Genomic DNA, 72,089 nt, shown 5'->3' with positions numbered 1-72,089 from the left:
TCAACACCTTTATATAAGTTTTCATACAGCAGCAAGTTAGAGATTGTTTTTACATCATAATGAGTTATTACATCACTGGGTGAAAGAACCGTGGACGAGTTTCAAGTGGATGGACATCCACTTGAAACTAATCCGCGGTTCTTTCACCCAATGAGATAATAAATATCATCATATCATATCATTAACAACTTATCACCATAATACATCATTGTCATATAACACCTCCTCGTGATCATCATTTTCATCAATGAGACATCACATAGCAAGTTGGTCACTAGTCATAATCACAACTACTCCTCATCATCAACTCTAACACATTGTACCACATAATAAACATTATACCTCATAGGACCTACAACATTCACTCAGGACCTACTATATTCTCTTAGGTAAAATAGCATAAAACAAGATAGCCCCTGACTCTCCATTATAGAGAATGGAGATATCCTGTCTCCAATTCTTGCCTTTCGCAAATGTTGCTTCCAAGAACCTCCTTACGACTGTCCATACATTTTTTCCATTCTTTGATTACCATGTGTTCACCGGTTTTAGAAATCCGATATGGACAGGTGAGATTCGTAGGATGACCTGGCTGTATGTTCATGACATCAAGGCGACCATTCTGATACATCAGATGAGGCACACAATCATTCGGGATTTTCTGTTGAAAAACATAGTAATAACTTCGTAGTTAGCAATGTAGTTCAGTTTTAGAAGTATGCAAAAGATGCACGGATGTCGTAATAGTAAAAAAACCTTACCATGGCATCTCCATGGATGTTACCGTGATTCAACACGTGCACTAGTGGCACATATTGACCATAATGTGGAGGAGTTTTATAATAGATATTGTAATTCTCAATTTCTGTACAAAATGCGATCAGATGATTTTTCTCCTGATAAGTTAATTCGGAGCCATCGGTGTAGTAGGTTCTGTCTACCATCTTCCGCACATTGTTTGAAGAATGAAAATAAGATGTCAACTATATTGAAATAAACAATATAAATTAGTTAATAACTATGTTTGAGAAACTCAAATAGCGATAGAATTGGAAGTGTATCAACAAGGACCCAAATGTCCATATTGTCTTGGTCGATGTCAGGATCACCAAGATCCATGGTGACAAGCATATCCTGATAAAAACCATACATCTAGCAAAGTGCTTCCCAATTTGTGCAACCAAAATGGGTTACGCTCTGAGAATTGTACAGTCTTGGATGGCATAGGTGACAAGCATAGGTGAATTTTCTTTGTTTCTAAACTTTCATGGTCTTCAAAACCAATCCTCTCCAAGACATAACGTCTTGCATGGCATGGGATAAGCTAGTCGAACTGTAAAAGATGAAAATTACACGTTGAAATAGTTGAAGTCGTGCTTAATTACGAAAAGACACATGTCATCGTTGCGTACTGTTTCAACATCGAAGTTCTCTTGGAGCTTAATGCTGAAGCGCGGATCTTCGTCCAGGTGAGGCCTGTCGCACCGACCACGGTCATCGTTGCACGAGTCGCACTCCCCCAGGAGACTTTCGTTGTCAGAGTATGACATTTCCTATGTTCATAATTCAAAGATTAAACTTGTACAATTAAATATATGTACTACAAAAACTAAATTAGATCATTATTATTCATCACGGGTTGACTATTGGTCTGCCGAGTCTTTTCTTGAAAACTCTCAGCTCACGTGGTGTATACATTCGACCATTGGTGATGATCGCTCCTCCTTTCATCCCCGAGTGCATTACACCAAAATGTCTAGCACACGGGAACGATGGAGAAGCGACCCCCACGACAACAGTCGGGATTCTTCGTCCTCTCATACATGGTGGAGACTCTCTCTCACTAATTCCTCTTTGACATTTGCGACCATCGGTGATGGTCGTTACTCCTCCTTCCCCTAGTGCATAACAATGATCTAGCACAAGGAGAAGAAGGAGAAATGACCCCCACGACAACAGTCGGGATTCTTCGTCCACTCATATATGGTGGAGCCTTGACAGACTTAAAGTCAACCCGAAATATCATTTAATTATCTTTCTAGAAAATTCAGGCCTCGATATTTCCTACATATTCTAGCACAAGTCATGACAAAATTCACGGAAAAATCTGGCATGACCTTTGCTAAAAAGGACATATTGAATGCCTGAAATTTGCTGGAATAGAAATTAATCAACACTCCGGAAAAACATAGGCCACTCAGAGGTGTAACTTGCAAACATGACCGGCCACTTGGGCAAGCACATATCCTATTAGAGCAACACGAGATATACATGTTTTTATCTACATCATATGAGCATTCAAACTTGATGGTCATTGCATTTCAATGGTTGAAAATATGAGCAAAAACATTTCAAAATATTTTATCGGACTCATATGGACATGGAGATTGGGCCGGTCTCACCTCGAGGTCGGGGGGTCGGTGACGGGGACGACGGCGGGGATGATGGAGGGGCTCCTAGATTTTTGCAAAAACAAAAACCCTATAATCTATCCACTAATCAAATGCATACACCTTGCATAGTGGGGTACAATTTGAGCATTCAAAATAGGAGTACTTCTCCAATTTGAGCATTCAATAAGCAAAACCAAATCGTAAAATAAATAAGTATTCAAATTAGCATGCATTCAATAAGCAAAAGTAAATCATCTCTTCCGTCCGTACATCGTCGAATATTATCACTAATACATCCCAAATAGTATCATACATATAACATCACTAATACAACTAAAACCCTAGCGCACGACGGGTATCAGCGCGGGCAGTGGACACCCAAAGAGAAGGAACCATCACAGGATCAGAGCTCCAGTGAGATCCCTGGAGAACGTGCCAGGTATTAGAGAACATGCGCTCCAACGCAACCATGTAGCGACGGACGTGCACGTCCTCCTCGCTGACACGGTGACGTACCACCTCTGCGGGGTCCTCAAGCCTCTGCACCATTACTGGCCCACGCGACCGCCACCAAAGAAGGTCCGGGTCAATGATGGGCTGGCTCCTCACCAAGCTGCGCCCCCCGGTAGGTAGCACCTCCCAGTGCCAGCCCGGTGGAGCCTAGTCCCAGACATGGCCCATCTAATCAAGCAGGTGTCCTCCGCCGAGTCGAAAACGAGGATGCGGAATAGGCATCGTCGACGTCGATGCGGGAATAATTGCTTTAACTAAAAAAATAACAACAAATGTAACATGTTCAACTAGTTCTATTGATTCAATTAGTTCTTATTAAAAATAAACTTTCTATAAATAAAAATAAACTAGTTCTTACTAAACATAAACTAGTTCTACTAGTTATATTAATTTTCTTACTAAAAATACACTAGTTCTATTAATTCAACTAGTTCTTACTAAAAATAAACTAGTTCAACTAGTTCTATTGATTTTCTTACTAATTCTATTAAACACTACTGCCCTAGTTCTTACTAACTAATTAGATGAACCTACCTAGGAACTACTTCTCTAATTAGTGTCTAATTTGATGAACCCTAACTAATTTGATGCAATCTAAAATTTGATGAACCCTAGGAACTTTAGCTAGGTAGAGGTAGGGGAGGGGGAGGAGGAGGCGTGCTCACCTCGGGTGCCGGCGCCAAGGGAGGGGCAGGCGGCTTCAAGGTCGGGGTCGGGGCTCGGGTGCGCGGTGGAAGGCAACATCGAGGTCGGGGCTCGGGCGCGCGGTGGAAGGCAACATCGAGGTCGGGGTCAGCGTCGAGGTCAGGGGCGGCTGAGGGAGTCCTGGACTAAGGGGTCCTCGGGCGTCCGACCTGTTGGACATGGGCTGGACTAATGGGCTATGAAGATACAAGACTAGAGACTCTCACCCGTGTCCAGATGGGACTCTCCTTGGCGTGGATGGCAAGCTTGGCGTTCGGATATGAAGATACCTTTCTATGTAACCGACTCTGTATAACCCTAGTCCCTTCCAGTGTCTATATAAACCGGAGTAGTTAGTCCGTAGAGGCAGAATCATAATCAGATTGGCTAGGCTTCTTGGGTTTTAGCCATTACAATCTCGAGGTAGATCAACTCTTGTAATACTCATATTCGTCAAGATCAATCAAGCAGGAAGTAGGGTATTACCTCCATAGAGAGGGCCCGAACCTGGGTAAACATCGTGTTCCCTGTCTCCTGTTACCATCAACCTTAGACGCACGGTTTGGGACCCCCTACCCGAGATCCGCCGGTTTTGACACCGACATTGGTGCTTTCATTGAGAGTTCCGTTGTCCCGTCGTCAGAAGGTTCGATGGCCCCATCCATCATCTACAACAACGCTGCTCGGGGGGTGTCTTTCTCCCTAGCCAGATCTTCGTATTCGGTGGCTTCGCACTACGGACCAACTTGCTTGGCTATCTAGAGCAGATCGACAGCTATGCCCCTGGCCGTCAGGTCAGGTTTGGAAGCTTGAACTACGTTGCTGATATCCGTGGAGACTTGATCTTCGACGGATTTGAGCCCATGGCAGCCGCTCCCTGCTACCATGATGAACATGACCTAAATCTTTCATCGGACCATACACACGAGATTGCGCCTATAAGCGCTCTGGCCCTAGATCCAGAGTAGCTTGCGCCATCCGAAGACAGGAAGCTTAACCCCGCCACGGAAACCGCGGACTCAGTGGTGTTGGAGCTGCACACAGGACGAACTTCGAGCAGGGACTGCGTCACCGGACCCCCGGACTCATCTCTGGTCACTGGTTCTGAACTACGCGCGTCCGCATCTGCCGAGCCTTACCTGGCGCCGGTCATCAAATTCAGTTCCACAGACATCTTCCAGCACTCACCTTTAGGCGATGTGCTAAACTCATTAAAAACCCTCTCTTTAGTAGGAGACTCACAACCGAAGTATATCTGGTTTGAGCTGGGGGCTGATGACAGGGAATTTCGCTTCCCACCCACCCCCCACTTAATAGCCACTATCAAAGATTTAACCAACATGCTCGACTACGGCTCCGGAGACATCGACGGTATGGACGGTGATGCCGAAGAGGAACAGTCCCAAAACCCGCCATTTACCGGGCGCTCGAAGGCCACCTCCTCCTACGACGTATACATGGTGGACACACCCAAAGAAGTTAACGACGATGACAAAGAAGACCTAGTGGAAGACAAACCTCCTGAGATACAGCCAAAGCGCCGACGAGAGCGGCGCCCCTCTAAATCACGCCATGAAAAAGATAGCAATACCGACACGGGAGAAAACAATACTCTAGACGATGCCGGAGACAACAAAGATCCCATTCGGCCAACTTACGAATAGGACGAACGGGAAGATGGGCGAGTCACACCTGATGAACAGGCCATACACAAAGACTCAGAGGACAGTAATTATCTTGCACTCTCCGAGGATGAGGTGAGCCTCGGCAACGAGGATTTTATCATGCCTGAGGAACCTCTCGAGCAGGAGCGCTTTAAGCGCCGGCTAATAGCCACTACAAGGAGCCTGAAAAAGAAGCAGGAACAGCTTCAAGCTGATCAAGATCTATTCAATGATAGATAGACTAACATCCTGACATCCGAGGAATACGGCCCTGAGAGACCACTCAAAAGTTACCCGAAGCACAAATTACTACCTCAATTCGATGACGAGGCGCTGGAGCCCGTGCCATCAGAACACATTGCGGCTGACCGACCACCACGTGGCCGGGACAAAGCGGAAAACCAGGCCGAACACTAGCCCGTATTACCTCGCTGTAAAGGCAGGGATAAAATAGCTTGGGCATATACATATGACCTGCAACAGGACCTAAAGAATAAAGCAGGTCCGGCCAGGTCCATCATACGTCTATCAAGCCAAACATGGCAAGAACAATTACGTCCGAGCCGAAAACCGCAGACGGACTCCATCCGAACTACGTCACGATCTGGCCCGATATAGAGGCACCGCACACCCCCTCTACTTCGCTGATGAAGTAATGGAGCATGAATTCCCAAAAGGGTTCAAACCCATGAATATCAAATCATATGATGGAGCCACAGACCCCGCGGTATGGATTGAAGACTTTATTCACCATATTCATATGGCCCGCGGCGATGATCTTTATGCCATCAAATAGCTCCCCCTGAAACTCAAGGGGCCGGCCCGGCACTGGCTGAACAGCCTGCCCAAAAACTCCATTGGCAGTTGGGAGGACTTGGAAGAAGCCTTCCTTGACAACTTCCAAGGTACATATGTTCGACCTCCGGATGCCGACGACTTAAGTCACATAATTCAACAGCCCGAAGAGTCAGCCAGGAAATTCTGGACTTGGTTCCTAACCAAAAAGAACCAGATCATCGACTGTCCAGATGCCAAAGCCCTAGCGGCCTTTAAACATAGCATCCGGGACGAATGGCTTGCCCGACACCTCGGCCAAGAAAAACCGAAGTCCATGGAAGCCCTCACGGCACTTATGACCCACTTTTGCATGGGACAAGATAGCTGGCTAGCCTGTAGCAATAACAATGTAAGCGAACTTGGCACTTCGGAAGCCAGAAATAGCAACGGCAAGCCCCGACGCAACAAGCACAAGCATCGAAGCAACGGTGATAGTACCGAGGACATGGTAGTCAATGCCGGATTCAGTGGCTCCAAGTCCGGACAGCGGAAGAAGCCATATCAAAGGAATAATCGGGGCCCTTCCATCCTGGACCGCATACTCGATCGTCCATGTCAGATCCATGGCACCCCTGATAAACAAGCCAATCATACTCACCGGAGTTGTTGGGTCTTCAAACAGGCCGGCAAGTTGAAAGCCGAAGACAAGAAGAAGGGGTTGCAAAGCAAGAATGACGAAGAGGAGCCCCGTCCACCGAACACGGGGGAGAGAAGAAGTTTCCCCCTCAAATTAAAATGGTGAACATGATATACGCTACTCATATCCCCAAGTGGGAGCGCAAGCGCGCGCTCAGGAACGTCTATGTGATAGAGCCAATCGCCCCAAAATTCAACCCATGGTCGTCATGCCCGGTCACCTTTGATCACAGGGACCATCCGACCAATATCTATCATGGCGGTTCAGCCGCACTGGTCCTCGACCCAATAATTGATGGATTCCACCTCACACGAGTCCTCATGGACGGTGGCAGCATCCTCAACCTGCTCTATCAGGATACAGCGTCCATCGATCCATCAAGGATCAAAGCCACCAAAACTACCTTTAAAGGAGTTATACCTGGTGTAGAGGCCCACTGCTCGGGCTCAATCACATTGGAAGTCATCTTCGGATCTCCGGACAACTTCTGAAGCGAAGAGTTAATCTTCAATATCGTCCCCTTCCGCAGCGATATCACGCACTGCTCGAACGAACCGCGTTTGCCTGATTCAACGTGGTGCCGCATTATGCTTATCTCAAGCTCAAGATGCCCGGACCACGCGGTGTCATAGAAGTCAATGGAAACATGGATCGCTCCCTCCGTATCGAAGAGCACACCGCGGCCCTGGCAGCAGAGGTACAGAGCAGCCTTCACAAGCAGAACCTTAATTCGGCGGCCATGCTCCCGGACACTGTCAAACGAGTCCGGACTACTCTACCGCAGGACAGTCCAGCTCGGCAGGCATCTCAGTCCCTACCAAGTGGCGGCATACGTACCGTGCGTACATAACTACGCACAAAAAATACCATGGGCAGAGACGGAGGCATAACCATACTATGACCCACAATACGGCTCGACCTTCCCGGGACACACATATGTTTACTTTTCTTTTTATTCTTTTTTTCTTTTCACAGGCCCCTCTCGACAGCCTGATAAATTGGTCCTTTCGAAGGAAGGACACACCAAGGTGACAAGTTCTAATGACCCGACCCGAATGGATCAAGTCTCTGTGCTTAAGTGTCATCCTTGGATCGGTATGCTGACACACACAGTACTCGAGGATTTATAACAGAGGTAAATAACATGTAAAAGTAACGTAAATACTATTACCTCAATCCAAATAGCGGAAGTAACAAGGTTGTGGATTCCAATCAACACCAATGGCAAATTTAGTGTAGAAATCATAACGCTAACGTATCACTTACTCGTCATAAGAAATCCTGCAACATGAGACATTGCAGCCACAAAGGGTCAGTACATTGAATGTACTGGGAAATTCACACCATAGGAGAATGATGAATAAAGGCTATCACTACATGCATATTTGGCTGGTGGAAAAGCTCTATGGTTATTGTTGGTGTCAAAACCGGCGGATCTCAGGTAGGGGGTCCCGAACTGTGCGTCTAGGCCGGATGGTACAGGAGGCAAGGGACACGAAGTTTTACCCAGGTTCGGGCCCTCTTGATCGAGGTAAAACCCTACGTCCTGCTTGATTAATATTGATGATATGGGTAGTACAAGAGTTGATCTACCACGAGATTGTAGAGGCTAAAACCCTAGAAGCTAGCCTATGGTATGATTGTTGTATATCTATCGACTAGCCTGGCCTCGGTTTATATAATGCACCAGAGGCCTAGGATAACAAGAGTCCTAGCCGAATACGCCGGTGGGGAGGAGTCCTTGTCTTGATCACCAAGTTTTGTAGAATCTTCCATGTATGCGGCAGCTGTCCGAACTGGCCCATGAGTATACGGCCATGGGGGTCCTCGGCCCAATCTAACAGATCGGGAGATGACGTGGTGAGTACCCCCTAGTCCAGGACACCGTCAGTAGCCCCCTGAACCGGTCTTCAAGTTAGAGACGCTCCTCGATTCTTCCGAACTGTTCTTCATCTTCGGTCGTTGGTCTTGAAAACTGGTTCAGCAAATCTTCTCATCTTCGATCTTGAGGATTGCCGAAATGCATTCGACGAGTTTACACGTCGGGTATCCGAGGAGCCCCTTTAAGTTTCCGGCCTTTATCAATGCCTTGTTGTTTTTATGCCACACCTCGGGTTTGAAGTTGTTCCCGGGAGGCAGTGTCCTCTTGCGTCCGAGCTCTAACGCCGGATAGCATTCGAGGTATCTTTTGCAGCCGAGCACTAATGCCGGACTGCTTCCGAGCTCCAATGCCGAAATATATCCAAACTCCAACGCCGGACTGTGTCCCAGCTCCAACGCCAGAGTATATCCAAGATGTCATATATCATCTTGGTCCAAAAAAGTTGAAGGAGTTTAGCCGAGCTTAATACTGGAAATGCCCTCTATGGATCCAGCCACTAGGGCCCGAGCTTTATGCCGGACTGCTTCCGAGGTGGTGCACCACCCCGACTGTGGGCCGATTTTTTGTCAATATTTTTGATTGGTACAATTTATTCTCTGCCGATATATATAGCCAGTAGCCCTCAAGGTGTGTATCGGTTTAAAACCCGAGATGCACCTGAAGGATAACGTAAGACCGCTGATCCCAGTAGCCGCTGAGACTCGGGTTGGTTTGTAAAATCGGCCTGAGGATCAAGTCCTAGCTCGGCAGGATACTTCGGGACACAAAAAGCGGCGTGCTCAGTCCTCGAGACTCAGGTTGGGTGCGGCCGACCAACCTGAGGATCAAAATCTCCTCGGAAACTGTATTGCACTTAAAATTTTCTGCATTGGATAGGCAATGCAGTAGCCCTCGAGACACTGGTCGGGTGGCAACACCAGATCAGGGGATCGATGTGCCCATTTAATATTTGTAAATAATAAGCCCAAAGCCCAGTAGCCCCCGAGCCTTAATGCGGGCATGGGTGGCCGAATTAAGGATCAATATCCATAGTAAAATCACAAATTATGTATAATGACTCTATGTATCCAAGTACTTTACGTCATTAATGCTCGGATCCGCATTGTACAAAACTTTTTTGACCGACCATCGGCTTCCACCTCCTCGGCTAGTAGCCGAGGAGTGTTTGTCCTACTTTATAAAGCCTTTATGAGGGCAAAGATTTACGACAAACAAGGCAATATGGCCATATGGTTTTATAAACAAAGGTACGCAGAGATATATGTTATATTACGGTTTAACATAAGAAATGTCTTCCAAAGAAAATAGTCCTGCTATCGTTTTCTTTCTTTGGGTTGTCATGCTAAGCATGATCATGAAACCTCATCTCTAATGTAAGAGAAAATATCGAGGATTTAGTTTGGGAGGCCAGTTAATAGGCCCCAGTAGTGTTCGGCGACAGACGGGGTCAAGCCGTAAACACTTCGGCCAATGTTATGAACGGCCCATCATTTAACATAGTCATCGGATCGCCGACCAGTTTACGATTATTTGTGGAAGTCAGTTTTCGGCTTTCTCCACTGAGGTGCTTAACCATGTGAGCTGGAAGCACAATCGCAGTGGTTCTCCCTTTGCACGGCTAGCCGAACAAAACGGAACATAGGAAGCAAGTGTAGGAGCCGGGCAACCCAACTATTGACCGAAGACACAATTCGAAACCGATGCGTATATAGCAATATCTGAGAATGTTTTTGCCGAATCCCTAAAGGTGTCCGGCGTTGGACTGCGAGACTAATGCTGGAAAAGCACAAATAGTTTAAAAGTGCCAAAAAGCTTGGAAAACCAAGAAACGTCAGTAAAAACATGACGTCCGAACAATATCAAGTGTTCAGTGCCAATCCGAAAGTTGGTCTTAGAAAAAAGAAGTGCTTTTGTCGTGCTTTAACATGATACATCCTATCTCAAGACTTCGAGCGGGTCAGCCTACGGCTTCAACCTCCTATCCCGAGGGCGGAGTACTTCTCATCAGGCTAGTTTAGCAAACTAAACTCTAGGGGCTTTGAGAGAGAAATTAGGCTCCCCGGCTAGTGTTTTGACTCATCAGAAGTGCTTTGACTGCACACTCGTGTCGAAAAAAGGAGTGATAAATAATAATAATAATAATAATAATAATAATAATAATAATAAAACTTTGCAACGACTAAGAAGAAGAACACTTATTATAAAACGGCTCAAATAAACTTAAGAGCCCCCAGGTGATTTGGGTAGAAGAATGATTGCATGTACCGAAGTACTTATATCATATCTATGTTCAACCGAACTTTAAACGCGTCTTAACCGACCGTCAGCTTCTCCCTCTTCGGTCAAGGACTGAAAAGTGTTATGTACTCCATTGGTCGAGAATATAGACGGTGTTTCCAATAACCAGGCAATCAGGCCATAAGGCTGTAACAGACAACGCGCGCTCAGGGAACTTATGCTATATTACCGTGAAGTGTAAGAAGCATCTTCGAAAAAAATAGTACCCCCACCGATACCTTTCTTCGGTGCTCATTGTTATTATGAGACTTGTGCAATAGATTTTTTGTAATCATGAGTTCCGTTGTGTGCTGACCATCATTGAAAACTATAAGAGCGCTAGCTTTCGGCTTCACCCAGTCTAAGGTCCGGCTCGGGTGACCCAATCGTGACAATCGCAGAGGTGCTCCCTTTACTCCCTAGCCGAACAATCGGGAACTTAGGGGTAAACACAGGAGCGAGGCAACCCAGCTTGCAAATCGCTTAAGTCAATATGGTGTATATTGTGGCATAATACACGAACAAGGAACAAAGCCGTACAAGTATAATCATATGCAAGAGGAAAAGCTTCATAAATGAAGCCCCCAAGTGAATTGGGTCCTTGAATTTGTGTGTCACAAACAAAGTTTGGACAAGGAAATTTTTTACAAGCAACTTTTTTCCAAAAAAGTATAATGCTTGGTCGAACCGAACACAAGTTAGAAATTAAAGCTTTGAGCATGAAAGCGACTTAGCAGGTTAAAATGTTCGGTATTGATGACGCGGTCCGAGCTTGATGCGGGGCAAGGTTCCATCCCCCAAGCTGGTCCCGAGGTGGCGGAGAGGAGAGCTCGACACGCCGAAGTGGTGACATAGCACGGTCAATGCAGACCGGCAGAGTGACGCCGGAGTCCCCGGATCATTTTCCTATGCACAAAAAATAGTGCAAACCAGAGATAATAGTAATAATGATAATTAAAAAATGTGTTGCATAATAAATAATTTATGCAAAGTGAGGAATAGAAGAAATATGGCCTGGCGCCGAAGTCAATGTCGATGCAGGGCGTCGGCGTGATGTAGTGAAGGCGTGGCAAAGCCTGAATTCACAAGTCGGTCCAAGCTCCGGATGCGGCGTTCGCCGGACTATGTACGGAAACTGATCGAACCACCACGCGACCGTCGTTAATGCGGTCACCATTTGATAGACCTGTGTACATATCATGGACAAACCAGAGTAATAATTCCTTGGGAAAAATGAACCCAAACAAGCAAAAAATACTGGGATTAATAGCACCTGGTTTATTTGTTGTAGAAATCCGAAGGAAGGTGATTCCCAAAATTGAGACTCGCTCCGCACACCCATTGCCTGATGGGCGATAAAACGACGGCATGGCAATGTTGGTAAATATTGACTCACCGAGGCAAAGCCCTCGGCCCAGCTAACGTGACGGAGCTGGTCGGCTAGTGACGCCGAAGTGTCCGGAGTAGGTTGATGAAGAGATGGCGAAGCCCCCGGTCCAGCCGAGATGTCGAAGCCTCAACGTCAGCTGATGAGTCGAAGTAGGTCGGCGTGATGGACACCAGCTTGAAGAAGCAATAGTGCGGCCCTGTCGATGCAGGTCGTGATGTGGTCGATGCCGGCTTGATGAAGCGACCGTGCGGCGATGCCGGTATGCCTGCTCCGTTTAATCTGTGGGGCGGGGATGTTGATGATGATTTATCCTTCGCGATGCCGGAATCTTGTTCGGCTTGCCGAGATGATGATCTGAAGAAGTTGAGCTCGGCTAAAGTGACGACGTGTCTAGCGCAGGTCGGCAGCCGTGGAGTAATATTGCCGGACTGGTTTGACACCAGCATGATGTTGAAGATCATGTTCAAAAGATCTTAAAGTTAGTGGGATGTATTCGGGAACAAAACACAATACCCCATAGAAAACTTCCTTCAAAAGGGATGTCCGAAATCCCGTTCATAAAAAAGATGAACTCGGGTCGGATTCGTTTTCGCGCAGAAAACAGATCTGAAAAGTGATGCACTAATCGGAAGGTTCCCGGAGTTTGGACGGTCGGATCGAGCTGAAATTTGGAGAGGTGGTAGATATAGGAATTCCGCAGCCGATCAATGGTTGGATCTTCCAAAGGACGTCCGAGCTAGAAGCTGGACACCACGCCCTAAACTCATCCAAATTCCCATCCAGATTTGACAGGGCTCCGGTATATCATGGATTGCCAGAGATTCCTCCATTGGAACTCGACGAAATTTTGCAGGGTTGTTGTAGACTCAATTCCGCACAATTCCACCAAAGCGATCGTCAAAGCGATACTCGAGAAGGTGGTCGCGGTAGATACGAGTTCGCTATCCAGAAAAACAGCACAGTCGCTTGAGGGCAATGTTGACGTTGAGCCCCCGAGCTCCATGGATGATTCCTCCATGATCTTAATAGAGATCGGAGTTGATGTTTGATGAAGGCCCTCGTCCGAACATGGTGATCCGAACACGGGGCGCAATTCTTAGTCAAACCAAGGTGACCAGTCGAGCTGGTGACGAAGATGCTGAAATCGCAGTTGATCTGCAGGCGAGCCATCGATCCTTTTGTCGATCACACAGCGGAACTGTCAATGAAAGCACCAATGTCGGTGTCAAAACCGGCGGATCTCGGGTAGGGGGTCCCGAACTGTGCGTCTAGGCCGGATGGTAACAGGAGGCAAGGGACACGAAGTTTTACCCAGGTTCGGGCCCTCTTGATGGAGGTAAAACCCTACGTCCTGCTTGATTAATATTGATGATATGGGTAGTACAAGAGTTGATCTACCACGAGATCGTAGATGCTAAAACCCTAGAAGCTAGCCTATGGTATGATTGTTGTATATCTATCGACTAGCCTGGCCTCGGTTTATATAATGCACCCCAAGCCTAGGATAACAAGAGTCCTAGCCGAATACACCGGTGGGGAGGAGTCCCTTACTTGATCACCAAGTTTTGTAGAATCTTCCATGTATGCGGCAGCTGTCCGAACTGACCCATGAGTATACGGCCATGGGGGTCCTCGGCCCAATCTAATAGATCGGGAGATGACGTGATGAGTACCCCCTAGTCCAGGACACCGTCAGTTCTAGTTTTTGCGAAAAGCCAATTTTTCCCTACTGCAAAGTAATATATTTTATTTAACTACAAAGTTGGTTGAAAATATTGAGAAGGTTCCTCCAACTCAGTCCCAAAATAATAATCATTAACCCAACAAATTATTTAAGTAACGTGATGAGATCAATAGGATAATCCAAGTACCAGAGACTCAAGATTGTCCATAACCGGGGACACGGCTAACCATGATTAGATTGTACACTCTGCAGAGGTTTGCACACTTTTCCCCACAAGACTCGGTCGCCTCCATTGGATTTCTCGCACTACATGGTGTTTGAGAAACGGATGACCGAGACACAGTCTTTCAGAAACATTAACTCTCTACTCCGGGCAGACCATACCAAACCTACAACCCTCTACCTGCTGATCCACCTCTTCAAGAGCTTCACGTAACTTACTCAACTATGCTAGAGCCCATAATAGCTTGTGGCTGCACACAGAAGTTTCTAGCATTAATAGTCTTATGATCACACGGGTACTCCGGGATTTCCAAAAAATACAGGCAACACTGGGTACTCCAGGTGCCTCAATCCACCCAGATGTGTATTTAAATTGCCACCTTAAGTTGAACCATTAATTAACAATCTCACATCTGTCGTGGATTTCACTCACCCAAACCACGTCTACAAGCATAGCATAGCAGTATAAGCAATTCGCATAAGTAACTCCCAAGGGTTTGAACGTAACAGGGCAATAGGTTCTACCTCATCAACTACTTCCCAACCCACATGTTAATGACATCATAACCATGCAAGGTTTGAGGATTGGAACTAATGCATAAAAACTGGGTGATAAAGGGTATGATCAAAGTGTGAACTTGTCTGCAATGTTGATGAAGATGATTCGCACTCATAACTCTTGATAGTTCTACTCGTCACACTCCGGTCAATCTATCGTAAGCAAGCAATAGTAACCACACATAAGCAATCACTCAAAAGATCGGGAATAACGAAGAAGACAATTCGGAAAACGTCAAAACCAAGCAAATAACTCTTGCAACATAAAACAATCTCTAACAGTACCAAAATTAAGTGAATTTGGCCTTATCAGAAAGTTTAGGTCAAGAGCTTCGATTTGCAAAAAGAATCAACTAAATCGGAGTTACGAAACTCAAGTTATGTTCAATAGAAGTTTGAACATGAATCTGAACAAAATTCGAAAATTGAAAATTTCAAAATTTTGATGTGATAGGTTCACTGGATAGGTGAAAATGAGACGAAGCTATAGGCGCTGGTTTCATTTAATTTGGATAAACGAGTGAAAAGTTATGGCTATTTGAAAAATCTGGGCCAATCTGTTTTACGAAAGAAAAATAGTTACGGTTATGGTCTAACGTATAAATACGTAGACTAATTGATCATCTAATTATTCTATCGTATTAGTTAAAAAAAATAAACTACGAAAGTATAAGAAGAAGAAAAGAAACAAAGAAAGATATCTTTATAAGGCAGAGAAAAGACAAATTTGGAGAGAAGAGATAATTTCTAGAAGTCGCGCCGGAGAGGAGAAAAATATTTTTTTCAAATGAATCTAGTCAAACCAAAATATTGATTTGACCCGAATCAGATGATTTTTTGAAGGCTCTATGGGTCTATATTTATTGGTGGAAAAGAGGCTTAGGGGTCAAAGGCTAGGCAATGTGGGATTAAATGTAGACAAAAATATACGAAACAAAGAAGAAAAGAGGCGGGTGGGCCTAAAGGCCTTCGGCCGGCCGCACGCGCACGCTGCGGCTGCGGTTTTTTTATTTTTTATTAAAAAAAAGATCGGCCTAAGAGAAAAAAAAATGAAAAGGCTGGCTGGGCCTGGCCCATTTAAGAGAGAAAAAACAATGGGGCGCCAGAAGAAACTATACTGCGCATGTACGCGATAAATAAATATGGCTGCACGTACATTTTTTTTAAATAGAAACAGAAGGAAAACCGAATAGCAAAGATAAAATAAATTTTTTATATAGGCATATAATATACTAAAATTTGTAGAAAAAGATTTTCTACAACATGGACATTTTTATAATGCCGCATAAAATCCACATAAATTTAGATAATTCAAAGAGTGCTACTGGTCTAATAAAATCCAATAAAAATCATTTTAAAAATATCAAAATGAAATCAAATTTATTTCTCTCCAATTTTCTGTTGTAGGGAATCATGTTACCCTATTTTTCATGTATTTTATTTTTGGAGAAAAATGATTTGAATAAAATCCAAATAACTCCAAATTGAAAAATAATTCCAAAAAGACTTTGAATTTGATCCTTTGAAACTCCCAACTCATATTTCATATAATTTGAAGAAGTCATTTTATCTTTTCTCATGAAAATCATTGAGCTGCATGAAGTTTATGAATTGAAATATTTCCAAATGAAATTCCATTATTTTCAAATACCCTTTCATTTAATTTAAATGGAAGAAGTCATATCATCTTCGCTCAAGGGTTTTGTATTTGAAAAGAATTTGAATTCATGGAGATCAGAAAGTTTGGGAAAGTCCTTTTATTCCCTCTCATTTAACTTTCAAAAAGTTTCGAATTCACTCACTTTCAGACAATCAATCAAACAATCAATCAAATCTATCTATTTATTATAACATTCCAAAATTTAGAATTTTCGGATGTTACAAAACCTACCACCCTTAAAATGAATCTCGTCCTCGAGATTCGGAGAGGCTAGAAAGAAATAGGTTAGGGTCGGGGTCTTCTCAAAATCCATGAATTGTCGCAGTAGGGGGTTTGGGGTGCTACCACCCTTAGAAACATGGTTACGGTTCCATTAAAACTCATATACTTCATCCATATTGTTAACAGTGTCGGTCTTCTCGGATCTTCAGGATAATTCCTTATCCGGGCTCTTCCGGTAGTGGCATAACCTTTACCACAATTCTTCTGTCCTTTCATCTTGGTAAGGTTATTCTGAGACTGGGTCTTTGTCGGTGTCAAAACCGGCGGATCTCGGGTAGGGGGTCCCAAACTATGCATCTAGGCCGGATGGTAACAGGAGGCAGGGGACACGAAGTTTTACCCAGGTTCGGTCCCTCTCGATGGAGGTAAAACCCTACGTCCTGCTTGATTAATATTGATGATATGGTTAGTACAAGAGTTGATCTACCACGAGATCAGAGAGGCTAAACCCTAGAAGCTAGCCTATGGTATGATTGTTGATGTGTATCTTGTCCTATGGACTAAAACCCTCCGGTTTATATAGACACCGAAGGGCGTTAGGGTTACATAAAGTCGGTTACAATGGTAGGAGATCTGAACATCCGTATCGCCAAGCTTGCCTTCCACGCCAAGGAAAGTCCCTTCCGGACACGGGACGGAGTCTTCAATCTTGTATCTTCATAGTCCAGGAGTCCGGCTGAAGGTATAGTTCGGCTATCCGAACACCCCCTAATCCAGGACTCCCTCAGTAGCACCCGAACCAGGCTTCAATGATGATGAGTCCGGCGCGCAGATTGTCTTCCGCATTGCAAGGCGGGTTCTCCTCCAAATTCCATGTACCTGTTTGAATAAAGTCCGGTTTCTTGTAGATGTTGCACTCCTCGGCTTCTACACCCAATAATGGCCGCTTTCCACGTGCCAAACGAATATGAAAAGTCTGAGTGTTTTTACGTTCACACCCCTAGCCGTGTAAATGAGTTGCCCTTTTTAAGGGGACGAGGATTTAGATCCAATCCACACCTTCTCCCCTCCACGAGTGTTCATCAGAGTGCATCCGTCAAAGGTCCATTCCACCATGGCCAGCCGCCGCAACTCCTCCTCTCACCCTTCTAGCCCTAAGCCTGGATATTGGGAGAGATGTTCTACTCCACATAGTGAGCTAGTGACGCTTCAGACCAAGGGATTTCTCCCCCCGGCCTATATGGTCCCGGTCCGAGCCGGTCTTGCCGTCTACAACGGCGGAGAGCAAGCAGAGAATGCCCCTAATCCATCCAAAGGAGAGCGGGTGTGCTTTGTTCCTTACTTAATAAGGGGGCTCGGATTTCCCATACACCCATTTCTCCGGGGGCTGCTGGAGTTCTACGGCCTTCAGCTACATCATCTCACGCCTGCCTCGGTATTGCATATCACGGGCTTTGTAGCCCTCTGCGAGCTGTTCTTGGGTATTGAAGCTCATTTCGGACTGTGGAAGGAGCTATTTTGCCTCGTGTCCCGTTCCAAGAAAGGGTCAATGTATCAAGTGGGCGGAGCCGAAGTATGGCGCATCGCCGGGACCGGATATCTGTCCGGAACCCCAAAGAAGGCGTCCGAAGACTGGCCCTGGGAATTGTTCTATATAGAAGACGTCCCGCTGCCGGATCCTGTCCGGATCGGCCTCCCAGAGTTTGATAGTGCTCCTTTAAAGAAGCGCCTAAGCTGGCGTCCACGGAGCCCTCAAAGGGAAAGTGACAGGACATCGTTTATCTCATGGGCCGAATAAGATTGTTGGCCCATTCCGGACTAACCATGATCGGAGGTATGGCCGAATGCATCATGCGGGGGGTGCAACCGCTTCAGTACATGTGGGATTTCAATGGGGAGGACGACGCCACCCGCTAGGGCCGTAAAGGGCCAGATTCAGTTGCCGCTCTATTAAAGATCTTGTCCACTTTGTACAAGGGAGAAGAGGAGGAATTTCTCCGCGTCAACGCACAGGGTGGATTCTCTATGCACAATCCCCCAAGCTAGGTAATTGGTAGCATTTACTTGCTCATCCGTTTAGTGTTCCCATTGTTAAATACTTAGTCTGATGACTTCAACGCAGGAACTGCGCCGGGCCGTTAAGGACATAAGCAGCCCGCCTCCACAACCCGAGGACTCAGGACGGTCTCTCGACCCGGCCTCTCAAGAGGATCCGGACATATCTGTGGAGTTGATTGATGGAGTGTTCCATCAATTGAGCAAGGACAATGCCTTGGTGGCCATTACGGCCGATTACCCAGGGCTAATCCGAACACCCCAGGTACCTGAGACCGAAGTCCCTGTACCCCGGACAGGGGTCCGTCCACGCGTGTTTAATTTCTTGATTGCAAGCGAACTTTGCAGGGGAGGTTTTTGAGGGAGAAGGCCGAACCTGCAGCGACAAACCAACCAAGGGCCGCAGGGCCCCATGGGCAGAAAAGAGGTGCAGTTTGGACCGAGGCATCAGTGCGAAGGTATGGCGCGCCCCTTTATCCCAGTTGTTATACCTTCGAGGCACACTTGACACTCGTGCCCTTTTCAGGACGAAGAGACCTCGCCGGATATCCGGAGAGGCTGCTAATCGCGCCTCCACCAGCCAGGCTCCAAAGCCTGGTCCGGGGGCGGAAGCGAACGCAGGGCGTGTGCCAGACGTTCCTCTGATGGAAGATGCGGATGGGTTATCTGCCACCAACTCAGAGGTGGAAAGTGCCATGAACCACAGGCGTCGCCGGAAAATTCTTCGGGACGCTTGCTTCTCCCAAGAGGCATTAGATGCCTTCAATTCGGGAGATGCGCACCTCCGTGCCGCTCAAAATGGTCTAGCCAGAGCCACGGAGCAATATGTAAAAGACATACGGGTAAGAAAATTTTGATAAATATATATGTAGCAGTAGCCCCCGAGACTGAAAATAGTTAGAATAACTGGTTTAAGGATCATTTGAAATGCAGGTTCTTACAGAAAAGAATTCCCTACTGACCTAGGAGCTGGAAGAGTGCAAAGCCCAACTGGAGGCCGCACTAGCCGCGGCAGGGGAGCCTAAGGAGACCCCCTCTGGTAATATTCATTTCGAAAGATAAGTATGTGGCGAAGCACGACTTTTGTACGAATCTGACAAATAAAATTTTAGATGGCGCCGAATTGAATCCGGAAAGGCAACACCTCGAACGCCAACTAAAGGCTAGTGAGAGGGTGATGTTAAAGGTGAATGGGGAGAAGAACGTTCTCCAAGATGCCAACACCCGGCTGGGCGTCGAGCTAAAAGATGATTGTGGCCAGCTGTTAGACTCTATGAAGGAGAATCAGCGGCTTCGGCGCGGCATAATTAGTAAGTGCTTGAACGAACCTTTTAAAAGAAAGTTCGGCGGTGCCGTTGATTAACAGAGCAGTGTCCGTAGGTATGTTAACAGGTCGTCCGGCAGAGGAGATGCCCGGTTCTACGGGTGACCTTCTTCCCGAGCACTTGCAATTGCTCGATCGAGTTCGGCAGGCAATGCGAGGCGTCGCCCAAGTCCTGTGGCCATCCGTCTCCACACCCGAAGGTCTTGGAGAGCTTGCGGAGAAGCTGAGGGGAGCATGGCGGCGCTTCCAGTTGTGGAAGATATCAGCCTGCCGTCAAGGCGCTACGGAGGCCTGGGCCATGGTGAAGACGCAGTATTCACAGGCCGACCCCAACCATATGGCTGAGGTTGGTCCTGTAGGGCCCGAGGGGAAGGAGATCCCTGTGAGCTTAGTATACAGCCAAGTAGAGTTGGCCACAAAGTATTCCCAACAGGACTGTAAATTAGACAACCCGTTAGATGCTATTGAAGAGGAGTACAATCAGTCAAAATGACTATGTAATTTAATTGGCATTTATAATGCCTTCTAGCCGGATTGTAGATCGTTTGTCATGGCCGACCTTTTCGCTTCAGCCTCGGGACCTGACGGTCCGTAGTGTGTCCAAATTCTCATGCGGTTATATAGGAACCGGGGAATGCGTGGAGACCAGGCGTAGGGGTCATTATGGCGTGAACAGACAAGTGCCCGACTAGTTATGTTATATTACATGGTTAGTAAGAAACATCTTCCAGGGAGAATAGTTCCGTTAGGGGTTCCTTTTCCTGGGAGGCATGCCCTAAAGTGCATGTCCATGCTGCGAAGAGAAACGCAGGAAAAACATCTGGGGGCACGTGGAAAAAATAAAAAAAGATCGTCTTTTAGTTTACCGACCGAATATTCCATTAAGAACGCTAGCTTTCGGCTTCACCCAGTTTGAGGTACACGTCCGGCTGACCCGGCAGTAACAATCGCAGAGGTGCTCCCTTTACCGCCTAGCCGAACAATCGGGAACGTAGGGGTAAGCACAGGAGCTAGGCAACCCAGCTTGGCCAAAACTTAAGTCATATCGATGCATATGATGGTGAATAAAAGGTACACACGGAAGTTTGACACATGTGTTGGGCGTGAAGCCCATAGAAATAAGCTTCTGTTGAAAGAAGCCCCCAGGTTTGCTGAGCGCGGATAGCGCGTCAGTTTGTGAGCCTCTACAGGCTATAAGAGGGAGAGAGAGAGAGAAGGAGAGAAATGTAAGACATAAGGTATATATAAAAAATGGACTGAGTAAGGAGACGAACACAAGATCCGGCGCTAGGCATAGAATCTTCGGAGATGGGTTGCGTTCCATGGGTTCGGCTCGAGTCGGTTATCCGATGCACTTCGCAGGCGGTACGCACCACTAGTCTGGACTTGGTCGATGATGAAGGGACCTTCCCACCTGGGCTTGAGTTTGTCCTTTTTCTTGTCCGGCAGGTGTAGAACTAATTCGCCAACGTTGTAATTTTTGTCCCGTACTTCTCTGCTTTGGTATCTTCGAGCCTGCTGTTGATAAAATGCGGAACGGGATTTTTCCATGTCACGCTCCTCCTCTAATGCGTCCAAACTGTCCTGCCGATCGAGCTCGGCTTCTCTTTCTTTGTACATGCGCACTCGAGGTGAGTCATGAATTATGTCGCAAGCAAAACTGCCTCCGCACCGTACACCATGAAGAATGGTGTATATCCGGTGGTGTGATTCGGTGTGGTCCGCAGCCCCCAGAGTACGGAGTCGAGCTCCTCTACCCAGTGTGTGTTAGATTCCTTGAGGGATCGTACTAATCTGGTTTTGATGCCGCTCATGATAAGACCATTTGCACTTTCGACCTGGCCGTTAGTCTGTGGGTGATAGACAGAAGCGTAATCGAGCTTGATGCCCAAGTTTTTGCACAAGAGTTTTACGTCCTCGGCCGTAAAGTTCGTGCCATTATCAGTGATGATGCTGTGGGGGACGCCGTAACGGTGTACAACCCCGGATATGAAGTCTATCACAGGCCCGGATTCAGCCGTCTTAACAGGCTTGGCTTCTATCCATTTGGTGAACTTATCCACCATGACAAGTAGGTACTTGTGCTTGTGGGTTCCGCCTTTGAGGGGTCAAACCATATCAAGCCCCCAGACCGCAAAGGGCCAAGTGATGGGGATAGTTTGGGGGGAGGTGGGTGGCATATGGCTTTGGTTTGCAAAGAGCTGGCAACTGGTGCATCACTGGACTAAGTCCTGAGCATCTGCATGGGCCGTCGGCCAATAAAAACCTGTACGGAAGGCCTTGCTTACCAGAGATCGGGCTGCAGCGTGATGACAGCCGAGTCCGGCATGGATTTCAGCCAGGAGATTCCGCCCCTCCTCTTCGGAGATGCACCTTTGAAGGACTCCGGTAGTGCTTTTCTTATAAAGGTCCCCCTCGTGGAGTCTGTAGGCTTTGGATCGCCGCACTATGCAGCGTGCCTCATTCTGGTCCTCGGGGAGTACCTGCCTAGTAAGGTAGGCGAGGAATGGTTCCGTCCATGGGGCAATGACGACCATTATTACGTGAGCTGAAGGTGTTACTTCAATGGCAGAGCCACCGATTGTGTCAGAATGCTCCGAGTCGGGTGATGCGGTTGGGTCCGGGCTGTTATTGTTCGGCTCGCCTTCCCATGCCACGGATGGCTTAAAAAGCCTTTCCAAGAAGATGTTGGGGGGGACTACATTGCGTTTTGCGCCGATGCATGCCAGGACATCTGCCGCTTGTTTATTTTCCCGGGCTATATGGTGAAATTCAAGCCCCTCGAACCGAGCTAACATTTTGAGGACGGCGTTGCGGTAAGCTGCCATTTTCGGATCCTTGGCATTGAAGTCTCCGTTTATTTGGGATATTGCGAGGTTCGAGTCCCCGCGCACCTCTAGGCGTTGGATGCCAATGGATACTGCCATCCGAAGACCATGTAGAAGGGCCTCATATTCGGCTGCGTTGTTGGAGTCCATGTACAGAATCTGTAGTACGTATTGAACTGTGTCTCCTGCGGGGGACGTCAGAACGACACCGGCCCCTAGTCTGGCCAACATTTTGGAGCCGTCAAAATGCATGATCCAATTTGAATATGTGTCGTACTCTTTAGGGAGTTCGGCCTCTGTCCATTCTGCGATGAAATCGGCCAGAACTTGTGACTTGATGGCTCGTCGTGGCTTATAAGTTATGTCGAACAGGAGGAGCTCGATGGCCCATTTCACAATACGGCCCATTGCATCACGGTTGTTGATAATGTCGTTAAGTGGTACTTCCGAGGCTACTGTTATCGAACACTCTTGAAAGTAGTGTCGTAGCTTCCGGGATGCCATGAATACCGCGTACGCAATCTTTTGATAATGCGGGTACCGTGATTTGCAGGGAGTGAGGATAGTGGACACATAATAGACAGGCCTTTGAAGGGGGAATTTGTGTCCGTCCGCTTCTCGTTCGACGACGAGCACTGCGCTTACAACCTGATGTCTTGTTGCGATGTACAATAGCATTGGTTCGCTGGTGTTTGGCGCGGCCAGGATTGGGTTTGTTTCCAGTATGGCTTTTATTTCGTTGAGTTCGGCCGTGGCTGCGTCCGTCCATTTGAAGTGTTCAGTGCGCCGAAGGAGGCGGTAAAGGGGAATGGCCTTTTCTCCCAGGCGGGAGATAAAGCGGCTTAGAGCCGCCACACATCCGGTTAACTTTTGTATTTGTTTGAGGTCCTTTGGGATATCCAATTGCGACAGAGCTCGGATCTTGGCTGGATTTGCTTCAATTCCTCTATTGGATACAATGAAGCCCAAGAGCTTTCCGGCTGGGACGCTGAAAACACATTTTTCTAGGTTGAGCTTGATGTCGTATGTTCGGAGATTATGAAATGTGAGCCTCAAGTTGTCTACTAGAGATTCAACATGTCTTGTTTTGACGACCACATCATCTACGTATGCCTCCACTGTTTTACCGATCTGGCTTGCCAGACATGTCTAAATCATGTGCTGATATGTTGCGCCGGCGTTTTTGAGCCCGAAGGGCATCGTGTTGAAGCAGAATGGCCCGTATGGTGTGATAAATGCCGTTGTGGCTTGGTCTGATTCTGCCATCTTGATTTGATGGTAGCCAGAATATGCGTCGAGTAAACACAACGAATCGTGTCCTGCGGTGGCATCAATAATTTGATCGATGCGGGGGAGAGGGAAGGGATCCTTTGGGCAAGCCTTGCTGAGGTCTTTAAAATCGACACACAGGCGCCAGGATTTGTCCTTCTTTGGTACCATCACCAGGTTTGCTAGCCAGTCCGGATGTTTTATATCTCTGATGAATCCGGCCTCCAATAGCTTTGCTAGCTCCTCTCCCATAGCCTGTCTCTTAGGTTCGGAAAAACGCCGAAGAGCCTGTTTGACAGGTTTGAATCCTGTTTGGATATTTAAGCTGTGCTCGGCCAGCCTGCGTGGGATTCCTGGCATGTCTGAAGGATGCCAGGCGAAAATGTCCCAGTTCTCCCGTAGGAACTCTCGCAATGCGGCGTCGACATCAGGGTTTAACTGTGCCCCGATGGAAGCTGTTTTGTTGGGGTCCGTTGGATGGACTTGGAATTTGCCTATTTCGTCCGCTGGTTTAAAGGAGGTGGACTTGGATCTTTTGTCGAGTACCACGTCGTCCCTATTCACGGTAGAGCGCAGCGCAGTCAGTTCCTCGGCCGCTAGGGCTTTGGATAGTGCCTCGAGGGCCAGTGCGGCTGTCTTGTTTTCGGCGCGGAGTGCTACATCCGGATCACTAGCAAGAGTGATGATCCCGTTAGGCCCGGGCATCTTGAGCTTCATGTACCCGTAATGGGGTATTGCTTGGAAGATTGTGAATGCTTCCCGCCCTAGCAAAGCGTGATAACCATTGCTGAACGGGACCACGTGGAACGTGACTTCTTCGGACCTGTAATTGTCCGGCGTGCCGGACACCACATCCAGTGTGATTTTTCCTGTACAGTGCGCTTCCTGACTGGGGATTATTCCTCTAAAGGTTGTGCTGCTTCGCATGATGCGGTTCCAGTCTATATCCATTTTTTGGAGAGTTTCCTCGTAGATGAGGTTCAATCCGCTGCCGCCGTCCATGAGTACCTTGGTGAGACGAAAGCCGTCCACTATTGGACTGAGGACCAATGCGGCTGGTGCTCGGGCTGTTCAGAATTTAGGTTCATCACTGGTGTTGAAGGTAATGGCCGTGTCAGTCCATGGGTTTATTGTTGCTACTTGGTAGACTTCGGCAAGGCTGCGGAGTGTCCTTTTTCGCATGTTATTTGATTCGAAGGTCTCGAAGACTGTTAATACCGTATTGGTGTCTCTGGGGTGGCTTTCTGTGGCTTCCAGGATTAGGAGGTTTTCGCCAATTTTGGCCACCTGCCGGAGTATCCAACATGCTCTAAGGCTGTGAGTTGGTGTGGCGTCCTCTGTACTATGAATTTTACAGGGTCCATTAAGCCATCCTTTCAGTACGGTTCCATGCCCTGTAGAGGGTTTTTGCCTTTTGGTGTTTGGCCCGGGTGTCTGGCGATGATGCACCCTTTTATTTCGGACTGGGCTTGCATTAAGGGCCGGATTGTCCCAAAATTTTGTTTCGGTTTTCCAGGCGCTTTCCATCGCACAGTACTTTCGTACTATGGACGCTAAGTCAACAAAGCGTGTAATATCACGGCGACTTATGGCGTTGAGTATTCCCTTGTCCGTGCAATTATTGCAGAAGGATGAAATTGTGTCTTCCTCGGGGCAGCCCTTTATCCTGTGCATAACCAGGAGGAATCTGGCCCAGTAATGATGTACTGTTGCTTTGGGCTCTTGCCTGATTTGGGATAGATTGCTAATGTTCGGGTGGGTGGGTGGAATTGAATCCGAAGCCTTACCCCTTGTGAGGCTCAGAGGCCGAGGAATTTCCGAACTCGAAAGTTTGGATTCCTGGATGTCGTCCAATGAATCCAGTCCGTCGCCTGATTCTCGGTTCGGGTCTTGAGTGATATCCTCCCCTCCGCGGACATCCGGTTTGGAGGGATCGGTAATCCGGACATAGCGAGTCCTTAGGATAGATGAAGGGTCGCCGCACTGTCCCTCTACCACGGCAACGTGATGGGTGGCTTGGGGAGAGTTAATCTCTCTCAGATCGGTTTTAGGCCCAATCTGGTCGTAATCCGTAGCGACTCCCAGGGCGGCGAAGCGATCCAAGAGCTCGTTTATGGAGGAAAGCTCTATTGGATTTAACTGCTCGTCAAGTTCCGAGTTGACATGAAGATTGTTTTCGATGGCTCGAGAAGTCATCATCGATGTAGAAGCCGAACAGGTGGTCATAAGAAAACCACCTAGCCGGATGGTTTGGCAGACAGCCAAAGCTCCCTTAGCAATGGTGCCGTCTTTAAAGACGGGGCGAGGCATCCTTCCTGATGATGACGACACAGAGGAACTCTCAATGAAAGCACCAATGTCGGTGTCAAAACCGGCGGATCTCGGGTAGGGGGTCCCGAACTGTGCGTCTAGGCCGGATGGTAACAGGAGGCAGGGGACACGAAGTTTTAACCAGGTTCGGGCCCTCTCGATGGAGGTAAAACCCTACGTCCTGCTTGATTAATATTGATTATATGGGTAGTACAAGAGTTGATCTACCACGAGATCAGAGAGGCTAAACCCTAGAAGCTAGCCTATGGTATGATTGTTGATGTGTATCTTGTCCTACGGACTAAAACCATCCGGTTTATATAGACACCAAAGAGGGTTAGGGTTACATAAAGTCGGTTACAATGGTAGGAGATCTGAACATCCATATCGCCAAGCTTGCCTTCCACGCCAAGGAAAGTCCCTTCCGGACACGGGACGGAGTCTTCAATCTTGTATCTTCATAGTCCAGGAGTCCGGCTGAAGGTATAGTTCGGCTATCCGAACACCCCCTAATCCAGGACTCCCTCAGTCTTCTTACCTGACGGGTCTGGCGCTAGTACTAAACAACTAATCGATATCTCATGGTGGTCAACAATTTATGGTTTCTCCTGCAGGAAATGGGTCTGGGTTGATCCTCACCGTATAACCTACGGTTGGCAAAAGTTGCCTTGTACAAGGGAAAATACTTATACCATTCTAAGTTTTAAGTAAGGTTTTGATCGTCGGCGCTCTACTATAGGTAAGTCACTCAGATTTACCATCCCATATAGCAAGGCGTACAATAAGAGTAAGTCGGTATGGTGATCAATCCATCCCGCACCCAAATCATTACCTTGTATACGGTTTAGCGAATCTCGCATTCTAACACTCGGTCAATCCTCACAAGCATTGCAGAATTTCTCTTGTCCATGAACTGCGTTCGGAATAATCCATTGATTCTGCAAGCCAAACTAACATCTATCGTTCCTTCACAACTCTCAAGTTTTGCGTTACTCCTATAAAATTGTCTGCCGATAAACGCCGTATCTTCCTCCAGGGTTTTTCCTTCAGCAAGAATGTGCTTGCTTCTTGGTAGGTCCTGGGGCATGTGGGTTATGGCCCATCTTATCACTTGTAGTCCTTGAACTTATCATCGAGCAACTGATCATTTTCCAAACATCTAGCTTCCTAGCATTCTTAAATCCTTCCATTTGTATTGTCTCTCTTCCTTCTATTGGTACCAAACTAAGACATGATTATTCGAACTCATCACGGAGTTACAATCGTTCCATAATACCAACATCATACCTCCTTTATATCCAATAGTAATTCATCTCTTCATCCTCGTGGGTTATCCCACATACCGAGATATAAACTTATACTTATGGAGTCCATACTCCACTTCATGGAACATCATTATCCTTTCCAGGGTCAAGCGTCCTTACAGGGGAATATTGGCCATCTCTGCACGGCACTTCTTCAACTGGAAAACATGAAACACATCATGAACTCCTGACAGTCCTTTGGGTGACTCCAACTTGTTGGCCACTTCTCCCATACGCTCCAAAACTCGGTATGGTCCTACAAATCTTGGGGCTAACTGTCCCTTAACTCCAATACGTTTAACTCCTCGCAGAGGGGACACACGAACACATGCTCTATCTCCAATTTCATATACTACCTCCTTGAGTTTTTGAGTCTACATAACTCTTCTGCCTGGACTGAGCTACCTTCAATCTATCTCGAATCAACTTAACATTCTCTTCTGACTCCTTGATCACATTTGGTCCAAACAACTGACGGTCTCCAACTTCATCCCACATACTCTTGGAGTATCACACATATCGAGACAAAACTCGTATTCATTTTGTCCGAAATCCACTCAGTGGAGTATCATTATCTTTTCCAGGGGTCAAGGGTTCTTACAGGGTACTACCACCCTTAAAATGCACAAATCTTCCGTAGACCATATTTCTCATATCTTCAGAAATGGTCAAAATCCTTCTTCATAGAGTAACAACTCATAAAATCCATATCAGTACTAGCGATGCTAACTTTCTCAAATTCTCAAAGTATTACAATCTCTCGCTTTTCCATTACATGTCTCAACTCAACACCTCAATATAAAAGAAAATGTTCTCACTTATACTACTCCATTGTTGCAAACTCAACTATCTAGCCCAAGTTTCCGTCTCCTTGGGGCATTCTCTCGCAAAGTGCCCTGCTCCATTACAACTAAAACATATTACTTCTGACAAGTATCAAGGTTTCCTTTTTGAGCAACTGTTGAGGTAGTGCCCTGACTCCTTGCACCTGTAACAGGTGATATGACTCAGGTCCCTCCTGGGCTCCAATCGGTTTCTCTTCCTGGACTTTTCCATTCCAATCAGGGCTTCTATTTCCTGTGGGTCATATTCTACTTCCTCTGTCGGGAATTCTACTAGATCCCCATTCAAACAATTTTGGGAGATGTGTCCTTCTTCTCCACATGAATAGCAAGACTTAGTGTAGGGTTTACTCGGGTCTTCTTTAGGTGTGTCCCCGACATCTTCTTTCATCACGGGTTCTTCTAAAATTTCCATAAGGGCTCCTCTCTTTACTTCTTTCTTCTGCTGGATAGTTCTTTGTACCATAGAGTAAATGTGATACTGAGCAGGGTAGTGGGTAGTCCCTTCACACAAGAAAGAAGTAATCTTCCTAGTTGGGCATTATTCAGCTGGGTGACTTTCTTCAAAATTAGGGCATTCATCCTTGTGTTCTTTATGGGTGTGTCCTATTTCTCCACAAATCTTGCATGCACAAGGTTTCTTCATATCCTTTCCATAAGGCTTCAACTTCTGGGACACAAGATGAGGTCTTTGTAGAGTCAACTTAAATTCTCTCCAAGTGGTTACTCCTTGCCATCCATTGATGGTTTGGTACATCCTCCACCAAGTAGCAGCACCTCTTTCAAAGCACTGAAGAGCATGTTGGGTCATATCCTTTCCAACTATAGGGTTATTCTTCATGTGATCCTCCATGTTCTGAATCCATTGGTCCGTCTCCAATTGACTCATCGGTCCAGAAAATATAAGCTCATCTTCATTCATCCTCTATTGGGTCCATGGGTTTGGGGTGAGATAAGAGGGATAGAGAGGGATACAGACAATACAAACAAAAGTTTTGAAAAGACAGATTTTATTTGTGGCTGTCGAGAAAAACATCAAACAAATGACAGCTCACAAACGTCGCATCTAACGTAGGTATATAACAGGGGTTTGGTCTTCTAAAGGTCAATAAATCTTCAACGTCTCCAAACTCTTCAAGCCTTGTTCATGCCTCCAATGGCTTCTTCCGATCATACTTGTCTTTCTCAAGTTCTTTTGCCAGATCAACTCTGTTGACGCGGAGTCTCTCGTGACGTCCTTTAATATTATGGAGTTGCGTTCCAAACTTCTGGTTTCAACATCCTTCGCATGAACCATGGTCCTATTGTCCTTCAGTTCCTGATGAATCTCCGGTATCTCGAGGTTTTGCTCCTCCAGCTTGGCTACTTCAGCTTCTGGGTCCCGTGTTCTTCACGAACTGCTTTCTTGTCAAATACGGCTTTATGGAAGGGCTGAATGATGAGATGAGTATGCAGTTGATGGTAGCAACCTTCAACAACTACCAGGAGTTGGTAGATAAGGCTCTTATGATTGAAGGGAAGCAACAACAGATTGAGAGCCGCAAGAGGAAGTATGGACAAGGGAAGTATAACTCAGGAGCTCAGCAGAAACCTTGCCTAACCCCGAACTCGGGAGGACTTGTTCATAACCATGGAGGTCACAGCCACACTGGAGGAGGATCGCATAACCACAATGGTTCTAAGAATGGGAATGGGAACGGAACAAACAAAAATCATAACCGCCCCAACCCAGCCACACCCGCCAAAAGGGACTTAAGGCATGTTACGTGTTTCAAGTGCGGGAAGACTGGACACTACGCCACGGAGTGCCCCGAAGGAATGAATGCAAATGGAAATGGGAGCGCTGGGAAGAAGCCAAATCCATTCAACAAAGGACAAGTGAACCACGTTAACGTGGAGGAGGTTGAAGAGTAGCCAGATGCGGTAATAGGTAAGTTTTTGGTTAAGTCATTTACCGCTCTTGTTCTTTTCGATACTGGTGCATCACATTCATACATATCAAGGGGATTCGTGGATAAGTTTAAACTACCAACCCAAACCCTTAGGACCCCTCTTTTAGTAAGTTCACCTGGAGTAGAGTATATGGCCAGCCGATGGTGTGACCAGATACACTTAACCATTGGTACACATGTTTTTCCGTCTGACCTAATTATCTTGGAGTCACAAGGACTGGATGTGATATTGGGTATGGACTAGATGTCAAAGTTTTGAGGAAGCATTGACTGTGCTAGTTAGTCGATTTATCTCACCACCCTGGAAGGAAAAAGGATTAAGTATGTATCTAGGCATGTGCCTAGGAGGAGTCAAGTGAATGCCCTTATGGGAGTTATTCAGGAGGAAGTGCCTGTAGTGAAGGATTACCCGGATGTTTTTCCAGAGGAGTTACCAGGCATGCCACCGGATAGAGACATTGAGTTTTTGATAGAGCTTTTGCCAAGTACAGGACCAATATCCAAGAGACCCTATCGGATGCCCGCAAATGATCTGGAAGAAATTAAGAAACAGATCAAGGAATTATTGGAGAAAGGATACATCCGAAGAAGTTCATCACCTTGGGGAGCCCCAGTACTTTTGGTTGAGAAGAAGGATAAATCCCTAAGGATGGTTGTTGATTATCGAGCATTAAATGAAGTGACGATTAAGAACAAGTACCCACTGCCGATGATCAACGATCTGTTTGATCAGTTACTAGGAGCTAAAGTGTTTTTGAAGATCGATTTGCGATCGGGGTATCATCAGTTGAAGATATGAGAGAAGGACATACCGAAGACAGCATTCACAACACGATATGGATTATACGAGTACACGGTCATGTCATTTGGACTGACTAACGCCCCTGCCTATTTCATGAGCATGATGAACAAGGTGTTCATGGAGTATTTGGACAAGTTTGTTGTGGTGTTTATTGATGATATTATGGTATACTCGAAGAACGAGGAGGAGCACAAGGAGCATTTGCGCTTAGTTCTCGAGGAACTCAGGGAACACCAGTTGTATGCTAAGTTTAGCAAATGCGAATTTTGGTTGAAGGAAGTCGGGTTCCTTGGACATGTTATATCGGGAGAAGGTATAGCAGTATACCCCAGCAAAATTCAGTCAGTCACTGAATGGTTGGCACCCATTTCAGTTAGCGAGATCCGCAGTTTTCTTGGACTCGCAGGATACTACCGAAGATTCATCGAGAATTTTTCCAAGATTGCAAAGCCAATGACTGAACTGTTGAAGAAGGATACTAAGTTTAAATGGACAGAAGATTGCGAGGCAAGTTTCTAGGAATTGAAGAAATGTTTGACTACAGCGCCAGTGCTAACACTGCCAGATATACATAAGGAGTTCCAAGTGTACTGCGATGCATCACGCTTAAGACTTGGATATGTGCTTATGCTGGACGGGAGAGTTGTTTCGTATGCCTCACGACAACTAAAACCTCATGAGTTGAACTATGCCACGCATGATTTGGAGTTAGCAACCGTAGTGCATGCATTGAAGACCTGGAGACATTACCTTATTGGAAACCATTGTGATGTGTACACAGACCATATGAGTTTGAAATACATTTTCACCCAGAAGGAACTGAACCTTCGACAGAGGAGATGGTTGGGGCTTATAAAGGATTATGACATGAAACTACACTATCATCCAGGAAAGGCCAATGTCATAGCAGACGCTTTGAGCCGGAAGAGTTATGCTAATATCCTTGAAAGTAGGGGACTGCCGAAGGAATTAGCAGAGGACATCATGGAACTTCAATTGGAGATTGTTCCTAGAAGATTTATTGCAACAATGGAGGTCCAGTTGACATTGCTGGACAAGATTCGGGAAGCCCAGAAAGAGGACAAGGAGATTGCTGAGATAAAGGAGAAGATGAGCAAAGGAAAGGCCAAAGGTTTTCGTGAAGATGAGCACGATACCCTATGGTTTGAGGACCGAGTTTATGTGCCCAATAACCAGGAGATCAGGAAGTTAATACTTCAAGAGGCCCATGACTCACCATACTTGATACACCCCGGAAACACCAAGATGTATTTGGATTTGAAGGAACGTTTCTAGTGGACCGGTATGAAGAAGGATATTGCCGAGTATGTCGCCGTATGTGATGTATGTCAGAGAGTTGAGGCAGAACATCAGAAGCCAGCAGGACTGTTACAGCCTATGCCGATACCCGAATGGAAGTGGGATATACTGGGCATGGACTTTATCACCCGATTGCCCAGGACCAAAGCAGGATACAATTCCATATGGGTAGTAGTTAATCGCTTGACCAAAGTAGCTCACTTCATCCCAGTGAAAACCACCTATACAAGTGCAAAGTTGGCCAAGATATATATGTCCAGGATCGTATGTCTGCATGGAGTTCCGAGGACCATTGTATCAGATAGAGGAACACATTTTACTTCAAAGTTCTGGCATCAGTTACATCAGACTTTGGGAACAAGGTTAGAGTTCAGTACAGCTTTTCACCCGCAAACAGATGGACAGACCGATAGGGTGAACCAAATTTTGGAGGACATGTTGAGAGCATGTGCGCTAGATTATGGATCTAGTTGGGGTGACAATTTGCCGTATGCAGAGTTTTCCTACAACAATAGCTATCAAGCCAGTTTGAAGATGGCACCGTTTGAAGCCCTGTATAGACGAAGATGCAGAACACTGTTAATATGGGACGAGGTAGGAGACCGACAGTTGTTTGGACCAGACTTGATCAAGGAGTCTGAGGAGAAGGTAAAATTGATCCGAGACCGATTGAAGATTTCTCAGTCCAGGCAGAAGAGTTATGCAGACTCAAAATGCAAGGAGGTAATCTACGAAATTGGAGACACAGCATATCTGCGAGTATCGCCCTTGCGAGGAGTGAAACTTTTTGGAGTTAAAGGAAAGTTAGCCCCGAGATTTGTAGGACCGTATCACATTTTACAACAGATGGGAGAAGTTGCCTACAAGTTGGAGTTTCCTGAGGGATTGTCAGGAGTCCACGATGTGTTCCACGTTTCACAGCTGAAGAAGTGTCATGCCGAGATGGCAGATATACCGCTAAGAGATACAGTACCCCTGGAGGCGATTCAGTTGGACAGTGATTTGACTTATGAGGAGAAACCAGTTAAGATTCTTGAGTTTTCCAGTAGAATCACCCGAAGTAAGGTTATCAAGTTTTTTAAAGTTTAGTGGAGCCACCATACCGAGGACGAAGCCACCTGGGAACGAGAGGATGATCTCCGCAAAGACCACCCGCACCTATTTTCTAGCCAGCCCAAATCTCGAGGGCGAGATTCATCTTAAGGGGGGTAGGTTTGTAACATCCCAAATTTTCAATTTGGAATGTTATACATTAGATCATCATTGCATATCAGGTTTTATTGCTTTCCGTTCCGTAATCCTCGAAATCCTAAGCAACTCAAGGACCCATGGAGAGAGTTGGGGATTTCCCGGTTTTCATATTTGATTCTTTTATCAAATTTTGAAACGAGGATTTTGGTTTTAATTATTTTTCTCTCCGAAAATATTTCATATTAAAATACAAGAGAGGAGATAAGATGACTTCTCCAAAATAAATGAAATGTTGGAGGAAAAATATTAAAATCAAATATTTGTTCCATTTGGATTTTATAGCAATTTTGTTGCATTAGAAAAAAAATTGCACGTTTTCAAAATTGCATTTTAGGGCCAAGAAAATGTTCATCTCGTTCTAAATATTTTATTTAGACGGTGAAAATTTATTTTGGCATTTTTAGATTTTTATTTATTTTTCTAGGATTTTATTTCCGTCGGCAAAATTATTTAAAAAAAGAGTTCCCGCGCCCGGCTGGGCCTAAGGCCCAGCCGAGCTAGGCTGGCCCGCCCACGCCACCGCCTCCCTCGCCCGCGCCTCCGTGCCCGGCACAAACGCCGAGGAGAGTCCGGCTCGGACTCCTCCCCGGGCGCCCCCTCACCCAAGCAAGCCGCCGCCCCCGCCCCCTTTATAAGCCGCCACCCCGTCACCCAAACCGCCACCCCGCCGCGCTTGCCCCGCCACCCCAAGCCGCAGCCGCAACCAAGCCCCGCCGCCGCTGCTTGCTGCCGCCGCTGAGCCGCCCCTCGCCCAAGCAAGCCGCCGCCCCGCCGCCCGCACCCTGCCCCGCCGGAGCCCCTCGCCGGAGGTAGCCGCCGGATCCGCCGCCGGTTTTTCTTTCTAAAACCGTTCGGGTTTTCTGAAAACCATAGATTCGTTTTTTTTATCGCTGGTTTTTCTTGGTTCTTCTAGTTAGCGGACGTTCGTCCGAACGTTCGTTTTAACGAATGGTTCTTCGGCCGTTAGATACAACTAACGAACGCTCGTTCGTTAGTCTGTTCGTCAGTTTTCTTTTATCGGATTTAATCCATGATTTTTTCTGATCGCGATTTCTGGTCCGATCTTAGTTTATGTTTATCTTTTCGCTCGTTAGTCGGAATCAGGCGATTCAAGCACCTGGAGTTTCGTCTCGAAACCCTCTTTCCGTTTAACCAACTCAAACAAGTTTTCTCTACTGTAAAATTTGACCTAGTTTCAGATTAGTAAACAAAGCTTCTCTCTTTCGCCGTTTGAGTTTCGTTGCTCCATTTGATTTGATTCTTTTTGCAAACCAGAGTTCTTAACTTGAACTTTCTGGTCAACCTCTTTTATTTTAGTTTTGCTTGTGCATCATTGCTTGTTACTTATGTATCCTACTGTTTGCTTGCGATAGAACACCGGAGTGCGAAGCGTGCTACTACGAGTCCCTAGGTTTCGCAGATCATCAGCAAGGCAAGTAACACTTTGATCATACCCCTTTATCACCCAGTTTTTATGCATTAGTTCCAATCCTCAAACATTGCATGATTAGGACGTCATTAACTTGTGGGTTGGGAAGTACTTGATGAGGTAGAACCTATTGCCCTGTTACATTCAAACCCCTGGGAGTTACTCTACGTGTTGCTTATATTACTATGCTATGCTCGTAGACGTGGTTTGGGTTTGAGTGAAATCCATGACAGATGTGAGATTGTTAAATTAATGGTTCAACTTAAGGTGGCAACTTAATCAAACAACTGGGTGGATTGAGGCACCTGGAGTACCCAGTGTTGCCTTTATTTTTGGAAATCCCAGAGTACCCGTGTGATCTTCCTATGGACCGCCACCCAGGCTCAAAGGGAACTGAGATGATTCATGCTAGAAACTTCCGTGTGCAGCCAGAAGCTATTATGGGCTCTAGCATAGTTGAGTAAGTTACGTGAAGCTCTTGAAGAGGCAGATCAGCAGGTAGTGGGATGTAGGTTTGGTTTGGTCTCGGTCATCCGTTTCTCAAACACCCTGTAGTGCGAGAAATCCAACGGAGGAGATCGAGTCTTGTGGGGAAAAGTGCGCAAACCTCTGTAGAGTGTACAATCTAATCATGGTTAGCCGTGTCCCCGGTTATGGACAATTCTTGAGTATCTAGTACTTGGGTTATCACATGTATCTCATCATGTTTAATTAATATTGTTGGGTTGTTAATCACTTTAATTGGGATTGAGTTTGAGGAACCTTCTCAATGATGTTTCAGCTACCATGATAGTAAAAGTTGGCTTTGTTGTAGGGAAAAATTGGCTTTTCGCAAAACTGTAACCATAGAGCTTTTCACCAGCCAAATATGCATGTAGTGATAGCATTATTTTGTTCTTTCTCTACTGTGTTACTTTGCCAGCATATTCAATGTGCTGACCCGTTTCGGGCTGCAACGTATTATGTTGCAGACTTTTTAGATGAGGAGTAAGGTTCGTTAGGTCGTTGCCGTGCAGCTCAGTTATGCCGTTGGAGTTGATGGACTCACTTTATCTTCCAAGCCTTCCGCTGTTATCGTATTAGATGGCCTTAAGCCATATTATTGTAATAAGTTCTCTCTTGAGACATTCGATGTAATAAGTGTGTGATTGCTACTCTATTTTAAATCCTTCGAGTACTGTGTGTGTCAGCATTACCGATCCAGGGATGACACTGAAGCACAGACACTTGACCATCTGAGGTCGGGTCGCTACACAAGTAGCACAGACGTATGGGGGAATCTCTAGATGTCCTTCTTAGCTATCATTCTACCTCTTTTCATGACCCGTACGCAGCTCCCCCTTGGTCTTGGCATGTTAAATAGCCACTTTTGCTTATCGCGCTATTTGTTCAAGTACGCTTTGACGTATTAATCAAAATTATAATGGAAACAGTCTGCGGCCCAACATATGTGGCACTAGCTTAATACTTTGTTTTTTTATTTCGCCACTTTTATTTGCATCCGTACACCTTGGTACGCAGTAATTCGCCAGGGGCTTTATTGCGCCCCACACTATGGCAACAAGTCTGAACACTTCTACAGTATAGTTCGGCACCCCGAACTTAGCATTATATGCATTGGCTCTGAATCATGTCTTTGGTCAATAGTTGGGTTGCCCGGCTCCTGTGCTTACTACCTTATGTTCGGCTATATCGGCTAGGGTAGTAAAGGGAGAACTACTGTGATTGTGTCCTGGTTTATCCTGGTGAGCACCTTAGTAGAGAAAGCCGAAAACTGACTATCATGATACGGCGAGAGCCGGTCAGCTCTTCAGAGGTTTCAAATCTTTAGTGATTTTTCCCGCATTATGTGACAAATCGGTTCTTATCCGATCAGGTGTTTACAACACCCTAGTTCGAATACTAGGGGCTCCGCCTACATTTTTATTTTCAAACTCCTATGGCTAAGTGAGGGTGATAAAGCCACATAGTCCGATTGCCTGGTTCGTTGCGCTAAACACCTCCTTCAAGGACCAAACTCTTGGATAAAGAGTGTTTAAATTCATCCAGAACACCCCCATACTACCTACGTGGGGACTGAAGCCGACGACTGGCCAACTCTCAGACTTGATAAAATGGCCGCACAGGAGGTAAAACTTTAAATAATAAACATCAAAGCATTATATTACATATCAGCCTTGTTTTCATCATACAGGACGGGATAACATGAATGTATTCATTCAAAAATGATGTCCTTAGCACATTGCTCTGCTACAATGCGGGATCCCTTCAGAACATCTTCAAAATACCGCTCGGGCGTGCAGTGCTCCTTGCCCGCGGGCGGTCCTTCGGTCACGAGCTTGACGGCGTCCATCTTCGCCCACTGTATCTTGACACGGGCGAAGGCCATCCGCGCACCTTCTATCCAGACCGATCGCTTGATGGCGTCAAGCCGAGGGTAGGCATTGATACATCTCCAACGTATCTACTTTTCCAAACACTTTTGCCCTTGTTTTGGACTCTAACATGCGTGATTTGAATGGAACTAACCCGGACTAACGTTGTTTTCAGCAGAATTACCATGGTGTTATTTATGTGCAGGAGCAAACGTTCTCGGAATTACCTGATACTTCACGGAGCCACTTTTCAGAAAATAAGAAAAATACCTGCCAAAGATGAAGGCCAGGGGGCCCACCGTCTCTCCACGAGGGTGGGGGGCACGCCTGCCGCCCTAGGGCGCGCCCCCCTACCTCATGGGCCCCCTGTTGCGTCTCCGACTCCAACTCCACCTCCATATATTGATTTTCGATGAGAAAAAAATCAGGGAGATGAAATCATCGCGTTTTATGATACGGAGCCGCCGCCAAGCCCTAAAACCTATCGGGAGGGCTGATCTAGAGTCCGTTCGGAGCTCCAGAGAGGGGAATCCATCGCCATCATCATCATCAACCATCCTCCATCACCAATTTCATGATGCTCACCGCCGTGCATGAGTAATTCCATCATAGGCTTGCTGGACGGTGATGGGTTGGATGGGATCTATCATGTAATCGAGTTAGTTTTGTTAGGGTTTGATCCCTAGTGTCCACTATGTTCTGAGATTGCTGTTGCTATGACTTTGCTATGCTTAATGCTTGTCACTAGGGCCCAAGTGCCATGATTTCAGATCTGAACCTATTATGTTTTCATCAATATATGAGTGTTCTTGATCCTATCTTGCAAGTCTATAGTCACCTATTATGTGTTATGATCCGTTAACCCCGAAGTGACAATAATCGGGATACTTACCGGTGATGACCGTAGTTTGAGGAGTTCATGTATTCACTATGTGTTAATGCTTTGTTCCTGTTCTCTATTTAAAGGAGGCCTTAATATCCCTTAGTTTCCGTAAGGACCCCGCCGCCACGGGAGGGTAGGACAAATGATGTCATGCAAGTTCTTTTCCATAAGCACGTATGACTATGTTCGAAATACACGCCTACATTATATAAATGAACTGGAGCTAGTTCTGTGTCACCCTAGGTTATGACTGTTACATGATGAACCGCATCCGGCATAATTCTCCATCACCGATCCATTGCCTACGAGCTTTCCATATATTGTTCTTCGCTTATTTACTTTCCCGTTGCTATTTGCTATCATCACTACAAAATACCAAAAACATTACTTTTACTACTGTTACCTATTGTTACCATTATCACCACTATCATATTACTTTGCTACTAAACACTTTGATGCAGATATTAAGTTTCCAGGTGTGGTTGAATTGACAACTCAGCTGCTAATACTTGAGAATATTCTTTGGCTCCCCTTGTGTCGAATCAATAAATTTGGGTTGAATACTCTACCCTTGAAAACTGCTGCGATCCCCTATACTTGTGGTTATCAGGCATTGACCAGCCGCTTCACGAGTCTAAAGTAGCTGTCGGGAATAGCTTCCACAGGCCATAGCCGGATTATTAAATCCTTCATGGCTAGTTCGGCCACCCTATGCATCTCGACCAACTGTTTCAGCTGGTCGCTAAAGGGCACCGGATGTTCTGGCGCAAGGTATTGCGACTAGAACAGCTTCTCCGTCGAGCTCTCCTCTTCGGCTCAGAAGAATTCTGCAGCGTCAGAAACACTGCGCGGCAGAACCGCAAACGCCCCTGGAGAACTCCAAATCTGGGTCAGAAAGAGATACCTCTTCTTCCCATACTTGCTTTGCATAATGAAAGCCTTACTCGCCGTGATTTTCTTGGCCTCTTGAATTTCTTGGAGGGCGCCTTGGGCTTCGGTCCAGGCTTCTTGCACCCTTTGGCTGGCCTTAGCGAGTTCAGACTCTTGGTCCGCATTCTGGCGCTCCAAGGACTCACATTTTTGCACAGCATCCTAGAGCTCCTGCTAGACCTCGCTAACCCTGGCCTCGTATTTCTCACGAGCGGCTTGTTCCTTTGCCACTCTCTCCTTGGCCTCTGCCAGCGCCTTCTCGAGGGCCTCCACTTTGGTCGCCGCCCGTAATAAATATCATGGTACTATGATCAGCTCACATCATTCATACCTTCTGGACATACACAAGGTCATTACATACCTTGGGTGTCCTCCAGTTGCTTTTTCGCACGGCCGGGCTCTTCCTCAGTCCGCTCCAGCCTCTGCTTCAGTCCAGAGACTTCAGCAGCCTGAGAAGTCGCGGCTAGCAGCAACGCTTGCTTATTCACAAAGACATATATGGTTAGTCTCCTGCGAAAAACTATTTGACCCTCTGTTCGGCTTTTCCTTCCGAACACTGGACAGAGTCTCAGGGGCTACTGTCTATACTGTAACTTTCTTTTCACATAAATGCAGCGCTTACCTCAAAGCCTGTTAGAAGGCTTGCGCAGGCTTCGGTCAGTCCTCTCTACGCGGACTGAATCTTCTGAATCACCGCACCCATGAGGGTACGGTGTTCCTCGATGATGGAAGCACTTTGCAGCACTTCCAGTAGAGTATCCGGTGCCTCTGGTTGGAAAGAGGTCACTGGTGGAATAGGTATGCCTCCTTCTTTCGCAGGAGGCTACTTGCCGGATTCCGGAGCCGTATAGGTCTCCGAGACCATATTCGGCTGGGGGCCGAATTGGACATGGCCCCCATCGCCGGTCTCCATGGGCATCTGCTCCCACCCCCCCTCCCCGTGTCCGACGGCCGAGGTCTCTCCCTCTGGCACTGCCCTGATGGCCCCTTGCGTCTCTCCCTGGCCTGGGATCCTTCGGGACAACACCTCGGTGTCATCCATGGCCCTGGGAGAGGAGGCCGCTGGAAGGGACCCACTGTCCATCACCTTCAGGTCCAGCGAGTTCCCCGAAGACAAGGATCGCTTGAGGGTGGAACGAGCCGGACTGCAAGTACATGATTCAATATGTTAAAATTATGATAAAGAGGCTAATATATGAATGTGTGGGGGTCTTTGAATACTCACGACTCGGCCAGGGGCTTATCTCGGGGGCACCGTTCTGTGTTGTTATCAACATCCCACACGGGGTTGTCCGCAGCGGAGGCCTTCCCTTTCTTGGATGCCTCTGCCTCCAATTGTGTGGAGGCCACCCTTTTCTTCCTTCCCCCCTCAGGGGGAGAATTGCTTTCCTCCTCTCCCTCATCGTCGATGGCGGGAGGAGAGTGGGTGTCGGCGTCTTCGGACGTCACGTCCGAAGTGCCCTTATGGTGGAGACCACCCCTGGTCCCCTTGGCGTTCTTCTTGGCCGTCTTCTCCGGCGCTTGATAGGGCACCGGAACCAGCATCTTCGTCAAAAGCGAGATAGCTGGTTCTTCGGGCAGCGGAGCCGGACACTGAATCCGCTCCGCCTTCTTTGTCCAGCCCTGAAAAACAAATAGGGATGTTTAGACATCTTCCTCCAGTACTGCAAGTAAAGGGTACACCTTGAAATACGGAAAACTTACCGCACTGGTGGGATGGGCTAGGTCATGTCCGCGGTCTTCGGCCATCGCTGGCCACATTTCGTTGGCCTTGAAGAGCACCTTCCAGATGTCCTCGTGCGTAGTGCCGAAGAACTATTGCAAGGTCTGATGCCTAGCCGGATCAAACTCCCACAAGTGGCAAGTCCGGCGTTGGCATGGCAGGATCCAGTGAGCGAGCATCACTTGAATCACGTTGACAAGTTTGACGTTCTTGTCCACCATGCGCTGGATGCGCGTCTGTAGCGTTGTCAGCTCATCTGACGAAACCCAATTTAGGCCCTTCTCTAGCCAGGAGGTGAGCCGCGGCCCAAGTGGCGTCGCGGAGCAGGGTGATGTCCTTCTCCTTGATGGAGGACACCATCCATTTGCCTTGCGCTCCAGATTCGGACATGGTTGGAGTGCTTTATGGAGGCGAAAAGGATAGAAGCTTGGGCGCTGGAGCTCGAGGATGGATGGGCAGAGAGAGAGAGAAGGCGTGGGTGAAAGGGGGTGAGTCCTTATCCCATTATAAAGGCAACGAATATCAAGTGCCTCCCCACTAGCCTAAAAACTCACCTGTTTCCCAAGGGCCGTGCACACGGCACGGTTGGATTACCCATGCCCGCATTGATGAGAATCTCGCAATAAGGGGACACGATCTCCGCTTTGACAAGACATGCCAGTAAAACCGCATCTCGAAATATGAAGCGGCGAGCCGAAAAACGGTTCGAAATAATGACCGGGTGGTGATGTGGTGTCATGCTACAAAATGTTGTCAGTGGATTGGACTCGTGGAATATTATACTCTCTGCGGTTTTGTGTGGTGCTTGTTTTATATATCCGTATATGTTCCTTGTGTTCGAAGACTGTGTTGAAGTATTCGAAGGAGGAACCCGCCTTGCAATGCCGAAGACAATCTGCGCGCCGGACACCTCGTCATTGAAGCCTGGTTCAAGGGCTATTGAGGGAGTCATGTACTAAGGGGTCCTTGGGCGGCCGACTTGTTGGACATGGGCCGGACTAATGGGCTATGAAGATACAAGACTGGAGACTCTCACCCGTGTCCGGATGGGACTCTCCTTGGCGTGGATGGCAAGCTTGGTGTTCGGATATGAAGATTCATTTCTCTGTAACCGACTTTGTATAACCCTAGTCCCTTCCGGTATCTATATAAACCGGAGGGGTTAGTCCGTAGAGGCAGAATCATAATCAGATAGGCTAGACTTCTTGGGTTTTAGCCATTACGATCTCGAGGTAGATCAACTCTTGTAATACTCATATTCATCAAGATCAATCAAGCAGGAGGTAGGGTATTACCTCCATAGAGAGGGCCCGAACCTGGGTAACATCGTGTCCCTTGTCTCCTGTTACCATCAACCTTAGATGCACAGTTCGGGACCCCCTACCCGAGATCCGCCGGTTTTGACACCGATAGCAGCGTCGAGGTCGGGGTCGGGGCGTGCGGAGGGCGGCGGGAGAGCACGCGGCGGCCGACGGCGACGCAGGGCGACGACGGCGGCATGAGCGAATGAGTTCGATTTGCGGGAAGTGTCCATGGGGAAGAAGGAGCATGCGGTTAAGTCAAAAGTAGTAGTAGCACGTTCCAGGAAAAGCATTGCTGCTACATTAGCTATAGCTAGCTTAGCTATAGCGCTGGCTCACACAACGCACTACTGCTAAGTTAGCTATACCGCGTTTTCGGAAAGCGCGCTGCTGCTACAACATTTTCATTTGTTTTCCTTTTTCATTTGTTTTCCTTCACATTTTCTTTTTTTCCTTCCCCTTTTTCTATTTCTTTCATTTTCATTTATTTTTCTATATGTTTTACATTTTATTTTCCTTTAATTAGCAGTAGAGCTCTCTGAGCAAAACACACTACTACAACAAGCTTAGAAACAGTGTTGTTTCTAAAAGACCGCTACTACTAAATGTAGCCTATCGGCTCAGTAGTGAGAGTTTTAGTAGTAGCGCATTTAATTGGGGACGCGCTACTGCTACGTGCATATCTGTAGTGTGTTTAAACCGCACGCGCTACTGCTATTTAGCACTAGCGCCCTTTTTAACAAGCGCTACTGCTAATATTCTGTGTATAAGGTTTTCCCTAGTAGTGTAACCTTGGTTTCATATCTGAGGGAAATACCTACCGCCTTTGTGCTGCATCATCCCTTCCTCTTTGGGGAAATACCTACGTGGCTTCAAGCGACATCAGGGGAAGGAGAGTGTCGTGGACTTAACACGGCAGATGTCCTAGAAAAACGACTTAGGTGTGGAGCCATTGCGACGTAGTTAGCATGAAGGGGTTAAACGGGACAAAGGACACAGAGAGTTTACCCAAGTTCGGCCCCTCTTAATGAGGTAATAGCATACTCCTTCTTTAGGTTGAAATGCATGGGTTTCGATTACTAGGGAGCGGATACTCTTGACCTAGTTCTCGACTTGTTGTTTCTTGTCTTAACCCGCCGTCGGGTCTCCCCTTTATATACACAGGTTGATGCCCGGCGGCTTACGGAATCCCGGCCGGCTCATACACAACGTGTCCAGCCCGGTAACTAACTAAGCTTGCCTTATAATACAAGTTACACAATATGGCTGTTCATACCCATGGGCCTCAAGTCACCTCCGGGCCTTGGGCTTTCAATAAGCTTGCTCTATGGACCGCCATCCTGACCGTCCTCTTGGGCATTCTCTTCTTAAGTCGCCAGTGGAATGACCCGGCCCCTCCTAGGTGGGTCATACCCAATAGTTATATCCCCAACATTAGGCCCCAGGTTGATTTGAACTTGTTCACATCAATCTTCAATACTTGACTTAGCAGAAAACTTGCATCGTCAATTTTCATGAACCTGTTATAACCCACCATGAGGTCAGCTCACAAAATCATGTTAACCTGCCATGACGTCATTTTACATTAACTTCGCACGAAGCCCAGAGTATCTCAACAGATCTTTATCTTTTAATGAACATCTTGAAAATCGAAGCGCCCATATAGCCATATGATGATTTTGGCCTCCTCGATTCCTGCACATGCCTTGTATCCATACTCTTATAAATAAGGATGGGGGTCCTTTTCATTTCCCCCCTTTACCTCCTCGTCTTTGTCTTCTTCTCTGCAACGCCCCGCACGCGCTTGAGTTCCGCCGCCGTCGACCTCCATCCACTGCATCAACCTGACTAGACCAGAGAACGCTGGTGCGCCACCGTTGTCCATCAGCGTCTGTAAGTACTCATCTCCTTATACCTCAGATCTGCATTAGGGTTTACTTTGTTCGTCGGTGTTCATCGCCATTCTTCACTGCTCCTCCATAGCGTCCCCAGTTTGATCTGAAACCACCACAGAAACTATGCGGAAGTAGTTTAACGCTTCCTCTTAATCATGGGAGTTGTCTTTCTTATAGAAAACCCTCAAGCAAACAAGTTCCTCCACTGTCACAACTTTTAGGTTTTGAATTTATTTTTCTTTTCCAAACTGCGGTAGATCCAAAATTATAGAATCTTCTTTGTCCAGCACTTAGCCAAATATTTACTGATAGATCAGAAGCACTGCCATGGCGGCTTATACCAAAACCGTGACCCGCCATATAACATTAGGCCCTATTTAAGCCGCCATCATATGATTTATAACATGTACAACCTGGTAACATTCCCTGGTTTAACCATGCTTACTTATTCATCCTCATAATTCGGTTCTGCACAATGTATTTAACCCTTAAACTCTCGCCGGCTTAACAGTATGATTCTTAACCGAGCAGGTGTCATTAGTCCCATTTTAAGCCACAACTATGAATATCCTCGTCCTTCAATGTTCATCTTCCGGCATAAAAACATTGGTCGTTTATAGCGCTTTACTTTTTGAATCAATGGTCCAGCTTAACAGTATAGTCTTAAACCGACAATATTTCTTTCTTTTATACCTTCATCCTCAAAATGGGCAAGATTGTCATTGCATGCAACTGGGTTGTTTCCTGGGTCACCGAGGAAGAATTGAACGAATATGTTCACATAGGCGTCCTGGCCAAAAAAGATGTCATCCATTGGAGGGTCCCAGGCGCTGAAACCCCTCCTGAGCCCAAGGATGGTGAAGTAATTGTCTTCATTGATCACATGCTCCAAGGCTTCAGCCCTCCTGGCTCAAAATTCTTCCACGATGTGCTACATTTTTTCAAGCTCCATCCACAAGATATTGGACCAAATTTCATTTCAAACATCTGTAACTTTCAAGTATTCTGTGAGGTGTACCTTCAACAGGAGCCCACCGTAGAACTATCCAGGGAATTTTATTATTCAAACCGGTAGAATGAGTTCACAGACGGGCCCAGCCTAGAGTTAGGCAGCATTCCTATACATCGATAGAAAGAAGCCACTTTCTCAACCGCCACTCTACACAGTCATCCCAAAGACTGGAACCAAACCTGATTTTATAGCAAAGACACTTCTCCAGAAGGGGAAAATCCTTTGCCGGGTTATCGCGCCAGTCAGCTTAGCAATAGGCATCCTTTTCCAGATCGCATCAGTACAGCAGAAGGAAGAAATATATGCTAGTATTTTCAATGATCCGAGCCTTGATGGCGAACGGCTTGACTAGAATCGATCTGGTTCGATGCTGGGTCGCCTAGAGAGTCTTGCCCTTAAGCCGCCGCTCCGGCTTAATGTGCGAGTACACTAGCGAGTTAAAATATCCTCAATGCCACTGTCAGATTGAATTGACTGACGAAGACATCAACAATATGACCAAGTCTCTGTTAAATGAGAGCTTGGAAGACTACAGTAAAATCAGATTGAATCCCTTCTACGTTCTTAAGAAACCGCCAGCTGTAAGTTTTTAACTAACTTCACAATTGAATCATACCTTCACTTAGATTGCTTTTTCATACCCATTTAATTTTTTGTAGGCCGATTCACCTTTTTGGAGTAAGAAGTTGCAGGATAAGCCGACCAAGAAAAGTCGGACAATGACCAAGGCTACAAAAAAGCCTACCAAGAAAAAGACCAATCCCGCCGAGTTATTCAACTTGGATGATTATGATGATGATGATGAGTCGGAGGTAGAACTTGACTCCCTTGGTTCATTTTTTATGCATCTTATTGACAATTACCATTATCAGGATGATGCGGAGGCCAGCCATGCAGATGATGAAGAGGTGATTACTCTTTCCTCCGGGTCAGAACCTCTGCCAACACAGAGAAATCGACAAGCAAGCCGGAACGTAAGATTTTCTCACCCTTTAGCTTACTTGGATCCCAACTTTATTTTGAAGAAACAGTAGCATGAAACTCGCCGCACAACCCGGAGTAGCGGCGGTGGGGTTTTATCCTCCGGCTTACCCAACACACCAGTTCCTCGCAAGCATTATGCTGAAGTTTCACAAATTTCTAACTTAGCTTATCCCAAGGTGGGTCATTTTCGTTAACCTCATAACCCTTCCAACTCAAATTATCAGGGAACATCTCACTCCTCCTCCGATGACTCAACGGGAACTCAAATCCCAGTCTTCAAGACTGTGCCTAGGTAAGAATGTTAAAATATCCACTTTGAATCATGCATTTAATTGTCAGATTAACTCTATCTTGTATTTCCTTTTCAGCGCTATGACAAAGCCCAGCAAGAAGCAGAAAACTGATAAACTGGCTAAAGAGCCCAAGACTATTGATCCGGAGAATCATGCCATATCTAAGACTTTGCATCAAGTTTCATAAGCTGCTATGGATGACCCCCTCCCCCTCCAGAGGAACACCCTGTCACTAAAGACACCATGGACATTGACCCGGTAAATGATAAACTGCCCAGCCCCGCTCAACCAGCTACCGAAACTGAGGACATAATGATTACTGGGACGGCTTACAAAGCCCTAGGCAACCCCACTGTCCTATCAAAACATAGTGCCAAATAAGAATTTTCTGGTGTTGATAAGGGCAAGTGGACTTTGGATTTGGAGAACTATGCTCAATTTAATGCCCCGGAGCTTCATGCAGGCTATTTGAACCGCCTCCACATCAGCCGCGACTTTGAAGCCGGCTTGGTCAACCTGATGAAGGAGCGCTTTGAGGTAAACATTATCATCTTCTCCACATATAAATATCTGTCAGCCACCAAGTCTACTGGATATGATAAACTTGAATATGATGTAGACTTTAAACATTCTTATTGAACTTGATATCCATGTCATAGCCTGTTAGAACTGCAAAATCAACAAGTAGCCCCCAAGGGCCAGCTTAAGCTGTATAGCTAAAGCCGGGTCTTCAAAATACGAATTTTAATTTCACGTAAATAGCTCGCTGGGGTCGGCTTACACTGACAAGTTAAGCCAGAACTAAAAGTAATAACAATCAAATTTCCACCTGTAGCCCCCAAGGGCCGGCTTAATCATCACGAATAAGTCGGGCCTTATCACCATTACTATGAATAAAATCCAGTTGTGTAACCCCCATGAGTCGACTATAGTCATAGCAGTGTAGTTGGGTCATCATAAAATTATTTTCAAAAGAGCAATAAGCATTAGCCCCCAAGTGCCAAGTAAAATACTTGTATTGTGCTTGGGACTTCAAATAATATGATCATAATGCTTCATGTCTTATTCATGTTGCAGGCTGAATTAAGCATGAAGGAATCCCAAGTCAATGATCTAAGGGACAACATTGAAACCCAACAATCTGAGACTTGAAATGCCAAATCAGAGCTGAGGACTGCATTGGAAATCATTGAGCAGTTCAAACAAAACTTCAATACTGGTAAAACTGGCTGGGAGACCTAGAAGGCAGCTCTATTAAAAAGAGCAGAGGATGCCGAAGAAGCCCTTAAACCGGTAATTGACGAGTTGTCCGGTTTAAAGCATCAAATCAACAGCATGACGTCAGCCATCTTCAGTAAGTAGCAAAATTACTCTCCTTTGTACCAATAGTATATCATAATCATCTGTCGGTTCACCAATAATTTTAATAATGCAGGCTCCCGAAGCGCCAAGCTGGGTTCAGACATGCGCATCCAGCAAATGGGTAACCAAGAAGAAGAACAAGAAGCGCGGGATCACCCGGAGGCTTCAACCCACCATGACTAGAAGTCTTAATTCATGAGCCGGTTTACCGGCCATAGCATTTGGATGCTGTGTGTCTCAAAAACACTTACTCTTTTGGGTTGTCCGATGCCTTGTGATAGGCTAGTTAAAAAACAATGATCTGTCATGCCATCGTGCATGTTGATTTGCATAATACTCTTAAACCGCCAAGCTGATGTTTGAAGATCTGGCACTTAAACTTTATAATGGCCTCAGTTATAGAGACCATGTTTATCATTTTTCCTGCACATAAACAGATAATAGGTTCCCTGGCGGTTTACCCCTGGGCGGGTCACATTACCCCATATAACAAACCATTGGTGACTGAATAATCCATAACCAGGGTAGGTTTATCAAAACCTCATATAAGCATAACAAAATAAATATCATACATGTGATATTTGTTCACACCGCCGGCTTATCATGCGACGTGTAGTAAGGGTAACAGCCCAAAGATTGAGAGCACAACACCATGTTCAATTTATTCATACTGCCGGCTTACAACGCCATATACAGCAAGGGGTAACATCCTAGAAACTTAAGTGCAGCACTCCAAGCATTTAGTCAACACCATGGTGACTTAATGTCCAAAGCCAAGCCGGGTTATCAAAACTCCGAATAGATTCAAATATGAATCATAAAGATCAAGGCAATATAGCCTGAATCAACTTTAAACCATATATCAGAGTAGCACAAAAAAGGTAAACCCCAACAAAGTTCAAAAACAAATCAAAAAATCGAGGCTTTCATAGGCGGCCAGGCCTAAATCATCAAGTGCTTTTCATGGGCTTGCACATCCACTAAGTTAATCCTTCATACAGACCTTGTAAGCCAAGCCTCACATGACCAACCACCGTTCTAACCTTGACAAGTTCAGGGCCTTAATAAGATTGACTGTCAAGAGTTTAGCGGGTCATTCTAGGACTACCTGGGCGGAGTGGCATACGTACAAGGCATGATCAACTGGATTTTTTTGGTGTATACACCTGGCGTTTCAAGCCAATCAAAAGGGTTATCAAAGTTATGTTCACTGAATAGGGAGCCCCCAAGTGATATATATAGAATCATCAGGGCAAGGTACCTATGTTTGAGTTGTGCTCTGCAACAAACTCTCTTTGGTCCCTACAAACCTGGCATCAAGCCTCCAAGTAGCAACGGCGTTCAAGCCGGATCAATAGGGTAGTCACATCTATGCTCAATAAGCAGGAAACCCCCAAGTTTTTTGTAATCATGGCATACAAGCCGGATCAATAAGGTAGTCATAGCTATGCACAATAAGCAGGAAGCCCCCAAGTGACCATATGAAGTGATAACAAAGACTCATATTGACAAAGGCCCTAAATTATTAGGGATGCCGGTTTTATTATACGAATCATAATATATATACATTGATAGAAGTATGTACATCACAAGAGTCGGTGGCTCAGGTGTAATAAGGCCGAAGATGAGCAATATTCCACGGAATGCGGGTCTCCTCCTCCAACGTGCGTGAGTCCTTGTGGTCTCGAACATCGATAAGGTAGTATGACCCGTTGTTCAGATTTTTGCTGACCACAAAGGGCCCTTCCCAAGGAGGGGATAGCTTGTGCATATCAGTTTGAGCCTGGATGAGCCGGAGCACCAAATCTCATTCTTGAAAGGTCATGGTTTTAACCCGACTGCTATGATAACGACGCAGGTCTTGCTGATAAATCATCGAACGAGCCGCTACATGGTCACGCTCCTCATCTAACAAATCAAGATCGCCCTGATGTGCTTTTTAATTATCAGCTTCAACATAAGCCGCCACACGGGGTGAGTCGTGACGGATGTCACTAGGGAGAACCGCCTCTGCTCCGTAAACCATGAAGAAAGGCGTGTAACCCGTAGATCTGTTGGGGTGGTATTGATACTCCAAAGCACTGAAGGTAACTCCTCAACCCAACAACCCGGTGTCCTCTGCAAAGGACCATAAGTCGGGGTTTTATGCCTCTCAAAATTTCTTGATTGGCTCTTTCAGCTTTGCCATTGGACTGGGGTGAGCTACTGATGATACATCAAGACGAATATGCTCTCGTTGACAGAATTCTTTCATAGCACCTTTAGACAGATTAGTGCCATTATCGGTTATAATGCTGTGAGGATAGCCAAATCAGAAAATCACCTTTTTGATGAATTGAATCGTTGTCACCATGTCACACTTACTGACCGGCTCTGCCTCAACCCACTTTGTAAATTTGTCACCGCCACCAAAAGGTGGGTCTTTTATCCTTGGACCTTTTGAACGGTCCAACCATATCAAGCCCCTAGACTGCAAACTACCAAGTAATTGGAATCATCCTCAATTCCTGAGCCGGTACATGAGCTCGCCTTGAAAATTTCTGACAACCATCACATTTACTGACCAAATCCTCTACATCAGCCTGAGCCGTCAGCCAATAAAACCCATGTCGGAAATCCTTGGCTATGAGAGACCTAGAGTCGGTATGATGACCACAATCTCCTTCATGAATCTCTCATCGAATCTCTCGGCCTTCCTCAAGAGAAAAACAACGTTGAAACACCCCTGTGACACTGCAGCGATGCAACTCTCCATTGACAATAGTCATTGACTTAGACCGTCGGTTATCTGCCTGGCCAAAGTTTCAGGTAACCCGCCCCGGGTCATATAAGCCAAATATGGAACTGTCCAATCATGAATAACATGAAGAGCCGCCACTAACTGCGCCTTCGGGTCAGGAAAGCAAGATCTTCCTCCATAGGCAATTTAACTGAAGGGTTATGCAGAATATCAAGGAAAACATTAGGTGGTACCGGCTTACGTTGGGACCCTAGCCGGCTCAAAGCATCAGCCGCCTCATTTTTCCTGCGATCAACATGTTCCACTTGATAACCTTTGAAATAACCAGCAATAGCATCCTCCTCTCGGCGGTAAGCCACCATGAGTGGGTCTTTAGAATCCCAAGTGCCTGAAACTTGCTAAGCCACCAAATCTAAGTCGCCGAAACACCTTACCCAGCTTAAATTCATCTCTTTAGCCATCCGAAGACCATGGAGCAAGGCCTCGTACTCAGCTGCATTGTTAGTACATGGTAACATCAACCTTAAAACATAACAAAAATTATCACCTCATGGGGAAGTCAAAACAACTCCAGCCCCCGAGCCTCCCAACTTCCTGGATCCATCAAAGTGAATAGTCCAATATGTGCTATCCGGCTTCTCCTCAGGAATATGCACCTTGGTCCAATCGTTAATGAAATCCACAAGCACTTGAGATTTGATAGTTGTCTGAGGCAGATACTTCAAACCATGGGGTCCAGGCTCAATGGCCCACTTGGCTACCCGACCTGTGGCTTCTCTATTTTGAATAATATCCCCCAAGGGAGCAGAACTGACCACATTGATGGGATGACCAAACAAATACTGCTTCAACTTGTGACTAGCCATGAACACCCCATAAACTAGCTTTTTCCAATGTGGGTATCTCTGCTTGGATTCAATGAGTTCCTTGCTGACATAATAAACCGGCCGCTAAACTGGATACTCCTTGCCTGATTCTTTCCTTTCCACAACAAGTGCCACACTGACAGCTCGGCTATTAGCAGCCACATATAACAGCAAGGGCTCCTTATCAATAGGGGTGGCAAGGATTGGTGGCTCAGCTAATTGTTTTTCAAGGCTTCAAATGCCTAATCGGTAGCATCACTCCAGACAAAGTGATCTGTTTTCTTCATCATCCGGTACAGAGGGATAGTTTTTCGCCCAACCGGCTTATGAACGGGCTTAAGGCCACAATACAACCTGCCAGATGTTGGACATCATTAATACACGCCGGCTTGGCCAAGGAAGTGATAGCCTTGATTTTCCCAGGGTTAGCTTCAATGCCCCTTTCAGAAACCAAAAAATCCCGAGAGCTTGCCTGCTGCACACAAAAGACACACTTGGCCGGGTTAAGTATCATCTTGTAGACCCGGAGGTTGCCAAAGGTTTCTTTCAAATCATCTATCAAAGTCTCCTTCTTCCTGGATTTTACAACAATGTCATCCACATAAGCATGAACATTACGTCCAATCTGGCCATGGAGGCAATTCTAAACACATCACTAATAAGTCGCCTGGGCACTCTTGAGCCCAAAAGGCATAGATACATAATAGAAGGCTCCAAAGGGAGTAATGAAAGATGGCTTCTCCTGGTCCTTAACTGCCCTCTTAATCTGATGATAACCAGAGTAAGCATCCAAAAAAACTCAAATGCTCACAACCTGCCGTAGCATCAATAATCTGATGAATACGAGGGAGAGCAAATGGGTCAGCCGGACAGGCCTTATTAAGGTATGTATAATCCACACACATCCGCCAAGTGCCATTCTTCTTAAGCAATAGCACCGGGTTAGCCAACCACTCAGGATGAAAAACTTCAACAATAAACCCAGCCGCCAAAAGCCGGGCCACTTCTTCTCTAATGTCCTTGCGTCTCTCTTCATTAAAACGACGAAGGAATTTCTTGACCGGTTTAAACTTCGGATCAACATTAAGTGTGTTCTCAGTGAGTTCCCTCAGTACACCTGGCATGTCAGAAGGTTTCCATGCAAAGATGTCCCGGTTCTCACGGATGAACTCAATGAGCACACTTTCCTATTTTGGATCCATATTGGTGCTGATACTGGACTATTTGGATGAGTCGCCAGGAACAAAGTCAACCATCTTAGTGTCATCTGCCGACTTAAACTTCAACAGAGGATCATGCTCTGTGGTTGGTTTCTTCAAAGGTGTCATATCTGTTGGATCAACATTATCTTTGTAAAACTTCAACTCCTCTATTGCACAAACAGATTGAGCATAAGCAGCATAGCCTTCTTCACATTCCAAGGCTATCTTCCTGTTAGCATGTACAGTGATGGTGCCCTTATGACCCAGTATCTTAAGCTGCAGGTAAACATAACAAGGCCTTTCCATAAACTTGGCGTAAGCCGGCCGCCCAAACAAGGCATGATAAGGGCTCTTGATCTTAACCACCTCAAAGGTCAATGTCTCATCTCTAGAATCATAATCATCACCGAAAGCCACTTCCCAAGCTATCTTGGCAACTGGATATGCCGACTTACCAGGAACCACACCATGAAAAACAGTATTAGACGGCTTAAGATCCTTGTCAGTCAAACTCATATGACGAAAAGTCTCATAGTAAAGGATATTGATGCTACTGCCTCCATCCATGAGTACTTTAGTGAACTTGTACCCTCCAACCTGAGGTGCAACCACCAAAGCTAATTGAACCGGATAGTCAACCCGGGGCGGGTGAACCTCATGGCTCCATACAATTCGGTGTTCAGACCACCGCAAGTAGCATGGCACCGCTGTCTCAACCGCGTTCACCACCCTTTTACGAACCTTCTGGTCACGTTTGCATAAACTCATCGTGAACACATGATACTGACCATTGTTAAGCTGCTTCAGATTACTCTGATAACCAGACTACTGCTGTGGGTTCCCTTGACCAGGTTGTTGATTGAAACCACCTTGGTTACCTTGACCCTGAAAACCAAAGCTTGAACCGCCACCTCCATAGCCAGGTTCGTGTGAGCTGGAACCTGACCCGCCATGCAGGCCATTACCATTATTGTGGCCCTGGTTAAGGCTGTAATCCATGTATTCCTTCATGATGAAGCAATCCTTCCACGTATGGGTAGTCGGCTTATCCAGGGTGTTATGCTTCGGGCAAGGCTGATTCATCACCGCCTCAATATTAAACTTTGGCCCGCCAAGCCGAGGCATGAATGGCTTCCCCTTATGACGTTGATTATTGTTCTGAGTATTGGTATTAGCCACAAAATCTGAACCGTTGTCTGCCTTGCGCTTACTGTTATTACCTTGACCCGCCGTATTGGACTGTTGCCCCTTACCATTGCTATTGTTCTTCCCCTTTCAAGTTTTCTCCTCATCAGACTCTGGATCCTTGGTACTATCTGAGTCGACATATTTAACGAGAGCCACCATGAGCTCCCCCATGTCATTACAGTGGTGCTTAAGCCGCCCCAGCTTCTGCTTGAGGGGAATAAAACGCCAATTTTTTCTAACATGAGGACAGCCGAGCCGACATTAATACTGTCCGAGGAATGAATAATGGTCGAGATCCGGTGCACCCAATGGGTTGTTAACTCACCCTCCCCCTGGACACAAGTACCTAAGTCAAGAATCGACATGGGCTGCTTGCATGTATCCTTGATATTTTCAATGAAACGGGACTTCAACTCTGCCCATGAACCAACGGAGTTAGGGGTAGTCCCTTCAACCAGTTACGAGCCGACCTATCCAACATCATGGTGAAATATTTAGCACATGCAGCATCACTAACATCCAACATCTCCATAGCCATCTTATAGCTCTCAATCCAAGCTTCTAGGGGTTGATCCGCCGTGTAATTAGGCACCTTACGGTGGCCCCTGAAATCCTTAGGAAAGCACTCGTTGCGTAGAGTCGACACTAAACATGGCATGCCCAAAGATCTAGAGGTCACCCCTGCCCCCACAAATGTTGACGGATAAGACGGAGGTTGCTGTTGAGCCGCTAGCTAGCTGAGCCGCCAGCTCGGCCTCGCGTTGCACCCTACCCTGGTCCATCAAAGCCTGCACATCATTGCCAACGCGCGGCGGGTCATGCCCACGAGGCTGATTACGGTGTTGTTCACTGCTCGAAACTGCCGGCGAGTCAAGGCGTCTGATATAACTTCGGCTTGGACGAGGGGTTGAGTGAATCCGTTTGCGGCTATACGAATAAGCCACCTGTTGAGCCACGGCTGTCTGAAGAAGCTCTCTGGCCCTCCGTGTCTCTATCGCCACCAGAGACTCGCCTTCAACTGGGAGAGCCGCCAATCGTGTCGCCACAGCGATCATATTATCCAGAGGGTTAGAATAATGACCCGGCGGTGTCAGAACATGATGAGGTGGAGTCATATCCAAATGAGGCGGATCCGATGTGCACGGCTGAACCGGCGCTCCGGTCACGGGAGCCTCAACCGGCCGGATCACCATAGGCGGGTCACTGGTCCCTGCCCTAGGTGTGTTAAAGAGGTTTCTTGTATCGTAATTCAGAGGTAAGCGACTATGGTACCTGCTTCTCATAATGGCATTTGAAGCGTTTTGATCCAAGGTAAGCCGGAAAGACTCGGCATGAATTTGTAATGCCTGAGCATCCAAAGCAGCTCGTTCCGCAGCCATCCTAGCATTCTTAGCCGCCAGCTCTTCCCTTTCCTGAGCTATCTCATCTCATAGCTTCGCGACATCCACCTTATGTTGTTCTTGAGTGTCCGGGGTCACCTCCATCCCCATCAAGGTTGCCAAAGCATCTAGTGGTTCGGTTAGAAGCTGAGGCGGCGGGCTCGCAGAGCCGCCAGCCCCTACTGCCGCCGCAGTCGCTGAGCTGGAGGTCATGGCCGCAGCGGCCTCGAGCCAAGCACCGGTTGTGTGCCGGCCATGAAGATTGCAACCCTGTTCAGCGGCTCATGGGGGTCCGGAATACTGTCACCATCGAAATAGCCCCCAACCGGCCGGCCTGCAGTTGATACATTGAATCAGTCTCACTGGTTGACGACTCACCATCAGAGTAGATGGTCGTCTCACCACCAGACATAGATCCTTCCTCAAGTTCCGGCCCATGGATGAAACCCACAAAGGCGTGCTTCGCAGCGGCTTGATCCTTGGTGGGTCACGCACGCTGAGTCGTCTCGACGATGTCGGTGCAGGTGTCCGGCTGAGGGCCTAATTCACCGATCTTGCCGATGAAGACATGGATTCTGCCGAAGGGGACCCGGTACCCATACTCGATTGAGCCGGCCTCGGGGCCCCAGTCAGCGTCGTCGATGTAGAGCTTGCCACGGTGACTCTTGGTCATCCGGCCCACGGCGTATCCCTTGATCCCTGCGAAGCTGCCCTTCAAGAACTCAAAACCACAGTGTGCTGGCCCCACGGTGGGCGCCAACTGCCATGGACTTAACACGGCAGCTGTCCTAGCAAAAGGACTTAATTAGGTGTGGAGCCATCGTGACGTACCTAGCTTGAAGGGGTTAAACGGGACAAAGGACACAGAGAATTTACTCAGGTTTGGCCCCTCTTAATGAGGTAAAAGCCTACTCCTGCTTTAGGTTGTATTGCTTGGGTTTCGATTACTAGGGAGCGAATACGCTTGACCTAGTTCTCGACTTGTTTTTTCCTTTCTTAACCCGCCGCCAGGTCACCCCTTTATATACATAGGTTTATGTCCGGTGGCTTATAGAGTCCCGGTCGGCTCATACACAATGTGGTCAGCCCGGAAACAAACTAAGCTTGCCTTATAATACAAGTTACACAATACGGCGGTTCATACCCATGGGCCACAAGTCACCTCCGGGTCTTAGGCTTTCAATAAGCTTGCTCTATGGACCGCCATCCTGATCGTCTTCTTGGGCCTTCTCTTCTTAAGCCGCCAGTGGCATGAGCCGGCCCCTCCTGGGCGGGTCATACCCAATAGTTATATCCCCAACAGAGAGGGAGAGGGGGAAGGAAAGGGGGTTCGCGCCCCCTTCCCCTTGTCCAATTTGGACAGCCCATGGGGGGGCGCCACCCCTTGTGGGCTCCCCTCTCTCTCCCCTATGGCCCATGTAGGCCCATTACTTCCCCGAGGGGTTTCGGTAACCTCCCGGTACTCCGAAAAATACCTGAAACGCTCCAGAACCATTCCGGTGTCCAAATACTATCATCCAATATATCAATCTTTTACCTCTCAAACATTTCGAGAATCCAATTCATGTCCATGATCTCATCCGGGACTCCAAACAAACTTCGGTCACCAAAACACATAACTCATAATACAAATCATCGTCAAACATTAAGCGTGTGGACCCTACGGGTTCGAGAACTATGTAGAAATGACCGAGACACATCTCCGATCAATAACCAACAGCGGAACCTGGATGCTCATATTGGTTCCTACATATTCTATGAAGATCTTTATCGGTCAAACCACAATTACAACATACGTCATTCCCTTTGTCATCGGTATGCTACTTGCCTGAGATTCGATCGTCGGTAGCTTCATACCTAGTTCAATCTCGTTACCGGCAAGTCTCTTTACTCGTTCCGTAATGTATCATCATGTAACTAACTCATTAGTCACATTGCTTGCAAGGCTTATCATGATGTGCATTGTCGAGAGGGCCCATAGATACCTCTTCAATACTCGGAGTGACAAATCCTAACCTCGATCTATGCCAACCCAACAAACACCTTCGAAGACACCTGTAGAGCATCTTTATAATCACCCAGTTATGTTGTGATGTTTGATAGCACACAGGGTGTTCCTCCGGTATTCGGGAGTTGCATAATCTCATACTCAAAGGAATATGTATAAGTCATGAAGAAAGCAATAGCAATAAAACTTAAGGATCATTATGCTAAGCTAACAGATGGGTCTTGTCCATCACATCATTCTCTAATGATGTGATCATGTTCATCAAATGACAACACATGTCTATGGTCATGAAACTTAACCATCTTTGATTAACGAGCTAGTCAAGTAGAGGCATACTAGGGACACTCTGTTTTGTCTATGTATTCACACATGTATCAAGTTTCCGTTTAATACAATTCTAGCATGAATAATAAACATTTATCATGAGATAAGGAAATATAAATAACAACTTTACTATTGCCTCTAGGGCATATTTCCTTCACAGCTTCTCTTCATAGAGGGTGGTGGGTCAAAAAATTGCAGAGATCTTGGCACTGTGGAAGTTAACAGAGATGGCATCACTGATATAAAAGCCCTGCTCCAAACCATAACAGGAGGAAGAACGGGACCCATAACCACCCTGACCATTCCAATATGTAGAACATCATGTAGCTGAGGTGTTGTTTCATCATGTGGTGAAGGAGCTAGTTGTTGTGGTTGAGCATAGGGGAAAATTTGCCGGGCCAAATGATCATCAATGGGCTGAAAACCACCCTCATTGGGCCCATCAACTATGTGTGCAAGTGGAGTAGATGCTTCATGGGGTGCAACTATAACCTGAGCTGGTGGAACAGGGTCTTGTTGTTGGGGCATAACATTCTGTTGGACTGCTGCATTCTCATGCTATGAAGAACTGTCTGAATCTAGAGAGGGATTCAAAATCATGGAGTTTTGATCTTGCACTTGAGGCACCTCTGGAGGAACTGGCTCTCATCTTGGTCTTCCCACTGCTGACCCCAACCTTCCCGGGCCTCTGGTGGCTAATTTACATTATCAGGTGGTGGACGTGGAACACCATATCCAGCCTAAAGTTGGATATGGTGGTAAAGCCCAGAAATTCTCAGCTGGTTGAATCTCACCAGGCATGGGGTGGGTATTTCCATCCAACGGCATCATATCCACATCTTCGGGTACTTGCTCAGCAAAAGCTACAGTAAGAATGTGGCATGTTGCAGTTGCTACCTCTTGAGCATGTGTTGGTTTTCCCTTAAAGAGGAAAGGGTGATGCAGCAAAGTAGAGTTAGTATTTCCCTTAGTTTTTGAGAACCAAGGTATCAATCTAGCAGGAGACTACACGCAAGTCCCTTGTACCTGCACAAACAATCAAGAACCTTGCAACCAACGCGATGAAGGGGTTATCAATCCCAGTAAGAATGTGGCATGTTGTAGTTGCTACCTCTTGAGCATGTGTTGGTTTTCCCTTGAAGAGGAAAGGGTGATGCAGCAAAGTAGAGTTAGTATTTCCCTTAGTTTTTGAGAACCAAGGTATCAATCTAGCAGGAGACTACACGCAAGTCCCTCGTACCTGCACAAACAATCAAGAACCTTGCAACCAACGCGATGAAGAGGTTATCAATCCCTTCACGACCACTTGCAAAAGTGAGATCTGATAAAGATAATAAGATAAATATTTTAGCTATTTTTGTTGTATAGATTGGAAAATAAAGATTGCAAAATAGACAACGATAGAAATAGCAAGTTGATAGGGAAAATAATATGATGGAGAATAGACCCGGGAGCCATAGGTTTCACTAGTGGCTTCTCTCAAGATAGCATATTCTACAGTGGGTGAACAAATTACTATTGAGCAATTGATAGAAAAGCGCATAGTTATGAGAATATCTAGGCATGATCATTATATAGGCATCATGTCCGTGACAAGTAGATCGAAACGATTCTGCATCTACTACTATTACTCCACACATCGACCGCTATCCAGCATGCATCTAGAGGATTAAGTTCATAAGAACAGTGTAACGCATTAGGCAAGATGACATGATGTAGAGGGATAAACTCAAGCAATATGATATAAACCCCATCTTTTTATCCTCGATGGCAACAATACAATACGTGCCTTGCTTCCCCTACTGTCACTAGGAAAGGATACCGCAAGATTGAACCCAAAGCTAAGCACTTCTCCCAATACTAGAAAGATCAATTTGGTAGGCCAAACTAAACTGATAATTCGAAGAAACTTGTAAAGATATTTAAATCATGCATATAAGAATTCAGAGAAGCATCAAATATTGTTCATAGATAATCTTAATCATAAATCCAAAATTCATCGGATCTCGACAAACACACCGCAAAAAGAATTACATTGAATAGATCTCCAAGAAGATCGAGGAGAACTTTGTATTGAGATCCAAAGAGAGAGAAGAAGCCATCTAGCTAATAACTATGGACCCGAAGGTCTGTGGTAAACTACTCACAAATCATCGGAGAGGCTGTGGTGTTGATGTAGAAGCCCTTCATGATCGATTCCCCCTCCGTCGGTGCGCCGGAAAAGGCCCCAAGATGGGATCTCACGGGTACAGAAGGTTGCGGCGGTGGAAATAGGGTTTCGTGGTGCTCCTGGATGTTCTCGGGGTATATGAGTATATATAGGCGAAAGAAGTAGGTCGGTGGAGTCACGAGGGGCCCACGAGGGTGGGGGGCACGCCTACCCCCTGGGCGCACTCTCCTACCTCGTGGTCACCTCATTTCTTCCTTGACGTCCACTCCAAGTCTCCTGGATTGCATTTGTTCCAAAAACGATCCTCACAAAGGTTTCATTCTGTTTGGATTCCGTTTGATATTCCTTTTGTGCGAAACACTAAATAGGCAAAAAAACAGCAATTTACACTGGGCCTTTGGTTAATAGGTTATTATCAAAAATAATATAAAAGTGCATAATAAAGCCCATTAAACATCCAAAACATATAATATAATAGCATGGAACAATCAAAAATTATAGATACATTGGAGACATATCAAGCATCCCCAAGCTTAATTCCTGCTCATCCTCAAGTAGGTAAATGATAAAAATAGAATTTTTGATGTGGAATGCTACCTAGCATAATTTTCAAAGTAATTCTCTTTATTGTGGCATGAATGTTCAGATTCGAAAGATTTAAGACAAAAGTTTAATATTGACATAAAAATAATAATACTCCAAGCATACTAACTAAGCAATTATGTCTTCTCAAAATAACATGGCCAAAGAAAGCTTATCCCTGCAAAATCATATAGTTTGGCTATGCTTCATTTTTGTCACACAAAAATGCTCTCATCATGCACAACCCCGATGACAAGCCAAGAAATTCTTTCATACTTTAGTAATATCAAACTTTTTCAACTTTCACGCAAATACATGAGCGTGAGCCATGGACATAGCACTATGGGTGGAATAGAATATAATGATGAGGGTTGTGTGGAGAAGACAAAAAAGGAGAAAGTCTCACATTGACGCAGCTAATCAACGGGATAGGGAGATGCCAATCAATTGATGTAAATGCAAGGAGTAGGGATTGCCATGCAACGGATGCACTATAGCTATAAATGTATGAAAGGTCAACAACAGAAACTAAGTTGGTGTGCATCCAACTTGCTTGCTCACGAAGACCTAGGGCATTTGAGGAAGCCCATTGTTGGAATATACAAGCCAAGTTCTATAATGAAAAATTCCCACTAGTATATGAAAGTGGAAAAATAAGAGACTCTCTATTATAAAGATCATGGTGCTACTTTGAAGCACAAGTGTGGAAAAAAGGATAGTAGCATTGTCCCTTCTATTTTTTGGGACAATGCTCCATTAATGATGATCATCACACTTCTATTTATTTACAACTCAATGATTACAACTCGATACTAGAACAAAATATGACTCTATATGAGTGCCTCTGGCGGTGTACCGGGATGGGAAATTAATCAAGAGTGACATGTATGATAAATTATGCATGGTGGCTTTGCCACAAATACGATGTCAACTACATGATCATGCAAAGCAATATGACAATGATGAAGCGTGTCATAATAAATGAAACGGTGGAAAGTTGCATCGCAATATATCTCGGAATGACTATGTAAATGCCATAATAGGTAGGTATGGTGGTTGTTTTGAGGAAGATATAAGGAGGTTTATGTGTGATAGAGCATATCATATCACGGGGGTTGGATGCACCGGCGAAGTTTGCACCAACTCTCAAGGTGAGAAAGGGCAATGCATGGTACCGAAGAAGCTAGCAATGATGGAAAGGTGAGAGTACGTATAATCCATGGACTCAACATTAGTCATAAAGAACTCAGATACTTATTGCAAAAATCTACAAGTCATCAAAAACCAACCATTACGCGCATGCTCCTAGGGGGCATAGATTGGTAGGAAAAGACCATCGCTCGTCCCCGACCGCCACTCATAAGGATGACAATCAAAGAACACCTCATGTTTCAAATTTTTCACACAACGGTCACCATACGTGCATGCTACGGGACTTGCAAACTTCAACACAAGTATTTCTCAAATTCACAACTACTCAACTAGCATGACTCTAATATTACCATCTTCATATCTCAAAACAATCATCAAGTATCAAACTTCTCGTAGTATTCAATGCACTTTTTATTAAAGTTTTTATTATACCCATCTTGGATGCCTATCATATTAGGACTAATTTTATAGCCAAAGCAAATTACCATGATGTTCGAAAAGCCTCTCAAAATAATATAAGTGAATCATGAGAGATCAATAATTTCTATAAAATAAAACCACCACCGTGCTCTAAAAAGATATAAGTGAAGCACTAGAGGAAAATTATCTAGCTCAATGATATAAGTGAAGCACATAGAGTATTCTAATAAATTCTGATTCATGTGTGTCTCTCCAAAATGTGTGTACAGCAAGTATGATTGTGGTAAACTAATAATAAAAGACTCAAATCATAAAAGACGCTCCAAGCAAAAAACATATCATGTGGTGAATAAAAATATAGCCTCAAGTAAAATTACCGATGGACGAAGACGAAAGAGGGGATGCCTTCCGGGGCATCCCCAAGCTTAGGATTTTTTTTGTGCTTGAATTTTACCTTAGGCTGCCATGGTCATCCCCAATCTTAGGCTCTTGCCACTCCTTATTCCAAAATCCATCAAATCTTTACCCAAAACTTGAAAACTTCACAACACAAAACTCAACAGAAAATCTCATGAGCTCCGTTAGTATAAGAAAACAAACCACCACTTCAAGGTACTGTAATGAACTCATTATTTATTTATATTGGTGTTAAACCAATTGTATTTCAACTTCTCTATGGTTCATACCCCCCGATACCAGCCATAGATTCATTAAAATAAGCAAACAACACACGAAAAATAGAATCTGTCCAAAACAGAACAGTCTGTAGAAATCTGTATCAAACGTATGCTTATGTAACCCCAAAAATTCTGAAATAAATTGGTGGAGTTGAGGAATTTGTCTATTAATCATTTTCAAAAAGAATCAACCTAATAGCACTCTCCAGTAAAACATTGCAGCAAATCTCGTGAGCGCTAAAGTTTATGTTTTTTATAGCAAGATCGCAAAGACGTTCCCCAAGTCTTCACAAAGGTTCTACTTGGCACAAACACTAATTAAAAACATAAAACCACATCTAAACAGAAGCTAGATGAATTATTTATTACTAAACAGAAAAAAAGCATGAAACAAGAATAAAATTGGGTTGCCTCCCAACAAGCGCTATCGTTTAACGCCCCTAACTAGGCATAAAAGCAAGAATAGATCTAGGTATTGTCATCTTTGGTATGCAATCCATAAGTGGATCTCATAATAGATTCATAAGGTAATTTAATTTTCTTTCTAGGAAAGTGTTCCATGCCTTTCCATAACGGAAATTGGAATCTAATATTTCCTTCTTTCATATCAATAATTGCACCAATCATTCTAAGGAAAGGTCTACCAAGAATAATAGGACATGTAGGATTGCAATCTATATCAAGAACAATGAAATCTATGGGCACATAATTCCCATAGGTTTCTCAATGGTGGAATCCGCAAGATGCAAATTTAAAGAACAATCATCAAATTCACGGAAACCTAACACATCACACAAAGTTTTTGGAATCGTGGAAACACTAGCACCCAAATCACATAAAGCATAGCATTCATGATCTTTCATCTTAATTTTAATAGTAGGTTCCCACTAATCATAAAGTTTTCTAGGGATAGAGACTTCTAATTCAAGTTTTTCTTCATAGGATTTCATTAAATCATCAACGATATTGTGACGCCCCCGATTTAATCGTACACTAATCATACACGCAAACGTGTACGATCAAGATCAGGGACTCACGGGAAGATATCACAACACAACTCTACCAATAAAATAAGTCATACAAGCATCATATTACAAGCCAGGGGCCTCAAAGGCTCGAATACAAGAGCTCGATCATAAACGAGTCAGCGGAAGCAACAATATCTGAGTACAGACATAAGTTAAACAAGTATGCCTTAAGAAGGCTAGCACAAACAGGGATACAGATCGAAAGAGGCGCAGGCCTCCTGCCTGGGATCCTCCTAACTACTCCTGGTCGTCGTCAGCGGGCAGCACGTAGTAGGCACCTCCGGTGTAGTAGGAGTCATCATCGATGGTGGCGTCTGGCTCCTGGGCTCCAACATCTGGTTGCGACAACCAGGTAGAAGGCATAGAGGGAAAGAAAGGAGAAAGCAACCGTGAGTACTCATCCAAAGTACTCGCAAGCAAGGAGCTACACTACATATGTATGCATTGGTATCAACTGGAATAAGGCTATTATATGTGGACTGGACTACCGAAAGCCGGAATATGAGGAGGATAGCTAGTCCTTTCGAAGTCTACGCTTCTGGCAGCCTCCGTCTTGCATCATGTAGAAGAGAGTAGACTGAAGTCCTCCAAGTATCACCGCATAGCATAATCCTAACCGATGATCCTCCCCTCGTCGCCCTGTGGGAGAGCGACCACCGGTTGTATCTGGCACTTGGAAGGGTGTGTTTTATTAAGTATCCGGTTCTAGTTGTCATAAGGTCAAGGTACAACTCCAAGTCGTCCTGTTACCGAAGATCACGGCTATTCGAATAGATTAACTTCCCTGCAGGGGTGCACCACATAACCCAACACGCTCGATCCCATTTGGCCGGACACACTTTACTGGGTCATGCCCGGCCTCGGAAGATCAACACGTCGCAGCCCTACCTAGGCACAACAGAGAGGTCAGCACGCCGGTCTATATCCTATGGCGCAGGGGTTTGGGCCCATCGCCCTTTGCACACCTGCACGTTGCGAACGTGGCCGGAAGCAGACCTAGCCTAGTGGCGTTCCAGTCCAATCCGGCGCGTGCCGCTCAGTCGCTGACGTCACGAAGGCTTCGGCTGATACCACGACGTCGAGTGCCCATAACTATCCCCGCGTAGATGGTTAGTGCGTATAGGCCAGTAGCAAGACTCAGATCAAATACCAAGATCTCGTTAAACATGTTAAGTATACGCGAACACCGACCAGGGCCAGGCCCACCTCTCTCCTAGGTGGTCTCAACCTGCCCTGTCGCTCCACCTCAAAGTAACAATCGGGGGCCGTCGGGAACCCAGGCCCACCTCTACCGGGATGGAGCTACCTGCCCCTTCAGCCCCCATCTCCGAACAGTATCATAAGTAATGTAACTGTGTAAAGTATATAGTATATGCCCGTGATCACCTCCCGAAGTGATCACCGCCCAGTAGTATAGCATGGCAGACGGACAAGAGTGTAGGGCCACTGATGGAACTCTAGCATCCTATACTAAGCAGTAGGATAGCAGGTAATGGTAACAACAGTAGTAGCAAGGACAGGCTATGCATCAGGATAGGAATAACGGAAAGCAGTAACATGCTACACTACTCTAATGAAAGCAGTATAGAGAAGAGTAGGCGATATCTGGTGATCAAAGGGGGGGCTTGCCTGGTTGCTCTGGCAAGAGAGAGGGGTCATCAACACCGTAGTCATACTGGGTAGCAGCGGCGTCGGTCTCGGTGTCTAGCGAGAGAAGAGGGGGGAAGAAACAATAAATACAATGCAAACAAATTCATGATGATGCATGACATGACAAAGCGTGGTGCTAGGCGTGCCCTAACGCGGTACGAGGTGGTACCGGTGAAGGGGGAAAACATCCGGGAAGGTATTCCCGGTGTTTTGCGTTTTCGGACAGACGAACCGGAGGGGGAAAGTTGCGTGTTTGCTATGCTAGGGATGCATGGCGGACGAACGGGCCGCGTATCCAGGTCCGTCTCGTCGTTCTGAGCAACTTTCATGTATAAAGTTTTTCCATCTGAGTTACGGGTTATTTTATATGAATTTTCGAAGTTTAAAACAATTTCTATAATTATTTTAAAAACTAAAATAGAGTTATTGCATTAGCATGATGTCATCATGACATCAGCAGGGTCAACAGTCAACTCTAACTGGGTTAACTGGTCAAAGGGGCAGCAGGGCCCAATCGTCATTGTCCATTTAATTAGTTAACAGTTAATTAGTTAACTAATCAGACTAATTAAGTTAGGTTAATTAACAGGATTCATTAAATTAATTAATTACTAATTAATTATTTAAGTAATTATTTTTTTAATTATATTTTTTTTAGAAAAAGGGGCGTGGGGCCCCGCTGTCATAGGCAGGGGGGTTCTTAGCGGGTTTGTGCGTTGCGGGCGACGGGTTATGGGCGCGGACGCCCATGAAGGCCGGACCTAGGAACGGACGGCACCAGGGCGGCTCGGGCTCCGGCGGCGCTGCTGCAGTCGGCCGGAAACAGACTGGGATGGTGGCCAGCAAGGAGGCTGCAGGCGAGTGGCGTCGGGAGGAGTTGGAAGAGCGGGCGACGGCGAGAGGCAGCGTCGCAGCAGCGAGCGGGGCGCGGGCGGAGCGACGTAGGCGAGCAGAGGGCAGCGGCAGGGCGGGACAGCAGCGCCGGCCAGTAAGCAGCGACGGGGCGAGGCCGCAAGGAAGCTCTGGCGAGGGGGTATGGCACGCGGGGCGGCCGGAAACGATGCAGCAGCGGCAGTTGGACGGAGGAAGAGACGGGCGCGTGCGGGGCGCGGGCCCAACACGTTGAGCGCGTGCGTTGGCTTGTCTAGGGAACGACGTGCACGGCGAAGGAGGTGGACGCGGTGGCCATGGGCAGCGGCAGGATCGGGCGGGCACGGCGTTGAGCGCGCGGGCGTGCGCGGTAGGGCGGAGGAGCGAGGCGAGGCACGCGCGAGCTCGGTTGCGGGTCGGCGCCAGCGGACGCGGTGAGCGCGCACCGCGCCGGAGCGGGGCGGGCGAAGAGGCAAGGAGGAGAGGGCGGCGGCTCACGGCGGGTGCAGGGCCATGGCAACGGGGGTTGAGGAGGAGTTGGGGACGACGGCGCCGGCGAGGAGGAAGGTCGGCGAGGCGGCGTTCCGGGCGGCGTCATCCTGGCGCGAGGCGACGGTTGGCGCGGTTCGAATCGGCGACGCGGTCGGGGCATCGTACCCCGATCCAGATCCAGCGGGGGAGTGGGGGTGTGGGCGACGGGGGGGGAGTGGGTGAGTGGGGTTTCGTGGGTTAGGGTTCCCCGGTCGGGGTGGGGTTAAGGGAACCGATGGGGGGGGTCGGCTGGGCCGGCCTGGTAGGCTTAGCCGACTGGGCCAAGAGGCCTAGTGGGGAAAGGGAGGGGCTTTTGCTTTCTTTTTCTTTTAGTTTTGATTGTTCATTTGTTTATTACCTTTTATTGTTGTCTATTTATATTCTAATAAACTTAGTTTTATAAAATACCACAACAGCACCTAAAATAGTGTTTCAAAACATTCCACTGCCACAATTAATTTGGCACATTAATTAATTAGCTTGCATTGTTTACTATTTTAAAAGAATTAGGATAATTGATTTAGCCCCCGTTTTATTCATTTTAGAGTATTTAAACATTTCATAAAAGTGTGGCCTCTCCACCATTATTACATAGGATTTATTTGGCCCAGCTAGAACATTTTAGTTTTAATGTTTGAAAACTCTTGATGTTCGCATTTAATTTAAATTTGAATTTGGATCGGTTCCGAACTAACACGAGACTAGCAACAGTAATCATGCTGACATGGGATCATTACCAGAGGGTTACTGTAGCTTAATTACCCAGGCGTCACAATTCTCCTCCACTACAAGAAATCTCGTCCCGAGATTTAAGAGGGGAGTAAGGGGGAAAGATCTGGTTAAGAAATTCTAACGAGTCATCTCGGTCTTGCTTGCTCTTCTCGAAATGGTCGATCCATTACGTTGATGTTTTCATTTCTCCGCTTCAGGTCATCATGGTGAAGTCGTCCTTTTCTTCGGGAACTCCAACGTAATTACGAATAGGTAAGGGGCAGCTTGGCTACGATAGAATGCTTATGAGGGAAACAATATGGGGATAACCCATGAATGAACATAAGATTATCTCTCGAGTTGAACATATAAAATAGATCAAGAGTAAGGTACGAAGGTACCATGAGAAGTTTCAAACGGATAGGCAATCGTTCGATGTCTGAAACAACACGCGAAAGGGGTCCAGAGCAACGAGATTGAGTATTGCGTCTGTTACCAGAATAGATCACTAGGACGGTGGTCCGTGAATTACATACAAGGCCACGCACGAGGAATAACTTTAGGAACAGGGGGTGTACAGGAGAGTCAGGTTTCGATCCTGTGGAACTGTGGGTTATGGGCCCACCATGTGGGTTAAAGTAGGAAGGGTAGTGACGTCTTGCAAGATCATTTAAGCAAGGCATGTCAGAGGATAGCCTGTCAGCTATGTCGGCAACAACATCGATACCAAGGGCGAGGGACGAAGAGAACCATTTTCCTGCTCGTTGAACGAGGCGAGCCAATAGGCAAGGTTCTCGTCCATCGGTGGCTACCGAAATGTCATCAACAATAGTAACAGGGTCTTGCTGAAGAATTGTACACCGAGGTGTTTACATAAGCAGGAGAATATTACCGCTTAGATCATATAGATCACAAGACGTGTTAAACCAACCAATGGAAAGGCAAATATGATTATCAGATTAAACAGAACAATGGAAAGGAAAATGGGTTTAAAAACACATTTGAAAGGTATATCCTTCCCAAGGACAAGTAGAGCATGATATCCATGATAGGATATAATGTAGAAAACTCTTTAGGTACGGAAGAGAATTTTCATGACATTTCCCATACAACGGTGTTTGGATAATTGAGAAAGTAACATTTAGCATTAGGCTTCAAATGTACTTGTTGAAAATCAGAGTACCACAGACATGCTTTGAGATAGCATTGACATGGTCAACAGGTGAAGATCAGACTTTGGAGACAAAAAGGATCCATCAGGAACAACTTATAGAATAAGTCTTACAATTTCCTCACAGAAGAATGACTAACCTTGCCAAAAGGAAACTATAACCATAGGTCCTCCGGTCAGGTGTGCTAGGCATGACATCACCTTACCGGGTCATATAAAGACCAATGTTATAACTCTTGGAAATATGTTCCAACCATCATATCTGGCCGAGATTCAGATCTGGTTGGTGTCAGGATACCTCAGACATTTGGATACCTGAGAAGAATAGGTGCAACACAATTTGACGAGAAGACATTGTAAGATTCTCGGGAAATGTACTATGGAAGGGACTTCCAGAACAAGAGCTCATCATTAAACCAATGAAGGAATAAGGAGGTAGTTGATGAAATCAGTGACAATTCATCGAGATTTCGAAAGGATGTGTTTCCACAATTATGTGAACAAGGAGATAACATTTGTCAGATCAAATGATATAATATAATGATGTATGCTCGAGGAAAGCATACACAATTGAACATTGATTGAAAGGTGCACCCGAAAGATGGGCTTAGGTAGCATGATCAACGTTAAAATGGTGGTTCAACAACAAATAGTCTAAGAACGAACTATCGACCATCAACTTCAAAGCAATAGGGTTGTTAGAAGTACAAAATCCACGCAGTACCGTTCACTTGTTGGAATCCCGGTTAGAACCAACACGGGGACCAATAAAGAAAGGTGATGGTGAGAAGTATTACCTGTATCAAGAATCCTTAAGAGGTGATGAAATCCTCACGACTTTCTTGACATTAAAGATGGTAATACCCCAAGGTAAAGAAGAACAATGCGGGATAGCAAGGAACTCAAGGTATAACACAAAACACGAACAAGTTTGTTCTGGAGGGAAGTCAATAAAGTGGTCGATGGTAACACAAATCATCGAGGGCAAGGATGGTATTTATCATCATGAACTCAATTGATATCTTGGGAGAGCTCGGAATGCTGATGATGATCACGACACATTTGTCGAGAGATTTCATGAAGATGTAATCAATCGGTGATGACATCTAGTCAAACGAATGATAAACGGAAGGTTATTGGAACCATGGTTACGACACAAACTCGAAATCAAGCTTGCGGTTCAAGGCGAAATGATATGATGAGGAAAATCGACGTAAGATTAGCTCATCGTCAAGAATTGTGCTCCGTGAAGAAGGGCCAAGTAGCACAGTTAAAATTTAGCACCATGATGATATAGCCGATCAGGCTAGGAATGACTTAAGTGATTATTAACTCGTAAGCAACAACAATTATTTAAGAGTTATTGAACCAGAGTGCAGAATCGATTCACTTATTGGTGTCCTCGGTTGATGACAACCCAGAACCTGGGAAAATTGGAGTCGGTGAGAAATAATAGTTGATGAAGAACCCATAAGAAGTTATGCAGTTCTATGATATTCTTGAGATACCAGAGTGTAATACACGACGGTAGATCAAAGTAAAGGTTGGTCGGGTGCAATGATATGTAGAAGATAATTACTTCAACTTGTCCGAGAAATGGTATTTAGAGGAGAACATGGTCGGAAACACTATTGCAAAAGGCCAGATCCCGGATATAAGATGAACTTATACCAAAGGAATAATTTAATTTAAAAGAAGCTTTAATGATAAGATCTACATCGTGTCCATGGGCATGAACACAAAGTTCAAGGTCGACTCCCACTTCTCCAATGCATACCCTTTCTCACTTCTCACTTTCGAGGAAGTTGTAGTGTTGAAATTTTATCTGGCAAAATACCAGAAGTGTGTGACTCGTGAAAACTTTCGAGTTCACACATATTAAGGAAGGTATATGTTCAACCCATCGGGGCATCTTAGAAACATATACCACAACTCCAGGAATAATTCATACAAGCTCGAAAGCAGCACATGGTTGAGAAAGTAGAGGATACAATTTACCCAAGGCATTATGTATCCGAGGACGGCTCAGAAGATTATTGAATATGAAGGACGATGTCAGATAAAATCCAAAAAGTATCTGACGGTCCATAACAGGGCTGATGTGAGTATCGGTTCTCAATCAGAGGAAGAAGGAATGCAAAGGCATCAGATTATAGGAACAACTGACTAATTCAAAGCTCAATGCAAGGAAATTTATGATCCTCAATCAAGGGATCAGAAGCAAACACTCTGATTAAGGATGGATAAGTTGCATAGACTTAGGAGTACAATCGATGGTAATCCGACTGGTCGGGAACCAGCTCATGTTTAAAAGGATGTCTGAGCCAGAAAGATAAATTAGAAGAGTTGATAGATTATTGTGTGCATTCGCACACATGTTGAATCAATAGGATCAAAATGACGGTGTCAAAAGATACTAGTGAATATTGCTAGTGATATGGGAGCATCCATAATGTAAGCATACAGTATTTGCAGAGCATTAGTTGCTAAGGATTTTCGGAGGATTGAATAGTATTTCAAAGACTTTTGTGAAACACCTGAACAACTGGGGATGAGCGGATACTCGGAAAGTGCGAGAAATTATTCTTAGGGGTATTCAGGTGGCAAAGAACTGCAAGGCAGTAGGCACAAAATATTCTCGGGGTATCTTGTAATAACAAGATCGACTGGGAATAAAAGTAAGCACGACAGGTGTAAGTATTTATCCATACGGATATTTTGGTGGAAGGGAATTGCAAAAGCAACGGGCACAAGGTCTCGAGAGAATATCGGAGAGTATCTCTGAAATCTTCTGGTGCAGCCGGCGATCATCTGGACTGTAGGGGCTCTCCGGGAGAAAGCATTTTCGAGAACCTAAAGTTAGATTTTAGTAAAAATCGTTTAACCCGAATAGAAGAGAGTTCAGAATCCCGGAGTAAACATCGAGGAGTAAAAGATCCTAATACCACCCAATGGCGACGTGGGCCCATAGGCCACACAGCCATGTTAGTAAAGGTTTTGCAATGACTAGACTCAACTTCGGCCAAGGAGTTGGAAAGGGGATTCCTACAGGCAGTCGGCTCTGATACCAACTTGTGAAACCCCTGATTTAATCGTACACTAATCATACACGCAAACGTGTACGATCAAGATCAGGGACTCACGGGAAGATATCACAACACAACTCTACCAATAAAATAAGTCATACAAGCATCATATTACAAGCAAGGGGCCTCGAAGGCTCGAATACAAGAGCACGATCATAAACGAGTCAGCGGAAGCAACAATATCTGAGTACAGACATAAGTTAAACAAGTATGCCTTAAGAAGGCTAGCACAAACAGGGATACAGATCGAAAGAGGCGCAGGCCTCC

This window comes from Triticum urartu, chromosome 7 (genome assembly GCF_003073215.2).
Source record: "Triticum urartu cultivar G1812 chromosome 7, Tu2.1, whole genome shotgun sequence".
Taxonomy (NCBI): domain Eukaryota; kingdom Viridiplantae; phylum Streptophyta; class Magnoliopsida; order Poales; family Poaceae; genus Triticum; species Triticum urartu.
The sequence above is the reverse complement of the archived record's forward strand: the minus strand, read 5'-3'. Positions refer to the sequence as shown.